The sequence below is a fragment of the Onychostoma macrolepis genome, chromosome 10 (genome assembly GCF_012432095.1).
Source record: "Onychostoma macrolepis isolate SWU-2019 chromosome 10, ASM1243209v1, whole genome shotgun sequence".
Lineage (NCBI taxonomy): Eukaryota > Metazoa > Chordata > Actinopteri > Cypriniformes > Cyprinidae > Onychostoma > Onychostoma macrolepis.
This window is the reverse complement of record NC_081164.1, coordinates 4,756,442-4,825,501: the sequence shown is the minus strand read 5'-3', so window position 1 is coordinate 4,825,501 and position 69,060 is coordinate 4,756,442. Positions and strand designations below refer to the sequence as shown.

General features: G+C 38.1%; 1 protein-coding gene and 4 long non-coding RNA genes across 7 annotated transcripts; 2 read left to right on the top strand and 3 right to left on the bottom strand.

The window, feature by feature from the left end:
* Positions 1-14,075: 14,075 nt before the first annotated feature.
* On the top strand, positions 14,076-15,123 carry LOC131548253 (uncharacterized). Its single transcript, XR_009273114.1, has 3 exons — positions 14,076-14,581; positions 14,771-14,891; positions 15,020-15,123. It is a non-coding gene; the product is annotated as an uncharacterized LOC131548253 (long non-coding RNA).
* Positions 15,124-17,154: 2,031 nt separating this feature from the next.
* On the top strand, positions 17,155-31,383 carry spp1 (secreted phosphoprotein 1). 3 transcript variants are annotated; one of them, XM_058789403.1, is made up of 11 exons: positions 17,155-17,877; positions 18,386-18,501; positions 19,761-19,850; positions 25,508-25,729; positions 26,831-26,900; positions 27,008-27,064; positions 27,150-27,206; positions 27,908-27,958; positions 28,114-28,158; positions 28,936-29,232; positions 30,719-31,383. In XM_058789403.1, exons 5-11 carry the CDS (start codon positions 26,847-26,849, stop codon positions 31,094-31,096), a joined length of 939 nt encoding a protein of 312 aa, XP_058645386.1. In that variant the 5' UTR covers positions 17,155-17,877; positions 18,386-18,501; positions 19,761-19,850; positions 25,508-25,729; positions 26,831-26,846; the 3' UTR covers positions 31,097-31,383. The 3 variants fall into 3 exon arrangements, with proteins under 3 accessions (XP_058645386.1, XP_058645388.1, XP_058645387.1); XM_058789405.1 differs by adding an exon at positions 26,346-26,480 and having other exon boundaries at positions 17,155-18,501; XM_058789404.1 differs by lacking the exon at positions 19,761-19,850 and having other exon boundaries at positions 17,155-18,501.
* A 2,147-nt stretch (positions 31,384-33,530) lies between these two features.
* On the bottom strand, positions 33,531-34,527 carry LOC131548251 (uncharacterized). Its single transcript, XR_009273113.1, has 3 exons — positions 34,412-34,527; positions 34,159-34,219; positions 33,531-34,055 (listed from the first exon to the last, which is right to left on the bottom strand). It is a non-coding gene; the product is annotated as an uncharacterized LOC131548251 (long non-coding RNA).
* A 6,298-nt stretch (positions 34,528-40,825) lies between these two features.
* On the bottom strand, positions 40,826-41,852 carry LOC131548250 (uncharacterized). The gene is made up of 3 exons (XR_009273112.1): positions 41,754-41,852; positions 41,500-41,560; positions 40,826-41,402 (listed from the first exon to the last, which is right to left on the bottom strand). It is a non-coding gene; the product is annotated as an uncharacterized LOC131548250 (long non-coding RNA).
* A 14,458-nt stretch (positions 41,853-56,310) lies between these two features.
* On the bottom strand, positions 56,311-57,694 carry LOC131548249 (uncharacterized). Its single transcript, XR_009273111.1, has 3 exons — positions 57,434-57,694; positions 57,210-57,283; positions 56,311-56,735 (listed from the first exon to the last, which is right to left on the bottom strand). It is a non-coding gene; the product is annotated as an uncharacterized LOC131548249 (long non-coding RNA).
* Between the last annotated feature and the right edge of the window lie 11,366 nt (positions 57,695-69,060).

Sequence of the window (69,060 nt, the reverse complement as noted above, 5' to 3'; positions counted from 1 at the left end):
TAGAATAAGTGTGTCCCAAAGCATAGTATGCTGAAAAGAATATGCCAAAAGTCCCCGGATGGTCTACTATTTCAGGTCGATTTTTGAAGTGTGGATCCGTGCACACTCTGGCTTGAGTTTCACATAATTCTTTGCACGTGGTAGGAGGAGTTAAGATCAGTAAGGTGAATTCGCTAAACAAACATGATGAACAACCCTGATATCACTGTCATCATCAGCATATACAAATGTGAAAAGTTTATACATTATAAAGCAAAGCATTTATTTTGAATTTTTCTTTTTTGTGTATTAACTGTAGACCTAGTAGTTAAAATTCTTATTTTGCAGGGTCAGATGAACACACTGAAAAGCTAATTACTTGGAGAGCTGCCAATGAAGCCGTATTCACGGGTGGGAGAAACGCTGCTATAAAAGGATTTGAATGAGTACGATTGATTGTTTCCTTATGTGGATCTATAAGGCTGCAGGATAGGGGAGAGCGGGGCACAAAGTAATACTTTTTGACTTTCTCAAATTGTGTAAATCCACTTCATGTTCAGAGTATAATTTTTTTATCCACAGTAATTTCACACTTGTCTAGTACAAATATGTCGCTTTGTTTCATAAATACAGTGTATACGTTTTTCTTTATTTACCCTCAAAAATTGGAAGTGAAATGTGACAACATGCCCCATAGGTGGGGTACATTGTAACAGCTGAGGGGCACGTTGAAACATGACCATATGACACCCTAAAATGTTATCTGATCTCATGAAAAAAATATACAAGACAAACTAAAATATTTTGTCAATAAAATCAAATAGCCATTATTTTATTTAAAATAAATAATTATGTGGAAAATCAACATTGCGATATTGCTTAATGCGAGTCAAATTGCGAAGGTTGCGATTACGTTAAATAAATATGCCCCTTCAGAGCAAGTCAGCTGTGTTTATTTACGGAATAAATATTTCCGCGTGCAGTTCACGGAATCCTGAATTATACTTGCAGCGCCCGCCAGTAGCGCGAGGCAAAAATGTATAGCCTATATAGGCCTAGAGAATAGGACCTGGGCAAAAGTGAGCAGGCATTATGGAGTCTAGCTCAATATTATTTCAATCTTCTTTTCTTTGATCCTGTTGAAAAAAACGGCTTGTCAAATTAATGTTTTCATGACTTCGATTTGATTATTTCATTTCTTTCATGGATATTAACAGCAAACAATAATAATTCCTTAAATATTATTACAAATTATTTAGAAAATATTTAATATAATATATAAATTAATTTTAAGCATGTTCAATGTAACAATTTAATATGAAAATGGATAAGCGTAATGCAGCTGTTTGTGATGTATTGCATACAGCATTGTGGAAAAACATCAGCACCTTTAATGCGCTCTTTCTTGTCTCGCGAATAAACTGTTAAGCATTTGTAGAACAAATAATGAGCAGTGTAGGGCAGGGTAAGGATAAATAAACTTGCGAGTAATGGAAAAGAAATGTCGATGTGTATTTTTTGTGCAATGGCAAAAATGTCATGTAAGAATGTTTTCTATCTGAATAATTAACAGCAGATGTAAAATGAACGCAATTATGTCACCAGACGCAATTTTATGACGTAGTAGTGTTTTCCAAAAACGTCCATACTTTTCTGCTACACACTCAAAAGTATCTACTTTTTCTTCGCGAAAAAAGTACATACTTTTAGGATGTAGTACAAGTAGGCACATTGGGACGCAGGGAATCATTTGATTCGCTCCTGAAGGATTCAGCCGTTTTGAAAGAATCATTTGAATGACTTAGTGATTCAAACACGAACTTCTGCCACCTGCTGGCCGTTTTTAAGTTTCCCGTCTAAAAGTAGGCATATTACATTATTTTCTTTATTCAGAATTTAGTATTTAAAACATTAATCTCATAACATTATTTATGTAATTATAAATACAGTCTAAATTAATAAATGCCACATCAAAATGTCACTTCATGCAGCTTCTGTGCAGTGCTAAAATGAGTTTTGTTTAGATAATTTCATGGATAACAATAGCTAGTCATTCATTCACATTAAGTATTCAGAGAATAATATTGTCTGTTTTCACTTACATCTATTTATTTATTAAATTTTGATTCATTTTGTAGAATTGAATTATAAATTAAGCTGGTATAGTATCATAAGACATTTTTATGGTATCGTGACAACCCTATTATACACCACATTCCTTGCTTCAGTTTAACCTGATTCCCACATTTCCTCCGTCGAGTTTAATATTTTTATTTTTTAGATTGTTTGTTCATTCATTCATTCATTCATACAGTAGGCTAGGCTAGCGTCACTGGGAAAGACGCCTAGTTGGTACGAAAGGGTCACAGAGCATTTTCTTGAAAAGGAACGTAAGGCAGAATTTACGTATAAATAAATGTACAATTTTTATGATGTAGGCCGAAATTAGCTTCCCCTCTTTGAAAGACCAGCAGCCGCCACTGTCATACATGTCACGGCTACACCAGGCTCCTCCACCACTCAACGCTCCCAATCACCTGAATACTAATCAGCCACACCTGTCACGTAATTATCAGCACGCACATTTAAGCACGCACCCAGCACTCACTCAATCTATGTTTACATGCAACCAAATACATGTAAACACCTTAATTGATCCGATTGAGCTCGATCGGAATGAAATTTCGATCGGATTGAAGGGGGTGGTTTATTCCTTTTCTAATCTGATTGAGCGTGCATGTAAACACTCGATCGGATTGAAAACCGAAACTGAAAGGACTGCACATGTGCAATAACGCAGAAATAGCGTAATGACGTATGAAGCGCGGAACAAGCGGTTCTTCCTTTTGAATAAAGTGTTGTATAAATGCGTGTCTTGTCATCATAAAACTCTCCTTTCACTCGGCATCTGTGAAGTGGAGCAGAACAAGCTCCCACCAGTCCTTGTTTCGGATTCTCAACCACAGGCAACCCATTTTGTGCTCAGGGAGGGGCATTTGAGTGATAAATATGAGCAGAACAGCACTGCGGTTTATAAGTATATTTATCCAGAAGTGGATAAATATTAATTCCGCTGTTAAAAACAAATAAAGAAACAGTGTAGGAGAGTGGTTATTATGTGAAAACAGTGAGAAACTCCATATTTGTGTAGTGTGCGCATGTCAAAAAAAAAGCTTGACATATAAACGCGCACATCAACCCAATCACTTTATTTAGCATTCATGTAAACACTACATTCAGATTCATCAATCGGAATGAATTCAGTCCGATTGAACCAAAAAGTGTGCATGTAAACATAGCCATTGTCTGGTCTCCCTCGCGAATCACAGACGTTAATGCTACTCTACTCACCAAGTGTGATTCTCTCCTTCCAAGGATTCTACTTCGTCTCCAACGATCTCCTAGAACATTCTCTATTACTCACCTGTTCCCCAGCTCCGGGATCCTGACTCTCACCTCTCCATGCTGTGTGTGCTCCTCAAGTCTGATAATCAAGACAGCATTCCATTCAGGGTCTCATCTGTCTTCTAACGTCCTTATCGTCTTGTTGAACTTTGTTGATTGTCAGTAAACACACCCGTTGAGGGTCTTTGTATCTCACCATCTGTCTGAGTCTGTGTTCCCTGACAGAAGACCAGACAATTACCGAAGATGAAGCTGAAGTTAGCCTCCATTAATGTGTGCCCCAGGAAGGAGGATGAACTTTCTTGAGGTTGTACAGTGTTTATTTTCCAGAATGGCAAGTGTGTGGAGGATTATGTGGAGGAGTTTGTGGACACCTGTCATCAAGCCTTCTGCAGCGATCTCACGTTAATGGAGGGATTCAGGGTTGGGCTGGATGAGGAAATCCAGATTGTAATGCCTCAAGGAGATCCCAGCTGGTCATTGGCACAATACTTGACTTTTGCCTTATGGATTGCTGGATCATATCAAGTAGGCGAAAGGGAGCCGGTGCCAGTGTGACGAATGTGGTCTTTCTCCTCCACTCTACGATGTGACTTGGACGAACACCACCGGCATCCGATAAGACAACGCTCTGTATGACGGACTCAATCTCTGTCCGAACACCCTTCCAATAAATGCTCGGACACAATGCTGGCTGGTGTAAATCTCTCTTTTCTTTACTGCAGGCTGTTAAATGAAATAAAACACCCTTTTAGTGGTTGCTTTGCTGCAGGCATAAGTGACCTATATAAAATGTAAAATAAAATTAACATCGTGGCCTTGCTAACGAGAGTTCACAAACGGCCAAATAACTTATAAAATATATGTTCATAGTCAAATTAAATGGTCAAAATATTACTCTAACTAAATCATAAACATCAAATATTTGACAACTCAGCTTATTTTGCCTTATAAATTGAATATATATATAACTAAATTGAGACGGAGCATAAGCATACCCACCCACAGCGTGCAGTACACATTGCAACTGCTGTGTTGCGTCATCTCCTGTCTTACCGAACATTTTATCTGCCTGCATAAGAATTCACAATAAAACTAAATAAAATCTTAACTCTGTTACACCAGCAAGCACGCTGCCATCCGCAGCTCACTCAAGGCCGTCGTCCAAGGGGAAATCATGGCCTCTGTCCGCGGTCCCAACCCCAGGGCTCCTGGATATGGCACTACCCCCGGAGTTCTCGGCGCCTCTCTTGACCCCAGAGCGCCCTCCAGATACCACTCCTTGTGAGCGCCCCCAAGAGTCTGCGCCTCCAGAGCGTCCCCAAGAGTCCGCGCCACCTGAACGCCCTCCAGACTCCTTCCAAGGTATTAAGGTCCCAAACTTCACCAAGAAGATTTTTGGGGGCTATATACTGTGGTCCTGGTAGCTCATCAATCATGGCCTCCTGAAAGGCCGATTCCCTCAGGGCTCCCCGAGTCTCCTGTCCCGCCATGGCCACCGGAGTCCCCAGACCCACCCTGGAGGCCTCCCTAGTGTCCCTGTCCTGCACCAGCCTCCAGGGTGCCCACCCCCAGGGGGAGGTACTGTCACGGCTACACCAGGCTCCTCCACCACTCAACGCTCCCAATCACCCGAATACTAATCAGCCACACCTGTCACGTAATTATCAGCACGCACATTTAAGCACACACCCAGCACTCACTCATTGTCTGGTCTCCCTCGCGGATCACAGATGTTGACGCTAATCTACTCACCAAGTGTGATTCTCTCCTTCCAAGGATTCTACTTCGTCTCCAACGATCTCCTAGAACATTCTCCTGTTACTCACCTGTTCCCCAGCTCTGGGATCCCAACTCTCACCTCTCCGTGCTGTGTGTGCTCCTCAAGTCTGGTAATCAAGACAGCATTCAGGGTCTCATCTGTCTTCTAACATCCTTATTGTCTTGTTGAACTTTGATGATTGTCAATAAACACACCCGTTGAGGGTCTTTGTATCTCACCATCTGTCTGAGTCTGTGTTCCCTGACAATACAGTATGCATGTCAGTTTCTATATTCCTGCCACTGATACATTGTTTGAGTCTACATCACCTGGAGATATATGTTAGATATCTGTTAAAATCCACAAAATCAAAATTGATTCTATTTAGTTTGTTAGTGCACACTGCTAGTCTTGGGTGAACAATTATTCTGTTAAACAAACAAAAGTTAAACAAAAATGAAAAATGGTTTATCTTGGTAACCCTTAATCAAAATCTGAAAATTTGCTTCTGCTCTGGAGTGGAATTTCTTTTATGATGACGTCAGTTTGACGGCTAGGGCAGAATATCCTTAACCACTCCCATTCAACCATCAAAGTAAGAAAGATGGAGAGGAGGAGCACTAAAATAAAACCTGCTCTCTATTCTATATTCTGTTTCACTTGGTAATACGTCACAATACTTTAGTAAAGTTGGTAGCAACTTCCGGTTCACACAGACTCATGCAACACAGTGTTCGTCAAAATGTTTTGATACCCTAATAACATTCAGTCTATGTAAATTTTACATATTTCATAATGAGGTCATACACAAAAAAAGTTATGACATATTCCCACCTGCTGAAAAAAAAAACTACTAGATATGGAATTTTTTTTTTTCATGACACCACATCTAGTGGCCACTGGTGTTCCACAGGGCTCAGTACTCGGACCATTTTCGTTCTTCATTTACACCAAATCAAAGTAATAATTACCCTTTTCTCATTTTTACTTAGATGATGAGTACTACAAGAGTTTATCATTTCTGCACTCTGCACTCTGGTTAACAACGTCTACCAGATGTCTTAAATGTAAATGTTGCAGTAAATGCTTTTTGAAGATAAAAATAATTAGAATCAAATCATAGAGGAACTTTTCTGGTTGTTAAAATGTTTATATAGAAGCAAAACTAAGGTTAGCCTTGATTAAAACATCACATCCCTTCTTAAAGCCCATATTTAAAAATGAAGCAAATTTATTACCATAAATGAACCCTGAAATCAGGGTTGACCAGACAGAACTAAAACTAGACAGTCACTGCTGTCTACTTCTACTACAGTACATTCACCATTATGTCACATGATGTGTTGCCTTTGGCAGAGTTTTAATGGCATACGTATGTGTGTTTGATGTATGTGTTGACACGTATAAAATTGCATACATAGCCTGGCAAGCTGGATCCTGATTCTGGTTCTACATATGTGGTCTAAATGACCTTTAGGGAAGTGAGCAGCAATACAACAGTAAAGTTTTCTTTGAATGAATGATATTTAGTGGCACTGGTTTTGAAAATCCAGACATGGACAGGGACAGACAGTGTTACATAATGAGCAAAGATGTTTTTGTTCATGAGTCAAGCAAAAATCTTTTTAATACCACCCATAAACTCTGTCCTTACCCAATTGAAAATGATCAGGAAAACCTTTAGAGACTTTTAACAGTACATTTTAGTGTACATTTAAATGTTATGTAGAGCCCCTCCATATCCCACCCATTTATCCCATTCCCTAAGAACTGTTTTTCTTCTTCATCAACACTTAAGTTCTTCAGATGTTTGTATTCATGTTTATGTTTTTATACTGGGCAACAGATCTACATACCAATAAAGTGCCTCATAAAACTGGCAGTAAGCCATAACATGTTATATTTCTTATTTGTTGGCCAAACTCCACCAACAATGTAATAAAATTGTGTGCTTCATATGAAGTTGTTATTATGGTGATTAGTGTTCAACTGAAAACAGGACCCTTATTTTAAACCCATTTACTCTGAACCAGTGTAAGAGAGTTACAGAGAACATACTGTATGTTGCAGAGGCACATACAAAATGTCAGCACTCAGCATACAAAACTCAACAATGCAATTCGTTTGTGTATTTTGCAATCATCAAACTGAATTTTAGATAAAAAATAAGAAGCAACTTAAAGTGGCAAAACAGCAACAGCAAAATAAGCCAGCAAAAAATAAAGATAAAAGGAACATTATATTTATGCCACAGTGCATGTTGGGAAATGTAGACATGCATAATCAATATAATTCCACAGTAAAATGTTGTTACAGTATAGTATTAGCCTGGTCCTGTGCAGGCTGTATACTATTTCCTTGTCAATAAATATATAAAGTGGAACTACTAGTGTAAATTCAATTTGTAATGGTTTTGAAATGCTTTATGAAGAACATCATACAATGTCAATAACAATAAATTCACTGCCTTATTTTTTGTGACCATTGTTTGTCAATCTATCTAAATTAAAATAAATTATAATATAATGTCTGTTATCATGTAAGCTAATTACAGTGTTCTGCAATATTTTCTGTTTGAAGAGAATTCTTATAACAGTATGAAAATTCTTCATATTACACCTATTAATCAATGCAAAATTAAATTGCTTTTTTAACAAGTACATTTAAGGTCCTTTTGCGGTGAAACTAATGAGCTTGTTTTTAGTGTTGACTTAATGTTGGCATGAATGGGATTAAATGTTGGCCTGGCTGGACAAACTCACATTTCACAAGTCATTAAACTGAACCATTACTTTAAGATGACCACAGAAATGGCACCTCAAAAATGAGTCCAACACTATCAAAATAGCCAGTTAGAAAGTTTTAAGCAAAGATACCTGATATCTGATGGCTGAATGACTTTATTAATGCCTTTATCTCAAAACATTGTCTAAATGCTGACAATTATCCTCTACAAGGGTACCCAAGGTCCTAAATAATGAATTATAAGCATTCCATCTAGTTTTATTGTAAAATGTTGCTTCAAGTTTAATTTAAAACTGTTAGTTTACAAGGTCCAGTTCCATTTGTTAACACACTTGTTCATATTTTTGTGGAAGTAACACCCATGAAAATGATTGTAACAAACAAAAAACAATGGTTAAAAGTATACTACTTACCTTATTCCATCAGTGCCAGTTAAAAACAGTAGCTTCTTATGATTGGTAACTAAAACACAAAAGTGTCCTTATGACTGAAATGCTATATGAAGGAATGATTGGATTGATTGAGCAGTATACACAAAATAATTACAGAGTCCACTCCAAATTTTTATTAAATCGGCATCTCTACAAGTGTTGCAAATTTGCTTAAAAGGGAATTGTTTATAAATAATTACAATTAATTATGATTAATTACAATTATTTATATCGGCTGACAGTAATAACTGTAGCAGAATTAAATTTCTATCAACTGATCTGTTCGTCCAGCGGCCATTCAGTGTAAGTTCATATCAACTCTAAGAAAGGATATTTTCGTGGCCACAGAAAATACTTTCTTAAGTATTAATGAATGAGAGCATGTAATAAGGATCGAAAATCGTAAAGGGACATTAATTTGCAAGGCAGAACCAGAAACTCATGTAATTTGTGCACACAACTTTTATTAACTAAACGCTAACACACATAACTAATCTAAACAAACAAACAAACATACATACACTCACGCGTATATATACAAAAGGGGAGCTAAAGTGGATGAATGAAGCCATTAGAGAAACAGAATGCAGTTATGGAAAGAGCCAGTTAACCACCTGAGTAAAACCATCAGCGCCGTTTATAACGGGGTCTATAGCTTATACTAAACCTCTGTTAGATGTACCATACTTGCACTTCCACGGCTGTTGATGTGTGTCTGGAATGCAGTCTCGGATGAAAAGTCTTGATGGTTTCAAGGTTTTGGACTCGCGATCACGTTCTTCAGGGTTGAAAAGTGATGAATTCTACAAGATGTTATTCTGTGTTCTGAGGTCCAAGGAGCTTTGGTTGAATGGAAAGTCAAGGCCGCAAGGCCTGGCGCAAAACTTAAGTGTCCCGAAGAGTTCTAGCTCACATCCTTTTAGGATCTAACAGAACCGCAAAACTGAGATTTGGAGCCCACCGGGCACGCCGGTTCCGGCTCAGGCTCTCTACACGGGCAGCAGTCCGGAGATTTGGCAGTAGAGTTTTTGCAGAAGAAGCCCTTTGAACTGTGCGTGAGCCCTTTAAGGTCTGCGAAGAGTCACGCCTCTCAGGATGGGCTTGACCAATGAGGAAGGCTGAATTTCCAAGCGGGAGTTTGGAAATACTGGGGGGGGTTTATGACTCTTTGTCTGAGAGCATGTTAATTTGCAAAGGGGTTGGATTGGAAGTTGTTATACAAACTATTAAAGATTCTTAGGACATTAATATGTTGCATAGGTATCAACATGTAATATTCACTCTCACTTAGATCATCCGAAGACGAATTGATAGAGACCAAACATGTTACAATTAGAGCGATATTAACTAGTGATCTATCATAAGCATGCATAGAACAGTATACAATACACAAAAACATATACAAGAACAGTAATAATATACACAATGACCTAATGATATGTGTGCTCATTCAAAGAAAGGTTTTTCTATGAGTTAATTAGAGAAGAGTCCATTTTATGGCATAATGTCTTTTTCCTAAGGGGATATGAAGTGAGTGTTGCTCGGCCATTTGCATTCCTTTGAGCAATAAAACTAGTGTTATCTGATGGGTTGCCATGGGACCGGGGTGGCCTGAAGTCCTTGACAGTCCTACTGGCACCGGTTATGTGTATTGGGTGAGGGGTCTGTGACCATTTGTTAATCTAATAACTAATTGATTTGTCAAATCAAATGCAAAATTGTGTGTCTGATTGGTCCAAATGCTACAACAAGTATAGCAGCCATTCCATTCCAGTGTCTGTTGAATTCCAACACAGACACACCTCATTCTGCATAACGAAGTACAGATTAGGTCATCACCTTAACCAAATCTTATTTAATGAGGGAAAGTATAAAAACCACTGCTGTGGTCATCACTATCCTCTTGCAGTAGGACCAGCTGGATGGCAAAACAATGCTAGTAGTACCTCAAAAGTAAATGGAATCAAATAACTATTGACCATTCCAAAATGGAACAGACACTCAACAACTGTAGGATGACCTACAAAAATAATTACAAATGACAGCTGGGGTGCATGGCGAGGATGGTTCGAAACAAGGTTGTCCTGGAAGAAAATTTGCTTCTTTCTGCGGTGACAATGTTTCCCAACTCTGAGGATTGGTTCAGCAGGACAATACTCCATGCCACACTGCCAGGTCAATCAAGGTGTGGATGGAGGACCACCAGATCAAGACCCTGTCATGGCCAGCCCAATCTCCAGACCTGAACCCGACTGAAAACCTCTGGAATGTGATCAAGAGGAAGATGGATGGTCACAAGCCATCAAACAAAGCTGAGCTGCTTGAATTTTTGTGCCAGGAGTGGCATAAAATCACCCAATCACCCAACAGCAATGTGAACGACTAGTGTAGAGCATGCCAAGATGCATGAAATCTATGACTGAAAATCAAGGTTATTCCACCAAATATAGATTTCTGAACTCTTCCTAAGTTAAAGGGGTGATGACATGGATTTAAAAAAAAATTGTTTTAATATGTTCCTTGAGGTTTACTTATAATGTTAATAAAGTTTTTTGCACAAAAATCAAATAAATATGTGAAAAATGATTATTTTCAACCCTCTCTCTAAAACTTCCTGCTTTAAAACTACCTTCCTTTCAGGCTTCTCAGTAATCAGCCATATTTATGATTAGCTAACGTCATAGCTTAGGAAACAGTATCAATGCCCCCTCACTACTGCATGTGAGTGTTTTGACAAGATGATCAAAATAAAATGGACATTTTCAGACAAAGCATTATGAAATCATTTACTTAAAGGTTTGTGATGCAGAATAAAATACTCCGATCAATCCTCTGACACGATTCGGGATGCCATTAAAATAAAATATCCACTTGTTCTTAACGCTGGGATCCTTCTGATATCTGTACAAAGACATGAACGAGCTGTTTAAACCAAATGTGTCAAAGCGACCGTTCTTGCACTCCATTTTTCCTATTGACAGACTCAAGCATGTAGACTGTGTCAGAAAGTGAATGCACATCTGTATACTTTATCCACTGTAGACAAGATGGCAGCAGTAACTGTAATTTTTATTTGATTTTGACAAGACGCCTAATGCATGTGTTGCGTCGCATAATCAAGTGTCAGCCGTTAGGCGACTGAGCGGCAGTGGGCGGGGCCTATGGGGAGAAGATGACTATCTGTAGATGTCTTGCTCTAGAGGCGGTGTTTATGCAAATGTTTGCTCCCTCGTGACGTCACCATGCCCTCTCAGATTCGAACGAGCCATTTTTGGAGCTTGATTAAATAAATGCTTTGTTTATAATGAGGACGACGTTTTATGCTATGAAACTTGCAAGATGTTTTAATACAAAGACCTGTTATATGCCAAAAGATCAAGGCAAATAACATGATTTCTCATGTTATGAGCCCTTTAAAACATTTGTATTGGCACATTACACATTACGTTATAACTAAATAAACATAAACAACAAAATGAAAGTAGGCGGTAGTCCAATATGTATTTGCGTTTGCGCTCTAATTTTGCAGTGTTGAACATTGTAACCAATCACAGACATAACCTATCTGTTGATTTCTATAACGCAATGGCCAATCGGAGGAATTTCATTTAGCCAGAAACCACTCACCGCTCAAAACACCAGATTTTTTGTTCAATCTTGAGTTCTGGAAGCTTGCAAATCCTCTCATTATAATGAACAAAGTGCAGAGGTGATGTAAAAAGGGATTAATTGTGCCATGTAGAGAGATTCATTGATTATAGAGGAATTTTCTGGGATCGCGATCAACTGAAATAAGTGACAGCTTTTCAGAGATAAAGGGAGCGCTCCTTGCGCTCTGTCTTTGCTATATACAGTGGGTTGGATCAACTTAAAAAGAAAAAAATAGTTTCAAAAACGTTTGAAAACCACTGGTTTATAGAATAAAACAATTATTTTTTTTATGAATAAAACAAAAACATTTTTCTCAAGCACATAGGCCTACCTATAAAAAAAGTAGAAAAAAAGAGAGAATCATTTTGCAGTGGTCACGTATTTTTTTCCAGAGCCGTGGGCCTTCTTTATATACCAGACAAAAATCTAGCAGACATTAGGTAATTATTGATATTTTGTATAATATATCTTATTATACAGTATAGTGATATACTTAATTTTTGAGGTGCCCGAGGAACGAGGTTTGTGAGACAGTTAAGAACAGCATCTTCTTCAATGTATTTAACACATGTTCTTTTACATTGAGAGGATGTGTAAATTGTTCAAACATGTCTGGTCCCTACTGTTTCTTAGCCATGTGTGGAGGCGCCTCAAATCTGGACTAGTCAAATCTCATGAGCGAAGGGGGATTGTTTTGTTTAGTTTTTATTCGCTTTGTCTTTTTCATTTATTTAGTTTCCTTCAATTAAATTGCTGCAGTGCACATATAAACATAATAAAGAATTTTTTCTGAAGCTTTAAAAAAGCAGAAAATAAGATCTGGGGCTGTAGAAGAAACATTTGGAGCTGTAGCCCAAAAACCAGGATCTAGTCACACCCCTGTTCGCCCCTTTAGGAAAACACAAACTAATAACAACGGGGACAAGTCTACAGGAAACAATTTATGCGTTTTGAGCTGCAACATTAAACACAACTGAATCCAATTATGCTTGCAGTACTGTTTGCTGAACACTAGCTAGTTTTTAGCTACCCTTGTGAAAAAGAAGTGTGCTTAATTGCAGTAAAAGTGTACTTTTTGTGGACTTCAATTATTAAAAGTATACTTTTTAAAAAGTGCACTTGCAGATAATATAATATAATTGAAATTAAAGGCCACTTAAGTGTACTTAAAGAGAGTTCACTTTAATGACAATAGGTCTTAACATACTTAAGTGCACTTTTTAAAGATGCACTTTATAATAATGTCTAATTAAGTATTACTTAAATTCATTTTTCATTTTACATAATTATGATTTTATTGTGTTTTAAATAAGTACACTTATTTTGATATATTTATCAATATACTAAAGCACATGTAAAATAATTGATTGATTGATTGATTGATAAGCGTGTTCTCCAAAATTACATTTGTTAATGTATTTTAAATGTATTTAGTCTATAATATATACTGTGTGCATTAATGCACTTGAAATGTATATTTCTTCTAAACTTAAATACACTTTCTTATACAGTATACTATACTCCAATAAAACTTATTGTTGAAATTTTCATTACCAGCTCTTGCACTATGAACTCTATGAAAGTTTAATTTTCGACATAATATTTGACGTACAGTGTGATTTATGAGAGAGTACTGTATTTTTATGTAATAGTACTGTACTTTACATCTGTGTACAGAATACTTTCAATATCATTATGTTGTTCTAAGTCACTTAAACACATTTAATTACATTAATTGCAAGCAAAAGTTTAACAGATCTAATCAAAATAAATTTGCATTCAAATACATTTGATTTTAATTAGATTAGGCTACACTGCACTGTAAAAAATGACTGACTTTTACTGAGGTCAATGAGTCTTGAATGAGTCTAACAATAGTCTTTGGTCCAACTACACAATGAATTAAGACAATTTGAACAGAAATGAAAAGCCTGAAACAACATGTAACCACGCACTATCTAATTTTTTTTATGCGCATGCGCCAAAAATATTATGTCATGATGGCGCGCTACTTCAGCAGAGTTTGAAAAAAGCGCTGCCCGCCATGTTTCTGGAGTCGCGACGCGGGAGCTTCGCTGATCAAACGAGAACAGAGGAGCGGCGCGTTTGGATGATTACAGATCTTTATTCTTAATGTAGTTTTACCATTCCTGCGGATTTCACCGACAGTTCTTGCTATATTGACTCTGGAGGGGAATTAATCGTGTCCTATAATTTATCTATGAATGCATTCTGATATGGGAATGTTATCGCGTGCGTGGACCAAGAAATTTGGCTGCTGAAAATACAATATTGTATTTTGACTAAACGATTTAAAATTCAATTTAACGCTACTGAACAAAATTCAAAGATCCGATCTTGTAATATTTATGTATATAATCGATATTATAACCACCAGTAATATTCAATATATCAGCCACCTCTAGAAATAATGTTTTTTTGTTTGTTTTGTTTTGTTTTTTTGCATTTGAAGAGCGAGATGTTCCATTACTGGTTGTGTTTGTAATATGTAATATTTTTGTACTTATCTGGAGTTATTCATTTTGCAGGATCAGTGCAGATTTGTTACTGGAGATACAGTGTGGAAACATAGACCAGTACTGAAGAGGTGATGTTAGAAGTTTTTAATGAATTGTTGCCTAGTCAGCTCACCCTGATCACACACGACAAGCTAAAAGTGCTATATTAAGTCACTATCCCTATGGATTTTAAATGCTTTGAATCTTTTCCATTTGCAAGTAATATATTCACACCTGTGCATTTACAGATCCCCCTCTAATCATCATATATTTTACAGGTAACAAGCCAAAGGAAGAGGACAGCAGCTTTGCTGTGTCAGTCGTGCTAAATACAGGAACATTCTTCATAAAGATGTGCAAGAGAAGCTTGCAAGACAAAAGGAGGGAAACAAATTAAAGGTACCTTTCTTCATTTTCATAGGTTTTGGTATATTTATCTATATTTGCATAATTGATAAAGTTATGTTTTATTAGTAAAGTAGGAATAAAAAATGTTTGTAAAAATGCTATCTATTTTTAAATCCCAGTGTCAGTGAAGATGGTGTGATCAGGAAATCTGGTGTTTGTAGGAAATCTGAAGGAACATCTCCTAGCATTCTACTACGATGTTGTCCTGATGTCTGAGGCAATTCATCTCTTAGGTGATGCAGATGTGGTCAAAAGTTTGCATACACCTTGCAGAATAAACTGCTTCATCAGAGCAGAAATTGCATTTTTGGTAACACTTTATTTTAGGTTATATTAACTAGTTGCTTATGAGCATGCATATAACTAGAATATTAGCCATTTATTAGTAGTAATTAAGTACATATTAATGGCTTATTCTACATGACCTTATTCTAAATCCCTAATCCTATCCAATACCTAAACTTAACATCTACTTTATTAACTATTAATAAGCAGCAAATTAGGAATTTATTGAGGGAAAAGTCGTAGTTAATAGTGAATAAGTGTTCCCTATTCTAAAGTGTCACCACAATTTTTTAATGATTCTACCCCTCTACCCTCTTACTGCTTAAATTATTAACATTTTGCAGAGACTGCAAGGTGTATATAAACTTTGGACTGCAACTGTGCCTATTGCTCTCACTCAACTGAACCATTTATAATGACTGGATATGTTTTATAACAATTGTTTTTCTTTCTTTCCTCAAGGAATTTTTTTCGGACTTTCCTGCCTCTTTGGAACATTTCCGTTCACAGAGACTGTGGAGAGATGGTGTGCAGCTTCATGACATTTGAAGTTTACTGCCGATGGAGAGCTTCTGGGACACTGACAAACAGCACTTCCCAGCAAGTTCATTTGGAGTTCTTTTTTTTTTTTTAATTATTAATTAATTAATTAATTAAATTAGTCAAACTTGCATTCACTAATGCTGGAGTACGATTTTAGAAGAAACCTTTCGGTCCTGTTTAATGTTGGTACTAGTAAAGGTTTGAGAATTCATGGCCTGGTTTCACAAACAGGTCTGAGACTAAACCAAGATTAGCCCATAGTTCAATTAGGACATTTCATGCCTTAGGAAAAACATTACTGGTGTGCATCTTGAGACAAATCAAAGGCATGTTTTTAAAGATCAGTCAGTGCAAGTTTCTTTCAGTTGAAACAGCTCAGAATTACATTCAATTCAATTCAAATGAGCTTTATTGGCATGACTTGCACAGTATTGCCAAAGCATAATTATTATAGAATTACATTTTAGTCTGGGGCTGGTCTTAAGCCTCATCTGTGAAACTGGGGATACCATTAACACAGTTTGGTAATGTTTTACAACAAGGTCTCATTTGTTGTACATGGAATGATAATGTTCTTGATTTTTATTTTATTTTTAGTATTAAGTGTGTGTTTATGTGTTAGTAATACTTTTTGGAGACCAAATGACTCCACAAGGACAGTAATACCAGTAAATTTTGACCTTGTTCACATTTTTAAGTCCCCAATGAGGAAACAGGCTTATACATCAAACAGAATGATGTTTTCTATGATGGCGAGATTAGGTACTTTTGTATGTAGGTATGTAAGTGATTTTGCATTGCTCTCCAGACTCTTTCTAAAAAGTGAGTTAAAGTGTTGCAACTGTGTATAGTGTTGGGTTTACAACAAAATAAGTTCAGTTGCAAGTGACACTGCAGATTCACTCTTGTGCAAACTAGTACAGCATTGTGTCATTTACTGTATGATAACCATAGTTAACCACATGATTATGATCTCTTTTTTCACCATTTAGAACATGTGCTTCTTATTGCACTTCCATTACGCAATATTAAGTTTTCCAGGTTTTTTTTAGGATTAGGTACATTTAAAAACGATGCATGAATCGTTTTCACTAAAGAGTTCATTTCGGACGTGCAAAAATTACTCCCTTACAACATCTTATTCATGGTTACTCATGGTGTCTAATTATAAACTAAGCACTTGAGCAAGACACCATCCAAAACCTTCTTACCAGACAGGAAATGTACCTTCTATTATAGCCTATTTCCATCCTGGGTATGAAATGGTACAGACTGCGTAGGCGATACTTATGTCACTATTACTAACTGCCAGACACACAATAAGCTCAAAGGTTCTCTACATTCACAGCGTTTCTAAATGTAAGTTAATTGTTGATATGTATAATTAGTAAAATTTTTGTGTTCTGTTTCTGCTCTTGTTTAGATTTGTTGTAGTCAAACAAAGCAGTGACATGTGGATCTTCAGCCTGAAGTCAGTGCAGTTCATTGAAACGGGAAGTATGGTTCTCTAGTCATGGTGGAAAATGGGGGTGGAAATCAAAATACAGCAGACGGTATAACATCCGTGTATGTAGAGACATGTGGGATGAGAAAAAACAAAGGCTTCATGAAAGACATGTGCTGTGTCATGTCGTTTTGACCAAAACACAAAGATTTACTGTAAATGATTTGGTTTTGAAAATTTGTGGCTCACAAATTGCAGTTGTATGACAGAAACCGCTGACATAGCTATAGTGTTAAAATACAGTAGGCTATTACAGACTTTTTATAGAATCTATCATATAGAACATTTCCATATTTAATATTCCATATTTTATTTTAATATATAAAATATTTAATATAAAGTATTTAAAATGTTGACACAAATAAATACTTAAACTTAGGTTGTTAAAAAAAGAAAAAGAAAAAATTCAGCAAGGCTTTTTTTATCAACTTAAAGGTGCACTATAAAACTGATCAAATTAATGTTACTTGCGGAGTAACGCTTTTATGTCAGATATGCTTTGGCACGGCTGTTCTTCACAGATCACTGGTTACCTGTAATCACTATAGAATACAACTGCAGTTTTCTCATTCATATTTCCCATAGGGATTTTTAAAACATCTTTGGTAAAGAGTTATAAGTCAAGAACCAACCCAACCAGTTACAGTGAGTAAAATCGGACAAAAAGAAAAAGTTACAAGGTGCAATGATTGGTTTGTTGAGATTTTTGGATTGGTGGAGGTTTTGCAAAATCATGTTTGTTGAGTTTTTGACTAGGAATTATGCAGTCGAACAGTTATTTAAAAAAATAAGTTACAAAAACGCATGCTGATGGTTTCAACAAAAGCATAAACCATCGATTAATGATCTTAGAAGCTCTTCTGGGATGCATTGCACAGTATTTTAGAGCAGATCTGTCATGCTACAACATGCCCCACTGATAATAAGAATTATTTCCAACCAAGTTTTGGCTTTGACTCTTTTATCCATTTTGACTCGCTGCTGTTTTTTAGTTTTGACATCTGTTGATTCCTCAGAGGTCATCCAGAGTTGCCGTTTAGAGCTGTCAATGCTACAGTAAATTCTAGCTAGTTTAGTAGTCCAAGTTCCACACAACAACACTATTGTAGCTACGGTTCACACATGAGCCAGACCTTGTTTTCTTTATTTCCAGACATGACGTAAACATCCAAGAACAAATGCCGTAAGCCTGGTACAGTACTTTCCCACGAAATCTAACCTGACAGCTCCAAACAATAAATATAGTACCACATAGAGAATCAGGATAAGGTGAGTGTATCAATTTGAACAGTTACGTTTTTAATATACTCAGCCCTCCAACACTGCTCCTGGAGGGTCAATGTCCTGTACACCCCTGTACTAGCTCAATGATAGAATTTTGTAAATGTTTAAGCAAAATGTTTTCCATAATGAAATTTTAATTAAGTAAATATATTAACAAAAATGTTAAGTTGCCATGATTTCAACTCCAAAATATATTTGTAAATTAAGATGTCCAAAAACAAGAATTAAGGCTACATTCACACTAATTCAGATATATTTGAAAACAGTGGTTTAATTTTAAAACAGTCTCCCCTCACATTAGTGTTTTAAGCATTTTTCAAAAGTTGCTTGTCCACACTGACACATCTGAAACTGCTTAAATCACCTTGCAGCATAAACGTTCAATGAGATGATACTGAGAGATAAGACATAATGAAGTTCCCACGCTATTCTCCTGGCACAATTTGTGGAATCAAATGGTAGAGAAAAAGATGCATTTAATGTGGATGTAGCTTAAGTATCAACAACTCACATGTTAATTTAAACATCACTTGAACATTATTAGTGGTATATTTTCCTGAAAGTTGTAAGTAGTTAGAAAAGGTAAACCAAAAACTTAATAATCATCAGATCTAAGAATATTATTTGTTCAGTGTACTGCAGTTCATTCTCTGAAATGTTCAATACCCCCATTGTTGTTCTCCTTGCCCCAGTTTTTGTCATCAAACAGAGCAAAATTGTTTTGTTGATGGAAGAAGTTCCTTGTTTTAAGAGGTTTCCACAAGATTAATTTTATTATTCTTATTGTGTTACTGTTGGATCTAGACAGTAAAAACTTTTGGGTGTTTTATGTTCAAGCTGCTTCCAAAGTGGGAAAAGCAAGGATATAAATTCTTTTTCCCTTTCCAGGCCCCAAATAACATTACATAATATACAGAACCAACTGAAAGGCTCTTTCAAAGCTTTGTATATCTTTATACACATTAGAGTCAATCTATATACAGCATAATATGACCTTTAATGTATTCTACTATGTCACTGTTTCCACATACTGTGCTTCTTTTTATTCTGTTTGTAGACCATGTATGACAACACTGTTGTTTTGGATATACCAACTATATGTGGTTCAGTTTCAGACAAATTAGCCTCATACTCATATTTTGAGTCAGAAGGCTGCTCCACAGTATGCTATACTCCAGTTTCAGAAAGATGTTGTATAACTTCCTGTTTGTGTTTTCACATCACCTTCTCCCAATCCTTCCAAGAATTCCCAAAATGTTTCATGCCTAAATTGATCCAGACGGAATTTAACGGAAGCCGCACGTGCATTTGACATGTCTGCTGAACCTTTCGGGGTAAGAACCTACCACTTAAATCCACACGCTTGGTGGTTAACATACCCTGGCAATGTTTTTATGACTTTCACATATGGATATACATTGCCTAACATATAGCTGATGACTATGAAGTGCAGGCCAGATTTTCCCATATTGACTGGCTTATACGGATATTCCATTGCCATAACCATAAAAGTGTCTCAATGGTTTGTAGGTCTTGATCATGTTATTCCCCAGTTGTAAAACAGTGTAATCTAGACCACATCTGATATTAATGGCCTAATATAGTTTTAACAGTTCAGAAGCTGATAGTTTAATTCAACCGTCATTTAAAAGCATGCCTGGGTATGTATAATCCATATAGGTAATGTGTTTCTGCAGAATATTTCCAAACAAACTGACCTCAAAGATTAATGGTTTGGGGCCTATTTAATGGCACCCAACTTGGAACTCCATTGGTTTAAGTCTTGTAAAGGGTGACATCAACTTCATAAACTAATGTTGTGGATCAGGGCTGAATTGAAGCCATGTGGCCTTTTTTTTACTTAATTTCCAAAGCCACCAAACCACAGTACAGAGGCAAAGACTAGGCTGATTAGAATGCAGTCCTGATGCATGCTTCACTGAGTTCATAAAGTCCAACCTGCATAAAACACAGACATTGTGGAAAGAAGATCACCACACACAGACTTTGTGGTAACACTGAAATGTCACTGGACAGTCACGATTTCTGTCTTGTGTCATTGATGGCTTCATCAGTTGAAGCAGGGGTAAGTTCAGTATGTACACATTTTCTAATGTTATCCTTGGTCCTGTTAGTGAATATTCACCCGCATACCAGTGACAGTGACTTATTGGGATTCAAGTTTAGTCGAATTAAAGTAAAAATGTACACAAAACACTAACACAATATGACATAGCCTTGCTCATGGTTCAAGTGAAAACACCTGAACAACTTAGCTTACAACGTACTAGTCACTCAGATGTGTTTTTCAAAAGCTACACTTCCATACCTCTACACTTTAAATCACCAGATCGTCTTGTCTACCATCTGTCACCACAGCACTCCACTTGGTCTAATCTCACCTCAAAGGTAGATCGTTCAGGGTTTTGTGGCAGAAAGGGGTGTCTAAGTCACTTCAATCAAGGGGGTACCTCAGGGTTCGGTACTTGGCCCCTCCTTCATTCAATGTACACAACACAACTAGGACCCATTATCCAGGGACATGAATTCCTCACCACTGTTATATAAGCATATATGCAGCTTAAAATCTTATTTCAGGCAGAAGATTGCCAGACCCACCCTTAAACCAAGCCATGACAGATCTCCTTGAATTTCCACCCAGCTCAGAAATTCATCACATCTTCAGAACTGTCAGGATCACCAGTCGCCTTGCCTATCACCTCTGCACACTACATCTCCCATACTCCATTCACTTGTTAGTAAATAAACTGTTTCATCAAAGATACTCACCTTTGCCACCACTGTAGCACTAAATTGCCCTTTCCCCCCTTGTAAACTGCATTTACAATACAGTATATCTGTACGTTTGTCCACCTTTGAGTTTGTATATTTGTTGACTCATACATCCAGGAAAACCCAGAACTCAGAAGAAGTGTCTGATAACAATTTTAACTTCACAACTAGACTTGTTCATCTCTTGAATACTGCAGTGCACTCTTAAAAATAAAGGTTCTTTATTGGCTTTGATGGTTCCATGAAGAACCTTTAAAGGGATAGTTCACCCAAAAATGAAAATTCTGTCGTTAATTACTCACCCTCATGTCGTTAAAATTAAATTAAGACACAAATTAAGATATTTTTGATAAAATCCGAGAACTCGCTGATCCTCCCATAGACAGCAAGGTTACTACCACGATCAAGGTCCAGAAACATAGCAAGGACATTGTTAAAATAATCCATGTGACATCAGGGGTTCAACCGTATTTTTACGAAGCTACGAGAATACTTTTTGTGCGCAAAGAAAACAAAAATAACAACTTTATTCAACAATTCTCCTCCTCATCCTTTATGCTGTGGCACGCCGCCATTGTGGAGACAGTATCATGACGCATGCCCTGGCTTCTGCTTCATGTAAACAATGCATGTGCATGGTGCCGCTGCTTATGTTGAACATGCATACAGTATGCGTCAGCACGCGCATGCGTCGTTTACATGAAGCAGAAACAAGCGCATACATTGCGATACTCTCTCCATAATGGTGGCGCGCCACAGCATACAGAATGAGCAGAAGAAGAATTGTTGAATCAATGCATATGCATCTTCAACATAAGCAGCATTGTTTACATGAAGCAGAAGCCAGGGCATGCGTTTTCTTTGCGCACAAAAAGTATTCTCGTAGCTTTGTAAAATTAAGGTTGAACCACTGATGTCACATGGACTATTTTACTGATGTACCTTGATCATGGTAGTAACCTTACTGTCTATGGGAGGGTCAGAGAGCTCTTGGATTTGATCAAAAATGTCTTAATTTGTATTCCGAAGATTGGCTGAACACCATAAGCATGAGTCGGAAATGTAACGCCCCTTTCCATAATCGCGAGCTTCAGCTTTCAAAATAAATGTAAAGACAATTAATAATGTCCTTACTAGTTTTACCATCAGTTCAAGCCCGAGAGGGGAACAGAGTCGAGTGACAGACACAGTGATGATGCTCATGTGTATTTGCAGTACACAAGCCGCGGTTGTGTGACCATGTCTCCCTCTCTCACACACGCAAACACACGCACACACACACACACACACATACACACGACGTGCAAAATTCCGCATTTGAACAGTCAATAGCAAATACTTAAACTAATAACAAAACCTACTTACAGTCGCTGATTCAGAAGCGCCAGATTGTCATAGCAAAGTCAGAATTACCTCCTCTCATAGGTTCATGAAACGGTCGTCCATAAAATGCGTTGTGATAACATCTGGGTTGTGTTGTTCTGTTGTAAGTAATCTTAATGATTCCTAAATGCATCTACTTTCGGAAGGCCAAATAAAGTGCTTTTGCTTTCACATAGAAACACACAGCGTCTCCCTGACATGACTGCCTGCATCAACACTACTGCGGTTACTGAAACCATGCCTTCTTTCTTTGCCTGAACATTTGGGCGGTATCACGCAAATATTTCCACATCGTGACGTAGATATGTGGGGGCGTGTTTGAATGAGCCGTTTTTGGGGGGCGTGGCAGAGTCTTAACTTTGATAAAGAATATCTCTTTGGTTTTGAGACTTTAGTCTTTGCAACTTCAGGGATCTTATCTATGCACATTCAGCTTGTAACACTCCAAAGAGAAAGGAAAACTTGAAATCGTATCATATGACCCCTTTAATGACAGAATTTTAATTTTTGGGTGAATTATCCCTTTAACATCAATGGAAACTTTAAATTATACAAAAGTTTCTTTATAGTTGAAAAAGCCTCTATAGATTTTTCAAAAGTACTTTTACACTTAGAAAAAAAAAAAAAATATATATATATATATATTTTAAGAACTGATCACTGGAAGGTTGTTTTGGGAATGGGAATACCACCACTTTGCAAATCAACTCTCCCTCCAAAAATTTCCTTGCAAAATCACACTCCACAAAGCATTAGTGAATGAAATATGCACTGATTGGCTGTGATTTTATGTGTTATGTAGTATTTTCCTTTTCAGTGTGAACTGACAAATTATTGTCAATTTTACACCTGTAGCATTAACGTCTTGCTAGAAAAATTGTCAAACCTAATTTTCATTTTACAACTGAAAAAAATACCTTGTTAATGAAGGACTCATTTATCACAAAATCAAAACACAACCTTGACTGTGAATTATTACATTCTTAGTCATTAAATCTGACTGAGATTTACATTTGGGAATATATGGTGTAAAAACCACATTATTTCTTACAGAAATGAGAAGGTTTCTGTAATGTTGTGGTGGTGTCTCTGAGTTTTTTTGTTAATCCATCCGTGAGCCACAGGCGGTTTGGCCGCCATGCATGACAGCAAGGCGCTTATTTTTACATTAAAGAAAATTCCAGACACAAACTATAGACCCCCCCCCCCCCCTTAGACATTAGCCTGAGTGAAGAAATGAAAAACATTTCACTTCTTATATGAATGGTGGTTCAGTGCTGCATGTCTTAACATGTGTTCTCAAGCTTTCTAGATGACAACCTACGATTAGCATGTCTGATGTAGCTTTATGTTTTATGATGTTTTTCCAATTTACTTCTACCTTTAAAGTCCCTATGAATATTTTGTCTTCACTCTCTATATAAGAATCATTCTACCAACTACTGTAAGTGATGTATAGTGTTTCAAGTCTATACACTGCCTGTCAATCATTAGCACTGATATTCAGTCTCTTTAATTGCTGCCCTGAGGTACATCTCACAATAGCACAGTGAATAGTGAATCATAAACACTAACTATCATTTTCAGGGGTTTATTTATGTTCATGTGCTGCTTGTTAATGGTGAATAATTGTATAGTAGAAGTTAGGGAATGTAAAATTGTCTGGTCTCCCCCCATACAATACACTGTAAATGCACAGAATAACACGAAAGGCCACCTGAGAGGCACACACTTTTAAAATACTGTTGACTTCAAATTCTGAGCATCTGGCTGCATTGCTACAAACAGACTGTGAATCATAGGCATGATACAGACTGAGGGGAAATTCATGTGATTTTGGTATGACACACCATCATTCTACACAAATAAACTTCTACATGTGAAAAACACATCTGGAATATACTTAAATCTTACCTAAATATCAGTGTAATTAACTATTAGACCTAGAGCTTATTTATTATATATTAGTTTCAGCTGAAATTGGTTATACAAAAATAAGAACCTAGATGAAAATCTGAGTGGTGCTTGCCACAGATTTTATTTGTACATCTGCCTCTCAACCACCAACCCTCAAACTCCCACGCACACGCACACACTCACACGCACAGAGGCATACGCGCGCGCATACACACACACACACACACACATATATATATATATATATATACATATATATATATATTGGCTTGTAACATGATATTTATAATATACAGTGACTGGCTTTTCAGTACAATTCTATGAGAGCATGTTTATTTACATGCTGTCATTCAGTGCAGATATTATTAATTCAGTTATTGATTAATTAGCCTATCTTTTTTATTAATTTCAAAATTCCACTCATTTCTTCTACAAGACATACAATTTGAGGTTATCAATCATATTTGTAGCACAAAGGGAATTCGAATCCCTAACCTTAAGTGTGCACAAAATTAAAAGTGATAATGCCCAGCAAACACTACTATAGACTATATTTTTATATTTGTAACATAAACTGGCCTTTTTGTGATTTTGTGACACACTGTTCCCTACTAAAGTTTGAACTGATTACACACTTAACACTTCATTCTACTTTACAGCCAGAGGCATTAAACCCCTGAATTGAAGCCATTAAATATTTATTTGCCCTGTTTTACGATATAATAACAATTAAAGAGGACATTGAGTCTTTCCATTGTAAATGCATAATATTTGATTGATAATAAGCATGACAACATTATATCTAGGATCCTAAGCACAATACAGGATATGTTTTATTTTTTCTGCTTGTCATTGCCTGGTGGTGAATGTTTGCATTGCCTGGCCATATAAACCACAGGAAGAGTGGGAGCAAAAAGGTGGGACAGCAGCGGTAAACCTCATGACATCACAAGCTCCACTGCCATTGGATGTTTCCAGAGGGAACAGGGTTTAAAAAGCCAACCAGTAGCCATCTCTCACTAGCATCAAAACATAGCAAGATCTCATCTGATAAACGGACCTCAGTCTATCCTCCGACTTAGTCAAAGAACTTCTCAAGAACTTTCTCAAAGAGAAAGAGGTAAGTCACAACTCTCATTCATTTGTATTTGTGTGTATTTTTTAGAATGTTGATGTTAAAACACAATTGGTTTTAAGTATGCAGATGTTGGAAGAAGCTTTGAGTAACTCATGGCATGTATGTACTTGCTTGTAGTCTGCAGTTTTTTAGGTTCGTCAGGCATTTATCTGCACAAGTAGGAGTAGTAGTGGCTTGAGACCATGTAGCTACAGCCTATTTTAACCTTTAATCATGACAAATAATTCATACATCAAATGCAGTTCTTGCAGAATAAGCATCAAAGTTCTGAAAATGCAGTCAATGTAAGTACAAGACAGATGCTATGAAGGCTTTTAATGATTCCAACCACAGTTTATTATAGGCAGAGATGATTAACATGAACTTGACAGACGAAAGAGGAAGTTGCGGCTATGGCACATAAAAGCCTTACTAATTTGTCAACTGACTCATTTATTCCAGCGACACAACCACTAAATTAAAGTTCCGTACAAAAGAATAATAACACTGGCTGACTGACAGATGCCACCATTATTTCTGCCTGCAGCCCCAACAAAACGTTTCCACACTTAGTGTTTTGCGCTGCACTTCACATTTCCTTTGACGCCACAAATTTTAGGCCTTGGCTCACAACATTGAAGATTCTAATGAGAAACTAAGTCTGGAGCCAGAGGCGTGCTATTTCTTGGGATTGTGGCTGCTACATAGTCTACATATAACTTCTGGAATTATACACCAGAGGAGATCATTATAGGTATAGCTAAACACACACTACCTCAACTTATACTTAATGCAATGTAGTTGTAGCTGAAAACAAACGAGATGTTTCATGGTGAGGACTGGCAGGAAGTCTTGGCATTTGCCAACATGTTTCAGAGCGCCCTTAAAAGGCATGCTTCCTTCCGAGTCGGTAAATGCGTAAATACCAAAAATACCCACTTGAGGCATTTTATAGTTAGAACATTAAAGTAGAACAGCACAGGCAATCCTCTCTGTAAAACATTTCTTGTAGCTGGTGTAGGCTGCATCAGCCTTAGATTTATAAGGTCAAAACTGATGCTCTCTATAAACTCTGAAGAGCTTTTTGTTTTTCTTCTTTTTTAGAGTATTTTGCACAGAAATGAAGACTGTTATCGTTTTAACGCTCCTCATCGCCACAGTTTTCTGTCTACCTGTAAGTTCACTGTCATTTTAACCATAACAATCTGGGCTTTAAAGTTGTACAGTTCACTTCCATTTTTGTCTTCTTGTACACTCACATATACATTTTTATTTTCTCAGGTGAAGCGCTCAGCTAGCAGTTCAGAGAGCTCAGAAGAAATGTTGGTTGCTCAACGGGCAAGTATCTTGTTTGATATGGACAGAATGAATACTGCACAGAAAACAATATTGCGATTTTTAACTAAACATTTGTCTTATACAGCCACCTCCTATTCTACGAAAAGCTGCTGCTGTTATGTTCAAGGCAGAACCTACACAGGTAAAACACGTCCACTGGCCTGTATTTTGTCTTTAATTGAATAGTTCACCCCAGACATGAAAATTCTGTCCGTATTTATTCACCCTTTCTGTCTTTTGTGGAGCAAAAAAGATTTAATTTTTGAAGAATATGTTACCATTTTTTCAAAATAAGGACCGGGGCTGTTAAGCTGCAAAATGCTACAAAACGCTAGAAAGAAGTCAGTGTATTTGAAGCCATATAGTAGATTTGTATGAGGAACAAACAGAAATGTTAGTCATCATTTAATAAAAATCTTGACATATGCCCAAGTTCACTTTGCTGTGAATAAGATTTTATGATAGAAGTAGCAAATTGTCTAAATGATTCGTTCATGAATCTGGCTAAATCTTTTCAAACTGTTCTTAAGTTACTTTTAAAAATAATTTTATGGTGCTTTTCAATTTTATTGCATGGAAAAGATTAAGCAGTACATATTTAAAAATGATCCTTTTGTATTCCACTGAAAAAAAGGAAGTTGCACAGGTTTAGATAAATGCAAGGGGTGAATAAATGATAGGTGAACTCTAGTAAACTGTGTGAACTTTTCCTTTAATCTCAAAATACCAATATAAACTTGCACCTATGAGCTATTTAAATTGAAGGACATGGTAATTGGCACGTACATGAGAAATACAGTGAGCATTGTTATATTTATGCCAAGGCATTTGGTTGTGTTTCAGACTACGCCAGCAGAATCCAATGAAAGCACAGACAGTGCAGATGACAGTGAGGTAAATGAAAACTCATCCTCTAACCACATCACACGTCATTGCACTCCCACTATAGCCAATAAAAGACAACATGCTCTAAAAATACCCTTCCGCTGGTCTAGACGCACTGTAAGTGACCCCGCTGCGAGTCTCAATACTGTTTCTTGCATTTGCAGGATGCAGATGAGGAATCTGAAACAGATGAGAACGAAGAGGAGATCGTGAGTCACTCTGATTATGCTAAAATAATTATGTTTTCTTTCACGTAGAACCATTGTGCGCAGTTGACAAACAATGGACTAAACCAGTAGTTTTTAACTGGTTTTGGTTCAAAACCCAGAATTGATAATGGGCATCAAGTGGGGGATTCCAGCAGAAAAGCATGTTTGCTAGCAACACCAAAAGTTATGGGTTCGATTTCCACAGAAAGCAAGAACTCATAAAAAATTACTTACTTTTAATTATTTACATAAAAAAAATATTACTTAAATTTGCTTTGGATCTAAGCATCTGCCATATGCATTCATGTATAAAAATTGGAATATACTATAAAAAAAGTACCAAAATTGTTTATCATACAACAGTAAAAAAAGATATACTAAAAATAAAAGTAAAAATGAAAGTACTGTGCAGTACATGCAAACTTCAATGTCAATAAGGAATACACAGGAAGTTTCTCCTAATATGCAATACTTTGAAGATCCTAATTATTGCATGGTTACATTTTATTATGTGCGTTTGGCATTTTCCATGCTGTGCATAGCCCTATTTTTGGGTCTTAACTCATTTGTTGACACTGTATTTAACCCAAGTTTCCATTACCAAACAATTAGCGTGTCAAAACTGAATGCAAAACTGCCGTAGGACAAGAAACAGTCACAGTGAATGACAACATAGGCTATTTGATGTTTAACATACACATACAATTGAAATTTCACGTTGTGCTACCCAGTTTGACGCAGCAGCAATCGAAACTTGTCCATTTATTGTCCATTTAGGAGACTGACTCCAGTGAGAGTGAATCTGGAGAATCTGCGACCACCGTTGTCCCATCCACAGTGGAACCCTCACTGGACCCCATCATCAACACAGGCCGGGGAGACAGCATGGGCTACCCTAGCGACTACAAAAAAAGCATCGTATATGTGGACGCAAACGACTTCGCAAAAATTCCTTCCCCATACAAGTCTTACAGCAGTGAAAAGTTGGGCGGCTTGACTTTCGTGAGCAAGAAGTCCTCTGCCTACGATGAGCAGAGCATCAATGATGTGGAGAAAGAGATTAAACTGTACAAGGTAAATACATAGGTTACTTTATGTTTGTAAAGTTTGACAAGTAATAGAAAAGGATAGGAAAACATGTACAAATGTTAAGAACACTTACAGTACAAGAAAGTACTGTGGCAGAACATGTTATCAAATAGTACTTATTTAATGGGGCTGAGTGGTCAATTGTGACCAAGTAACTTTGTTTCGGTACCGTGCAAGAAGTTCAGCTATGTTTATAATATTGTCATTTTTTTATAGTAACAAGCATTATTTAACGACTATCAGTATAGCACGACCAAGTCCATCTTAAATGGTTCTCTCTCGTACTGTATGTAGAATTAGCATTGGGAAGTCTGATTTGTTCTAGGGAATCGATTCAACCTAAATGGGCCTCTCTGCTATGTAGTATTGGAAAAATCTGATTCATTCCACTGAATCGATTTGCCCGGAAGATTCACTTAACTGAACATGTTCACAAAAATTATTCACCAGTTTGACTCCCTGTTCTAAAGTATATACTATGTTTTTGACTCTGTGATGTAAATTAGTTTTTGTTGTCGTTGTATTTAATTAAAAAAATTTAAAAACGGCCATTGTTGTAGAATGAGTAAAAATATGGTAAAACTCTGTTTTTTTTTTTTTTAAACATAAAAACATACTTCCATTCTAGTTAGCTATTTGTTGTTTATAACTTATAGCTTAGCTAACCCTTTTTTAAGCAGTAGCTTGACTGTAGTATTATACATTTTAATTATAACTAGTGTGTTGCTTGGCAAGTTACACTTTCAAAGTAGCTTCCCCAACAATGACTATAGCTTCAATAAACATGGGGTGTGGGCCTAACTCTCCCATACTATTTATGCAACAGACATGAATTATACCTCAAATCAACAAAAAATTTATACGAGAAAATCAGAATCACTAGCTATGTTTCCATCCACCTATTTTTATGCGCATTTAAAAAAGAACACTGGATGGAAATGCCAAGATGTGCATAAGTTCTAAAAATACACATAAAAAACTTATGCGCTCAACTAAGTAGGATCAAATTCTTATCCTGTAAGAAAACATGCGCATAAACTATAGAAATACTTTTACCAAATACATTCCTTAATGTGCATCAAAAAACCTGGACCAATCTCATTTCACGGCATCTGAAATGCTTGAGCGAAGTCTCGTCAAAGTGCTTCGTTATAACTCCCAGAACTGTTCCCAAACAGCAGGCTCCGAAAATAAGTTAACATGACCATGTTTTGTCTGCGTGCTCTGAAGCTCGTAATTTATTGTATGCAAAATTATTATGCAGTGCCTTCTCCTACTGCTGCAAATGAAATTTTTCTTCGTGATATTTACCGCAAAGTATTCAGGAAGTGGCGATTTTGTTCTTTTCAGCTCACTGGATGGAAACGGTGCTTTATTCGCAAAGGTTTTGTGCGATTTTGTGCATAAGTTTAATTCGTAACTTTGGATGGAAACATAGCTACTGTAGCTGAGATGTTCTTTTGTTTCTCAGGCTCTGCAGGTGCATGATGCTCCTCTGGAGGAGGACGACACCAGCACCCCAGAGGTGGAGAACATGGAGCCAAATGACCGCCAGGCTGCTCTGGGAAGCCAAGAGATCGTTCCCACCGGAAACCAGGATGCTACAGCAGAGTCAGGCAGCGAGGGTTCAAGTGCTGGCGACACTCCCAACAACAGCGCCAGCGCCAGTGCCAGCCAGGAGCAAAATGAAGAAGAGTCGGACAGCAGCCTGAGCAGCGAGGAGACCACAACCACACCTGGAGCTGCAGACAGCGAGAACGACTCCTCACAGAGCACAGAGAGCCAGGAGAGCGATTCGGATGAGGAGACCACCCAGACCACCGACGCTACTGTTATCATAGCAAAGTAAACACATCCGAGCACAGACCCTCAACGGGCTGTCGACAGAAACGAATGCAAATGTATTAATTGTATGGTGCTTGGTGACTCACTCCACCTGATGTTAGTGTGAGTTAGACAAACGGCAGAGCACAAAGATACGGTTCATACAAGTTCTTCAACTGCTGCCGAACCTGTTGAGATGCAGTTTCATCTCAACGATGTCTTCCTGTTCATTGCACAATTATTTACAATCTTAATGTAAATGTAATTTTATACTGCTTTATGTATGTAATGACTGATCATTTATGAATAAATCTTGACCTTTATCAGTTATGCAGTGTTTCCTCATGCACAGAAAATATACAAGATAAAGCAATGTTCATATAGGCTATTACCCTAAAAAGAATTACAGATAAAATCCAGTAAACCATTCACATTGTCAGTTTGTCTCCTGGAAAAGTGCAATTTCTTACAACATTTAGCTCAAGCAAAAATCCTCATATGTTTACAGTATAGAAATGCCTTGCTGGAGAAAAAATAATAATAATACCAAACCCCAAAAAAACAGCCTGCCTAAAACTGGTTTGCTGATCTAAGTTAGTCTCCCTGGCATGTTGAGTGATTTTAGAGGGGTTTTGGCCACTTTCCAGATTGTCACATTGGGAGACCAGCAAACAAGATTAGGCTGGTTTAAGTTTCTCCAACCCAGCCATATGATCAAGATCTTTTTGAAATCCAACACAACATCCAAAGGCCCCCATATTGGCTATGATATTTCTTCTGGCATTTCTGCAGTAATTATGACAGTCTAAATGATTATTTTTAATAACAGGGAGTGCTGATATATTGAAATAATTACATATGATTAATTTTGTGATTTCAGATTCCAGCTTTCGATTCTGTATGTTCTTGTCTAAAACAGTAGTTATTGGGGGGAATACATGTGTGTGTGTGTGTGTGTGTGTGTGTGTGTGTGTGTATTAATATATATATAATATAATCATCAACACTTTAGCATCTAGACCTGAAAGAAACTTTGGTAACACTTTAGAATAGGGAACACTTATTCACTATTAACTATGACTTTTCCCTCAATAAATTCCTAATTTGCTGCTTATTAATAGTTAGTAAGGTTGTTAAGTTTAGGTATTGGGTAGGATTAGGGATGCAGAATAAGGTCGTGTAGAATAAGGCATTAATATGTGCTTAATTAGTACTAATAAATGGATAATATTCTAGTAATATGCATGCTAATAAGTAACTAGTTAATGACCCAGAACGTATGCCTAGAACACATATAAACTGTAACCACTTTTGTAAAATGTCCTTTAAAAAAACAAAAAAACAAAAAAACAACAACACAGAAATACCTTTCTACTAGTTTCTACTACAAATTACAAGACTTACCTTTAGATGTGTCAAAATCCCTTTTTGATTTCTAAAAGTGAATGTATCAAAAGCTGTGCTTTTCTTTTGCCAATCTCTTGATGAGCAGGCTCCAGACAAATATTTGTCAAACTTTGAAGTTTGGAGGAGTCTAGTGCTCTGTAATTAGCCTGCTCTGGGTGTGCAGATAGTCTGGGCCATTTCGTACAAAAATAAATACTATACTAAATAAAATGTCTAATTCTTTACCACAATGACATTGGTGTTGACAAAGTAACAGCATGCTGCACATTACGTCTGCTTTACTAACGTGACGCTCTTCTCAGTGTACAGTAGGCTTAATTACGTCTGGTAATCACAGAGCTATCAAACCAAACTACTGTGTTTCTCCACTGTCTGGAAATGTTCTGCAGATGCTTTTCATATATAATTAACTTAACAACAAAAACACACATTTTGATTTGAGTATGAAGCTGAGATGTAAAATAAAGCAGTCTACAAAAAAGAAGAGGAAAAAAAATCAATACTGGCAAAACTATTTAAGCTTCTTTTAAAATCAGTTCTAAAATATTTCAATTTCATAGATTTCACATAATTATGACTCAAAATCTAAAAAAAAATGTAGGGTTAAATATTTAGCATATACTGTACATGCTAAACTAATCTATCGTGATGTAAATTGTTGAGATTAAAAATTTAATAGGATAGTGCTGTTAATCCTACTTTTTTGATATATATCTCTCTCTCTCTCCAAAACACACACACACACACACACACACACACACATGCACAAATAAATAAATAAATAAAATAAAATGATTTGCGTTATTGAGTTATAAAATTAGTATATAGTAGATTACATGTAATTTACAGTAATGCTATAATAATAATAATAATAATAATTCACTTGGTTACTGAAAAAATTGCAAAAATATACTGAACTCTCATATCAGACAGAAGTTTTACATACCTCAGACAAACATACTACTACCAATAATAAACGCCACTGGAAAATGATGGCTTATTTTTTCTTACATAATATTGAAAGATGTGAAATCATAAAAATGTTATGACAGTTGAATTTGAAAGATTTTTTTTATTCTAAATAAACACTTAAACCCATAATAGGGACATGCAATTTAAAAGTAAATAATTTTAAAAGTTATCATTCTGTATCAACACCTTCATTATCAACACATAAACATTACTTTATACTGTAATCTCCAGTGAATTGTACACCATTCAACTTTTGTTTGTTTTGCATTAAAAGAGGATTAAGCAGTTTTCCTGCAAGGTATTATATGGACATTATCATTATCACCCCTTCTTGTAAGATCCACAATAAAACAGTTTGTGATATCTTGTGTCTTGGTAGTTGATGGTGTTGTTGTCTTGCCAGCAGTCGATGGACTTGTTGTGCTAGCTGGAGAGAGTGCGCTTGGCACAACTCTGATATCTTCCTCCGAAGATTCAGATTCACTTGATTTAGACTCGTTTGATTCAGATTTCTCATCGGACTCTGAATCCTCCCTATCTTCTCTGCTTGAATCATTTTCTTCTCCGCTTGAGTCTGATGAATCAAATCTTCTGCGCAAATGAAACTGAGGATTTGAACAGTTGATAATTTAATTAATAATAGTACTGTATGCTGTATGTTATTAATACAGTAACAGTATTAAAAAATCCTAAAAAATAAATACTTACTGGTTTTGAAAAGACTGATGCAGCAAACAACATCAGTAGCATTGCATGTAATGTCTTCATCCTGCAAAATAAAAGCATCAAAAGAACCTAATGTGAAACTATTATTCTCTGGTTAATTCAAATAGTGTTTACCACAGATTAAAATTGTATTTATAAGTTCTGCTTGCTTGTATTCATTGATTATTCAGTTACCACTAATAAAGATAAATTTAAAAGACATAAACACAACATAACATAGAGATGAATGGTTTACCTTGCACAGATGTTCTTGTCCAGTTATTGTAATGTCACAGTCTGTATTTACTCTGGCATCTGTGGTACTGTCTCTTAAATACTGGATGGATGTGAGTAAACCAGGGCTTGGTCCAGTGAATTCCCATGATAATGACATGACAAGTAATCATTAGTGCAACTTCCGGGTCTCTACCAAACCTTGCACAATACCTTGCAAAATCCCTGCTACAAACCAGTGTGTAGTAATCCAAACGAGCATGTAAATCACACAACAGCACTGCTTCACTGCATTGTTTAGACAAACCACACTGTCTGCTACTTGTTTAGTTTGGTAACAGTGAAAGGCTCAGAACTTAAACATTTTCTATGTATACTTATGTACAGGATTTACTGTACTGTACTTGACAGATCCACACATGTGAAATTATGGCCTGTGACTGTATTTTTATATTTTGGACACACTCCATTGCTCTAAACACAGTTTGAGGGAACTCGATGGACCACTGGTTTTATACTTTAAAGTTTGCTGCATACGTACAACTGAAATGTATACTTGTCAAATAGCAGTATATAAAACAAATGCAATATAAAATCTGATGTAAATAAGCCAATTAACGGTTAACATGTTCAAAACATATGTGCCAAGTTCTTAGAAATGTTTCAAGAAAATACTTAACAACTCTAAAAATGTCATGGGTTGTAACCATCATGAAAATGTGTGTGTGGAGTTCAGGTAAACCCTACGTTATGGGGACAAAAAGATCCAAAATCCATGTCCTTGTGGGAACAAGCTTATATAAATCATATGAATTAAGTTTCAAAAATAAAATAAAATAAAATCTGAAATAGCTGAAAGTTTTGTGTGAGGGGTAGGTTTAAGGGAAGGGTTAGGGTAAGGGGATAGAAAATACAGCTTGTACAGTATAAAAAGCATTACATCTATGGAATGTCCCCAGAAGACATAGAAACGCAACATGAGTATGTGTGTGTTTTCCAAGTAAAAAAAATTACAAATACTATGAACTGCATTATCCATTGCATTTTTGAGAAGATACAACACAACATTTTACAACCTCAATCTTGCCTTGTCATAGATTTACCAAAATTGAAGACATTCTCATAGATTTTAAGGACACTGTTTCCCTTTGCAACTGGTTTTGCAGCGAAATCATCCTAAACCACTGTAAAAAAAAAAATAAAAAAAAATAAAAAGTAGAGCGAACTTAAAAGATTTTTTTTTTACCAGCTTCAGCAGATTTTTGAGTTTGCCCAACTTATTTTTGTGGGAGATTCTCAAATTTTTGTTGTATAAACTTAAAACGACAAGTTGAGAAAACTCAAAAATCTGCTGAAGCTGGTTGCCTTAAAATTTTAAGTTGGCTCAACTTTTTTTTTTTTTTTTTTACAGTGTGGCCTACATGACCAACGGCGTGTATCACATACTTAATAGCAAACAACTGTGAACAGAATTTCATTGTTCATTGTTGTAAGATCATTCTGGCTGCAAACATGATGATGGATACGCAGATTTTTCAGAGATTTCCTGTTTTTGATATCACGTAACAGCTCATATGCCCAGAGCAAACAAGTTAAGCTGCTCAGACAGATATTTCACTAACCCCAAAGACGTCAGTGATGACTGAGGATGTGAAACAGTCAGAATTGTAATTTTCCAAATGGATGATATGATCTGACATCATCCTAATATACCAGCCCTACATGAATGGCAGAAGTTATTAATGCATAACAATGAACCATAAGCTCCATTTATGATGTAAAGTTCTATAGAAACAAAATTCGTGCTTACATAAGTATAAAATGATGCATATTTTGCCACTCATAATACATTTTACATGTAAACAAATACATTTTCTAAATACACATAGTATATATATGCTATTTGTTACAGATATGGCAGATTAAATGCACATTCTGTCATTGTTGAGCTAGTGTTAGCATCTCTGTTCTTTACTTTAATAACAATATAGTGGTGGTTAGACGCTGTGCTGTCGTCTCTGAGTTTTATGTAAATTACTCTGATACCAGTGAGTTCTAGAAAGCAGTCTTCACAATAATTAATTCTCTTACCTGACACAATAACAAAGAAGCAACTCAGGTGTCACTGCTTAGCATTTTCTCCATCACCAAATATTTCCACCTTGTGCGTGTTGCATCGTGACTATTATGAGTACAGTATTCATCTGATGAATTATACACCATTTAGATGACTATTTACAAAAACACAATTTATTTCCTAACGTGTAAAACTTTTCTCCTGAATGCACCTTAAAGAAAAAATGTATTAAAATTTGCAGCTAAGTATTGAATGATGTATATTTGTTTTGTTCTGTGTTCCACTTTGGGAGATGTTGACCACTCCTAGATTGCACCAACATTGCTGCTGTCATCCACAGCAATTAAATGGGTTCAGACCTGCCAGCTCCTAGCACTGCATGCGCTAAAGATGGCTCAGACACATCCGGTGTATAAAACCACACAAAAGTATGTGGCAAGCCATTAGGTAGTTGAAAACCCCTGCAAAAACCTAACCCTAACCTGGTAATATGCATTTTGGTACCTACTGTATAAGCTAAAGATATAGCCTCTATGATTCAATGAGTCATACACTGCAAAAAATGTTTGCTTACTTACTTTTTGTCTTGTTTCCAGCCAAAATATCTAAAAATTCTAAATATCTAAAAAATGATTTTCTAGACAAGTAAAAATGATTGCCTTGTTTTCAGAAAAAACAAGTCAAATTTAAGCGAGTTTTTGCTTAGAACAAGCAAAATAATCTGCCAATGGGGTAAGCAAAATAATCTTGTTTCAAACATAAAACAGACTCTACTCAGCCCCAACTCTCCCATCCCTTGAATCTCCAAAAAGGAAAGCTTGCTCTTAAAGGGGCTAGACCAATAGCGGGACATTTCCTTCATGCAAGCACGTACAGCAGACAGGAGTTGTCTCGCTGTAGGCTAAGCAGGCAGCAACCTTTTCCCACCATAAAGGTCAACAATCACCAGAAACATGTGGCTCTCCACTGGTCCTGGTCAAAATTTATTCTTTGCCATGGCTTCTCTGGAAAATCCCATGGATGCAAGGGGGTTGTCTGTGGCATGAGTCTTACATTCTGGAAATCTGAACAATCCTTTGCTTCTTCTCCAATCTCTGCATGTATGCTAGGCCACCAGAAGTAGCTACGTGCCTTCTCTTTCATCCTCACTACTCCTGCATGGCCTGCAGGAAGTTCCTTCAGCAAAAGGTTCCTCAGAGGTGGGGGTATAACAAAAAATGCATACCCCCATAGTAAGCAGCCAGAATTTGTCTGTCATCTCTCCCCTCCTACCATGAGAGATCCAGGCCAAAACTCTCAACAAAAAAGGGTCAGTTCTTGTGAATCACTTTACTTGAGCCACAGTGTCTGGTGCACTTTGCACTACTTTGAAGGAAAATATGTCAACTTGAGCACATTCTGGTGGTGTGTCCAGCAGAGGCAGCCTGGATAGTCCATCTGTGTTACAGTGCTGCACAGATCTCCTATCTTTGATGTTTTACTAATGTGCCAATGGCAACAAAGCAAAGTACTGCATGTTATTTGCAGATAGTGAGGGAATGCCGATTTGGGACCTAAAGATAGAGGTAAGTGGTCTGTGGTCTGTTAGTTGGGTAAACAAGTACTGGTGAAATTTCTTAACAGCAAATACAATTGCTAAGGCTTCTCGTTCAATTTGGGCATTATTGCTCTCTGCTGAGTTCAGGGTCATTGCTGCAAAGCCATTTGGCCTTTCTTCACCTTGACATGCGAAAGTATTTCACTGACAGCTGTATTGGTAGAGAAGGGATGTAATGTGTGAGGATCTCAGATTGTGTCAGTGCACATTTCACATCCCTGAATGCCTTCTCACATCTGTCTTACCATTTCCACTCTTAGAATTTGTTCAGCAGTTAATGTAGGCGACAAAGCTTGCTGGCAGGTTTGGCATGAACTTTTAATAGTATTTTATTATTCCTAGGAATGATCTCAGCTGGCTTACATTCTTTGGAGATGGTGCATCCACAAGTGCTTTTACCTTTGATGGTGCTTTGTGGAGACCAGTGCTATCAATTACGTGTCCAAGATATTCAGTGGTGGGTTGGAAGGTGACTTGTGTGTCATGATGTTCAATGGCTCTTGGGCAACAGGATCAGCCTGCATTTGGAGTTAAGTTTGACGTAAATCTATTTTGCTGAATTTCTGGCCTCTGGCTAATCCACCAAAAAGATTCAAATATCAGCAAGAGGTACTGTTCCACAGTTAAAACGGGGGTTGACTGTAGCCTTGAAATTGCTACAAATTCAAGACTGGGCATGGCCCACTCACTAACACTCACCTTCTTCAGTACTCCAGGCAGTCTGATTCTGTTTCCACCTGAGTTGTAATCACATACGGAACAGGGTGAGCTTTTAGGGACTTAGGTTTATTGTCTGCTTTAATGTCCAGCTTTACAGTGGTCTTTCATGTTTCCCAGTTGATTTCAAAGTCAGCTTCGCTTCCCAGGGACAGAGGTACGACCACTCTTTTTGGCAAATTGACTCTGCATGAGCGATACAGTTGCTCCTGTGTCCACTTGCATAGGGACGTACTAAAAATAGCCTATAATAAAAGTCTTCCAATTAGGGATGCACGATATTATCGGACTGATATCGGAATTGGCCAATAATGTCTTTAAATGTAAATATCGGCATCGGCCTGATATGAAAAATTATGCCGATACTGTATGTCTTGCCGATAAGATGAATGGGTTAACTCACGTGTGCTCAGGGTGTGCTAGCGATTAGATCACGTAAGCAGTGTGGCTCATTCTTGAAGCAAAGTTTTGCCTGATTTGTGATTAGATTGACTGTTTTGGATTGCTGCATTTAATCGGTGAAAGCATGTACACAATGCGTTCTGTGTGTGATAGTGTAAACAGTAATAGCATGTGCAGTGACAGCCTCCCCCAGGTCCTAAAGCCCGTTTGGTAAGGAGTTTTAATCTGTAGGGGGCGCTGTTGGCCTACTTCTAATTAAATGAAAAGTAAAATAGCCTACACAAATAACATTTAGACTGTGTTTCTGATTAAATAAAGCAGTAATTGATGTCATAATGTCATGAGTATGTTTTGATTTAATGGTCAGAAGCTATAGCTTACATGAAAAAAAAAATCACAAACATGACACTTGCAAATTAAATAATTTTATGTATACTGATTTATTCATTAATGTGTAATATGTTTTATTTTTTAAACAAACCATAAGCTCTAAAAGATTTTGAGAATTTTTACAACTCTTTTGTTTTAGACCATCTACAAATGTTAAATCTTAAAATAAAATGTTAGAGGTAACACTGCATCTTTCTGGGGGGGGGAAATGCAGCGATTGATAGTTTATTTATAGTTATTTTCAAATCTTCAATGTACCGTTAAAAAGCCTTCATTATTTTTTATTTAATTCTAATAATTAAGTTCTTGTTAAAAACTAACCAAAATTAAAAATATTTTGCATATAATTTCTGCACAGGAGAGACTTGGTGTTGTTTCCAAACAAAAGGAAATATATCAGTATCGGCCAAAATGAGTTGAAAAATATCGGCATATCGGATAGTTCCAGTAGACTTCTGCACTATATCCCTATAATGGTTTCCTTTCTGAGAGCATTCAACAAAGTGTAAAGAATAGAAATTCAGAAATGTCAACACTTTCTTGAAAGTAGACATGATGTCTAATTTCACTCTTCTCAAAAAAAGTTATTATATGAATTTGTGACAAAGCTTCATTTGATGCAATGACTATATAATACATATTGCAAACAAAACTGGAATGTACTGACTGCCAAATTACTGTGTCCCAAAATGCAATGTGCTAGACTTGACCTTCCTATGTAACAATGATAATTAGACACTAATATGATAACTAGACCCCTTCTCACATAATGATGTCATGTGATAATATCTAACCAATATAATGAGGTCATGTAAGATGGATTTTATTTTGTATTCCAAGATTACATCATGTTATAGATCATTAGGTTAGGCTGTAACAAGCAATGTGCTTAAAATCCCAACCGGCCTTTTCAATATCATTTAGCAGACACACCTCTTGACTCAGTGTAACCATGTGAAAACTATGCCACACATGATGCATATTTTTTAGATTAATTGAAGTTCTTTTGAAATTGTATAGAATGGTGCTGTTAATCGTATTTATTTTGATCTCATAATAATAATAATAATAAAAAATTTAAATTACATTACTAAATTAGAAAAATAGCATATAGTATGTTCCATGCCATTTACACCAATGTTATAATAATAATAATAATAATAAATAATTCATTTGGTTGCTGAAAAAGTTGCAAAAAATGTACTGAACAATGTACTGAACTGTACTTTATTACCAAAGTACTACAAATAATAAATCTCACTGAAAAACAATGGCTTAATTTTCTTACATAATATTAAAGGATGTTAAATCATAAAACTGCTATGACAATTGCATTTGAAAGATTTTTTTTATTCTAAACAAGCACTTAAAACCATACTAGTGACATGCAGTTTAAAAGTAAATCATTTTAAAAGTTACATCGTTCAGTGTCAGGACCTTCATTATCAACACATAAACATAACTTTATAATGTAAATTGTAATGAATTACACACCTTTAACTGTTTAACTGATGATTAAGCAGAAATACTGCAAGATATTATAATAACATTACCATCACCCCTTGTTCCAGTAACACAGTTTGTGATATCTTGTGTCGTTATAGTTGATGGTGTTGTTGTTTTGCCAGCAGTCGATGGACTTGTTGTGCTAGCTGGAGAGAATGTGCTTGACACAACGCTGATATCTTCCTCCGAAGATTCAGATTCACTTGATTTAGACTCGTTTGATTCAGATTTCTCACCAGACTGTGAATCCTCCCTGTCTTCTCTGCTTGAATCATTTTCTTCTCCGCTTGAGTCTGATGAATCAAATCTTCTGCGCAAATGAAACTGAGGATTTGAACAGATGATAATTTGATTAATAATAGTACTGTATGTTATTAATACAGTAACAGTATTAAAAAATCCTAAAAAAATAAATACTTACTGGTTTTGAAAAGACTGATGCAGCAAACAACATCAGTAGCATTGCATGTAATGTCTTCATCCTGCAAAATAAAAGCATCAAAAGAACCTAATGTGAAACTATTATTCTCTGGTTAATTCAAATAGTGTTTACCACAGATTAAAAATTGTATTTATAAGTTCTGCTTGCTTGTATTCATTGATTATTCAGTTACCACTAATAAAGATAAATTTAAAAGTCATAAACACAACATAACATAGAGATGAATGGTTTACCTTGCGCAGATGTTCTTGTCCAGTTATTGTAATGTCACAGTCTGTATTTACTCTGGCATCTGTGATACTGTCTTAAATACTGGATGGATGTGAGTAAACCAGGGCTTGGTCCAGTGAATTCCCATGATGACGATGTGACAAGTAAACATTTATGCAACTTCCGGGTCTCTACCAAACCTTGCACAATGCCTTGCAAAATCCCTGCTACAATCAGTGCATAGTAATCCAAACAAGAGTTTAAATCATGCAATGCCACTGTCTCACTGCATTGTTTAGACAAACCACACACTGCTATTTGTTTAGTTTGGTAACAGTGAAAGGCTCAGAACTTAAACATAATCTATGTATACTTATGTACAGGATTTACTGTACTGTACTTGACAGATCTGTGACTGTATTTTTTATTTTGGACACGTTCCAGTGCTCTAAAAAGAGCTTGGGGGAACTTGATGGACCACTGGTTTTTAAACTGTATAGTATGCTGCATACTCACAACTGAAGTGCATACTTGAAAAATTATTTAAATAACAATTTACATTCTTTATGCCTGGCATTTATAAGGACTATACATTATTGAAACAAATGCAGTACAAAACCTGGTATGTAAATGAGCCAATAAATGTTTAACATGTTTGTCAATGACACATAAGAGTGTCCCTGATCAAGAAAATAAAAAAACATATTTGATAAATCTAGTTCAAAACATATGTGCCATGTTCTTAGAAAGGTTTCTAGAAAATATTTAACAATTCTAAAATTGTCATGGGTAATAACCAGCATGAATGTGTGTGTGTGTGTGTATGTGTGTGTGTGGTTCCGGTATTCCCTACATTACGGGGGCAAAATATCCCCACAAAGATGACAAAATCCAGGTTTAAGGGAAGGGTTAGGGTAAGGGGGCAGAAAATACAGTTTGTACAGTATAAAAACCATTACGTCTATGGAATGTCCCCAGAAGACATAGAAACGCAACATGACTATGTGTGTGTTTTCCAGGTTAAAAAAAATTACAAATACTATGAACTGCATTATCCATTGCATTTTTGAGAAGTTGTACCACAACATTTTACAACCTGAATCTTGCCTTGTCGTAAAACGGATAAACAATTATCTGATTTTTTTTTTTTACGTATCGACTATACGCAAAGTCACAAGGGCCTATGACATCATTTACCAAAATTAAAGACATGCTCATAGATTTTAGACATAGACATTTTTTCCCCTTTTATTTTGTTTTGCAAAAACCACTGGCCTACATGACCACTGGCGTGTATCACATATTTAAATGGAAACAACTGTGAACAGAATTTCATTGTTCATTGTTGTAAGATTATTCTGGCTGCAAACATGATGATGGATACGCTTTTTCTTTGAGATTTCCTGTTTTTGATATAACGTAACAGCTCATATGCCTGGAACAAACAAGTTTAGCTGCTCAGACAGATATTTCACTAACCCCAAAGACGTCAGTGATGACTGAGGATGTGAAACAGTCAGAATTGTAATTTTACAAATGGATGATATAATTTGACATCATCCTAATATACCAGCCCTACATGAATGACAGAAGTTATTAATGCATAACAATTAACTATAAGCTCCATTTATGATGTAAAGTTCTATAGAAACAAAACTCATACTTACATAAGTATAAAAAAGGCCACTCATAATAAAATATTTTACATGCAACATACAGGCAAATAAAGTGGTGAATTTTATAAATACACATAGTACATATATGCTATGTGTTACAGATGCTAACTATGACAGATTAAATGCACATGTAGTAGTTGTTGAGCTAATGTTAGCATCTCTGTTCTTTACTTTTATAACAATATAGTGATGGTTAGAGGCCGCACTGTCGTCTCTATGTTAATAGCAAAATGGTGGTGGCAACTCAGGCGTCACTACAAATCCTCCCGCATTGTGTGTGTTGTATTGTGATTATTATGATTACAGTATTCATCTGATGAAATGTATACCATTTAGATGACTATTCACAAAAACACTAAAATATGTGGCAAGCCATTAGATAGTTGAAAACACCTGCAAAAACCTAACCTGATAATAGGCATTTTGGTTGACTATACCTACTGTATAAGCAAAAGATATAGCCTCTATGATCCAATGAGACAGCCATTGATTAGATAATGGCTTCCCTTTTTGAGGAGTAGCCCAGGACACAAACAGCTTGTCAGCTGGTCATATATTTCACATATATACAGTATCTCACAGAAGTGAGTACACCCCTCACATTTTGGTAAATATTTTATTATATCTTTTCATGTGACAACACTGAAGACATTACACTTTGCTACAATGTAAAATAGTGAGTGTACAGCTTGTATAACAGTGTAAATTTGTTGTCCCCTCAAAATAACTCAACACACAGCCATTCATGTTTAAACCGCTGATCACAAAAGTGAGTACACCCCTAAGTGAAAATGTCCAAATTGGGCCCAAAGTGTCAATATTTTGTGTGGCCACCATTATTTTCCAGCACTGCCTAAACCCTCTTGGGCATGGAGTTCACCAGAGCTTCACAGGTTGCCACTGGATTCCTCTTCCACTCTTCCATGAAGACATCACGGAGCTGGTGGATGTTAGAGACCTTGCGCTCCTCCACCTTCCGTTTGAGGATGCCCCACAGATGCTCAATAGGGTTTAGGTCTGGAGACATGCTTGGCCAGTCCATCACCTTTACCCTCAGCTTCTTTAGCAAGGCATTGGTCATCTTGGAGGTGTGTTTGGGGTCGTTATCATGTTGGAATACTGCCCTGCGGCCCAGCCACTGAAGGGAGGGGATCATGCTCTGCTTCAGTATGTCACAGTACATGTTGGCATTCATGGTTCCCTCAATGTACTGTAGCTCCCCAGTGCCAGCAGCACTCATGCAGCCCCAGACCATAACACTCCCACCACCATGCTTGACTGTAGGCAAGACACACTTGTCTTTGTACTCCTCACCTGGTTGCCGCCACACACGCTTGAGTAATCCAGTAATCCATGTCCTTAGTCTGCTTGTCTTCAGCAAACTGTTTGCAAACTTTCTTGTGCATCATCTTTAGAAGAGGCTTCCTTCTGGGACGACAGCCATGCAGACCAATTTGATGCAGTGTGCAGCGTATGGTCTGACAGGCTGACCCCCCACCCCTTCAAACTCTGCAGCAATGCTAGCAGCACTCATACATCTATTTCCCAAACACAACCTCTGGATATGACGCTGAGCACGTGCACTCAACTTTTGACAAAATCTTTTACCGGATTTCGATTATTCCGATGTTTTGTTGAACGTTGTAGTTGGCGGAGCGGCGGCACTGATCAAACGCTTCAGGATGTGCGGACTGGGGGAAGCGAGCCGGCGCGCTCGTGAAGCTCAGACAGCAGATTCAGAACGCCGTTGCCTAGCATCCATCTGGCGAATCTCCGCTCTCTACCCAACAAAACGGACGAACTCCTTCTGCTCTCCCGGATAAACAAGGATTTTTCAAACTTGGCTGCTCTGTGCTGAACGACGCCATTCCGGACAGCGCGTTAAGTCTGCCGGGCTTTCAGGTGTTTAGAGTGGACCGCGATGCAGAATCAACGGGAAAATCGTGCAGTGGCGGGAGGTGCTTTTACATCAACGAAAAGTGGTGTACAGATGTAACTGTGTTAAAGAAGATGTGCTGTCCCGATCTTGAAACACTCTTCATTAACTGCAAACCGTTCTGTTCGCTGCGGGAGTTTTGCTCCTTCATTCTGGTGAGTGTTTACATTCCTCTGCAAGCGCACGTGAGCTCGGCTTTACATAAACTCACTGATATGATCACAGAGAGTGAGCAACAACACCCAGACTCTGTTTTAATCATTCTCGGGGACTTTAATAAAGCAAATCTCTCACGTGAACTGCCAAAATACAGACAGCATGTTACATGTCCCACTAGAGACAGTAATATACTGCATCACTGTTACACAGCAATAAAGGATGCTTATCACTCTGTCCCACGGGCAGCTTTGGGGCTCTCTGATCACTGTTTAGTTCATCTCATACCGACCTACAGGCAGAAACTGAAATCAGCTAAACCTGTATTAAGGACTGTAAAAAGATGGACCAATGAAGCAGAGCGGGATTTACAAGCCTGTTTCTCTCTCACTGATTGGACTGGTTTTGAAGCTGCTGCCTCCGATCTGGACGAGCTCACAGAGACATCTTATATCAGTTTCTGTGAGCATATGTGCATTCATACCAGGCCTCATTTAACCTACAACAATGACAAACCATGGTTCACTGCAAAACTCAGACAGCTCCGTTAGGCCAAAGATCGCAGGAATGTGGACAGAGTCTTGTACAAACAGGCCAAATACACACTGGAAAAGGAGATCAGATTGGCAAAGAGGAATTATTCCGAAAAGCTATGGAGTAAGTTCTCTTCTAGTGACATGGCTTCAGTGTGGAAAGGTCTGAAAGACATCACCAATTACAAGACACCATCCCCCAGCACTGTGGAGAATCAACATCTGACAGACGATCTGAACGACTTCTACTGCAGGTTTGAAAAAACACCATTCACATCTCTTGCAACCCCCGTCTCCCCTACATCTGCAATTCAGTTCAGTGAAGATAACGTGTGCCAGGTCTTCAGAAAGAACAAGAGAAGAACGGTGTGACATCAGCCTGTCTGAAAACTTGTGCTGACCAGCTGGCACCCATCTTCACCCAGATCTTCAACAGATCACTGGAGCTGTGTTCTCTCCCCACTACTCTTCTCCCTGTACATCAATGAAGTATATCGCAGAGAATAAACAAACGGATTTGTACGATCCATTTGTCACCCTGCAAATCAGCCAACCTCACTCCTAAATCCACTCCAGCCGCCAAGGCGGCCAATAGATTGAGCAAAGCCCCGAACTCGTCTCGTTTGACACCACCATTGTCCCGCACAAAACCCGGCTCTCCGCGAGCGTCGGGTCGCAGAAGCAGGCCTTCAACGAGCCTGGGCCGCGCCCAGTTCTTACTGCAGCAAAGCCTCACTCGCTTCCCGCTTCGGCTCAGCCTTCACCGCGGCTCTCCCTTCATGCGGCGCTGCAGCCGGGCCTCTAACTTCTGTTTCTAGACGCTAGACGCTAGCGGCGCAGGCCACCAGCCTTGCCAAACAATTTTCAGGTAAAAATCGCTAAAGGCAGGTAATTTGTTGTTAAATGACGTCGCAACATCATCGGATGTTAATGTCATTACGTAATCATGACGCAAGTGCTTAGAATACACACTGAAATTACTCTTTATTTTTCACCAGCATTTTACCCGTATTTAATTTACTCATTCAATTCGAGTCAGATAATCAACAGTGAAACTTCTCTTCCACTGTTGATCTTAACCAGAAAACAAAATTAATCTCAGTGGACCAACAGTAATGATTAACAGTCATAAGTACAAATGAAAAAATTAAGGCGTACCATAAATAAACAATTATTGAACAAGTGCAACTTAATTAATATATGAAGTGCATACTGCTAGGCACCTCCCTCAAAGTGTCTACGTTACCAGCCGATGTGCCGCTTGGTTGGCTAGCTGTTTCAATATGTTTTCCTTTTGCGTGGTTAAGAGAAAAACGCATGCCTTTTACCATTTTTATCACTTTTTAAAGGTTTCCAAATAAAATTTTTAAAATGACTACATTTGTTGCTAGTTGCTTTGAAAACAAGTTGCTAGGGTAGTCTGAGAAATTGTTAAATCCAGCAACAAATTGCTAAGTTGGCAACGCTGCAGACTACCCGGACATTTCAGCATGTCCCGCCAAAGTCACAAGCCACTCCCCTTTTTTCCGCAGCTGACAGCTGCAGAAGCAAGCATGTGGCTGCCTTCGCTTGCAGGCCCATCTCAGACTTTCCTTCTACTTCCCCTAACCCCTTTCCTTTTCAGCAGCCTCCAGATCCTGTAGCAGGTTCTAACGCAAGGCTGCCTTTTTCTATATTCCTCCACTACCGCAGCAGTGTCTGCTCCCACTGGAGCCCTATCTGAATTTACCCAATGCCGCAGCAGTGACTGCTCCCACAGAAGCCTCCTTCTCTTTTCAGATGCCGTAGCAGTGCCCGTCTCAATAGAAGCCACATTCTCTTTTCAGATTCCACAGAAGTGCTCACACCCGCAGGACCCTCTATCCCTACTTCCCACTCATCTGCTCCCGCTGAAGCCTGTATCTCTACTTCCCACTGTCGCAGCCAGGGGCGTCATGCACTCATTTTTTTTGAGGGGGCACGAGTTGGGGGTCGTCATGTGACACACAGCAGGCAACAGCACTTATGTTTTATTTATTTTTTCCTTTTATATTCTAAACATTCCCAAACGCATTAACTATATCATGAAATATCTTGATTCTCACCTTTATAGATTATGATCAAAGTAACCTGATAATGTAATCTATTAACTATGCATAAAAACCTGTCTGTTTATGGGTGTCATGCCATAACATTTTTTTATACGACTGACTATATATTTAATGTACATTTAACATTGAAAGTGAATGTAACATGTTTTCTGGTCTTGTCCAGTCTTAAATCTGTTTTGGTCAGAAATACATTCTAGCATAGAGAAAATCTTGGAAATTGAGATAGAAAAAAAAACAGCTATTCAGTCAGAAAGAGGTATTCAGTCAGCGAGCGAGTGAAGAAAACGCCAACATTTTAGCGATGACTCATCTGAACGCCTCTGATTGGTCATTGCATTCATAAGCTCAACAGAATCACGTGTGATTGGTTATAATGCACAGTGCTGTAAAAACGCGTCTGTATCTGGCTCAGCGCCAGCCAGCGAATGCAGATTTGAATTTAGCAGCTAATGATATGATGCGCTGAACGATTTAATCGTGCTGGTTTGATTGTATTAAATATAGAAAATATTAATCGGCTATTTTTTTATCTTTTGGAAGCTGCATTCAAAATCCACTTGGTTCAAAAATCTGAGGGGGCACGTGCCCCCTCCCCTTGAATGGGCATGACGCCTCTGGTCGCAGCAGTGCCCGCTTCCGCAGAAGCCACATTCTCTTTTCAGATGCCACAGCAGTGTCCGCTCCCGCAGGAGCTAATCTCTCTCTTCTCTAAGGCCACAGCAGTGCCGTTACTCCAAGCGACGTCCAGCACCCCACCAACATTAAGCTCTGCCAATTTTGGGGGGTATCAACGCACCTCTCTGGCTGCTGTCCCATGCTTATTGCATCTTTGGGGGGAACGCTCTGGGTCCGGGCTAAATGCAGAGCTCGGACCCCTCTCCCCATACAGGGGGAGTACCCTGGGCTCGGGGGTAAGTACCGTGCTTGGAGCCCTCTCCCTGGACAGAACGCCAAATACGCATAACCTTTACTCAGTTTATTATATGTAAGTGTGAACTCGTGAAGTGATGTTTTATTAACAAATTTCGGGAGGATCACGCGCAGATAATTAACGCAACAAATTGTGTAATCAATTCTCCCACTAGCTGTTTGCATTTATGAAAGCAAAATCCTTCAGCAATGATGAGGGGTTTTGGTGCATAATGTTCTTGGAGCAATGCTACCATGTCCTTGAATAAGCAATCACCAGGCTTATTAGTCTGGACCAGGCTACACAGTAGATTATATGTCTTGCTGCCCATTACACTGAGGAATGTTGGAACTACAACTTTATCTTTTATTCCATTATCTTTGACAAAATAATTAAACCACTTGGTATACAAGCATATTGCTTGACAGTTGATTTGACCTGATATTTTGGTTCCAGCGCGATGAGCTCCGCACATCCGCACATGTGCCTGTTAGCTTCTGATGAAAGCATGCAATCGTATTCAGTCGCTCTCAGCTGAATAACACTACTTCCAGGACTGTTGCAGAAGATAAGAGAATGTTTACCCTCGTTGCCAGTTTTGTTATATCTTCACAGGCTGACTGTGTGCTGTTTTAAGCAACAACACTGACACAAGCATTTTCACAATGCAGTTTTACTACTCATTCACTTGTATAAAGATAACATTCAGAGCTTATCGCGCATGTGCCATAATATAGAAAACTAGTTCAAGGTGCCGTAAGGACAAAATGTGCAACTCTTGGAATGCAATACACAACACTTAAGTTGACTTTATGTCACCTACCACTGTAATTTAATTTGCAATAGGCATATTAGAATAACTCGCCTTGACATGGATACTATTCTTAATTTTAAGGACGCCACTCAACACAATCCTGTTCAACTGACATTGCATTTTGAAATGAACAGTTCAGCAAAATCAGCAAAGTCAGGATGTGCTGAGAGAGCTTGCCGCAGTCTCCCACAGGAAGAAAAATGTGAATGACTTTGGCAAGAGTGTGACAAAGACAGACGTGGTGTCATAAGAGATTCCGCATTTGGTCATGCCCAAAGTGATTCTCTATAGTGAAACACAAAGCGAAGTAAAAAAAGAACACACATAAACAACATGTTTAAGGGGAAACTCATTTACACAGCAGCAACTGTCATGGTGAGGTATGGTGGAGTTTCTTGAAACTGCTCTCACAGTCTCAGCCTATTGTCTTACAGAAACAGTTAACCCAAAAATAATAGGAATAAAATCTGTATTTTTGTTAATTGTAATTGCATGGATCAGAGTGGCTGGCACAGTCTTCACTATTTTCCATGTGTTTTCCAAAGGAGAAATATAGTCATACAGGTTTGAAACAACATGAGACTGAGTAAATCTGAATTTACATTTCTTGCTCTGCTGTTCCTTTATAGAGATCATACATTTCCTCAGCTGTTTCAATCTAAAGATCTTTACAAACAGTTAATGAAACAAAAGAAATGGGCAGAAACATCAGAAAAGCTGCTGTTGCCAGGTACATGCAATAACTAGCCAGGTACATTTGCTCATTGGTGTGAACTTGCTACATGATAGTCGGTATTATCTATAAACTATAACTTCTATTAACTCTGAAGATCAAAATGCACAAAATACCATATATTATTTTTATACAGAAACCCCAAAAAGTATTTCAAAACTTAAGACACACCTTAAACTGTGAATGTCATTGTCTTATATAACAACCTACTGCCATTTGTTTTGAAGATGGATGTTTTAAAGCAAAATATTTCAACATAACTAGTTTGTTAGGTTTTAAGTTCTGAAACAATAGACATAATGTTGAAAATAAAGACAAAAGGTGATGTAACATTTTCTGGATGCCAAATATAAGTGGATATTTAATATCCATGTGATGTAGAGGGTGACACAGGAGTCGATTTTCAAACCTCTCCCATACTACTCCCACAAAAAAAAATCCCGTCCCATCCAAATCCCACGAAATGAACTTGTCCCGTCCCAATCCCAGAAGAACGACTCCCATTCCCTCCCACTCCCGTGTTGAGTTATTTATTTATTTATTTTTGTCTGGAATCTGTCAGTTACAGTAAAAATACAGTGCAGATCACAGCTTGCCCACCTTAGTTGAATAAAAATCCAAAATGTAGTTTTTTGTTATTTTATTGAACTGAAAGCCAGCTTAAACAATGCACAGTAATTGCATGATTGGCCAGCCAACATGCCTGACCTGAACCCCATATGGAATCTATGGGATATTTTCAAGAGAAAGATGAGAAACAGTTGATCCAACAATCCAGACGAGCTGAAGGCTCGATAGTGCCTCAGCAGAGCCACAGGCTGATCGCTTCCATGTCACACCACACTGATGCTGGAGTTTGTGCTAAAGGACCCCCGAGCAAGTATTGAGTGCAGAAATTAACATACTTTAAAGAACTTGAACTTTTCTGTTTGGCAAATGCTTTTTTTGATTGATTTTAGGAAATATTCTAATATTTTGAGATACTGGATTTTTGACTTTCATGAGCTGTAAGCCCTAATCATCAAAATTAAAACAAAACACTTTTGAAATGTTTTACTTTACATGTAATGAATCTAGAATATATGAAAGTTTCACTTTTTGAAATAAGTTACAAAAATGAACTTTCTCACGATATTCAAATTTTTTGAGATGCACCTGTATTTTAAGAGCAAGTGAGAGCACCGGCGCCTCCATCTGTCCTGCAGTGAACGCTACTGTTCAGCTTCCACACTCCACACAGACACTTGAACAGCGCACATTTTTCTAGGTTAACATTAGATTGAGCGGCCATGTAAAGTTGCTAATACTAACATATTTCAGATAAAAAGCTGCGTTCGTCATTCACTTAACCAAGCACACCAAAGCAAACAGGAGGAGAGCATAAAGAGACAGGGCGGTAACATTTTAGAATACTGTTCCATCATTAATGAATAACTACACAAGAACACGAGTAATGCAACATTAGCACTCTAGTAACTACTAGTAACTAACAAGCAACTCTGATTAATGAATTAGTAATAGTGCTTAGTCGAATATGGTAGTTCACTATTAGCTTTTTTTCATACCTCCCTAAGAACTACTAAGAACTACTGTATACAGGTTGATAATTAATATGAATAATACATAATGTATAATTCATTCTAAAGTAAAGGTCATGGTAATCCACTAGTAATGACTCAAGTATTACCAAATTCTTCAGAAGGAATTACTAATTATTTGGATCAGTATTCTAAAGTGAAGATCATGATAACTCCGTAATGACTGAAATCATTGTAAGCTTTTGAGGTTTTGTATCTGTATAAAGTAGTTCTTAGGAGTTCTCAGGATTATGAAAAAAATAGTAGTTATTGGTTAGCTAATAGTGAACTACCAGTTTCAACTTAGTGCTATTACTTAATAAATCGTTAATCAGAGTTTCTTGTTAGTTAATAGTAGTTACTACAATGATAATAGTGCATTAGTCATTTGTTCCTGTGTAGTTATTCATTAACGACTGAACAGTATTCTAAAGTGTTACCGACAGGGCAACTAGAATTGAGTTCAAAATTCAAATATACAGTTTATAGTTTATTTAAATAAAAGGTATTTTTGTGTATAAATTTGGGTATCATAGTGTTATTACGTCCCAATCACTTGATTAATAGTGATTTTGTTTCCCATTCCGCGGGATTCCCAAAAAAATGTCAGCCTCTAATGTGATGTTAATGTGATGAACTACACCCGTGGTTGCCCCCCTGTCAACAAGCTTGCCCCCCCCCCCCCTTTGGCCCCCTTAAATTTGGAATCATATCACACCAAACAATTTTGGGTGAAATGCGCAGTTTGTCCTGTAAACTATATAAAAAGAAAAACCGCTGTTAAATTCAAATCTGCATTCGCTGGCTGGCACAGAGCCAGAGACACACACTTTTAAAGCGCTGCTCATTATAACCAATCACATACGATTCTGTTGAGCTTATGAATGCAAGGACCAATCAGAAGCGTTCAGATGAGTCATCGCCGAAGCGCCGCTATTTCGTCACCGCGCGCGCTTGCTGACTGAATTCACTTCTGAGAAACAACAAAGTGAAGATGTAGGAATGTAAGTAAGATATTAATTGCACAGTGTAAACAGCTTTAGTGATTATTATGGGAGTTTTTGAGAGTGCTTGAACTCGCTGGACTGAAGTGAAAATGTTCTTTGATAATGTAAAGGTTCTTTGCTCTATTTGTACAATGAAAGTGTTATGGGCTAATTAGTAACTTACAATGTTTTTATTAAATCCACATAAAATACAAAGTCAGTCGTATTATATGTTTATGGTGTGACACTCATTTTATGGTATGACATCTGGTATTTAAGTAAAAAGACGGATTTTTATGCAAAGTTAATATTACACTATTAGGCTACTTTGCCTGTCGCTCATTAGATCAACTAACATAATCTATAAAGGTACAAAATGCATTTACTTACACATATTTGAGAATCGAGATATTTCATGATATATTTTGGGAATATTTCGAATAAAAAAAAAATAATACATATTATAATACTATATCAGTTATACAGTGGTATTGTGGCTGCTGTGTGTCATATGACAAGCATGAGCCACCCCCCCCCCCCCCCAAATGAAACATGATGAAATAATAATTTTAGTTGAAATTGATACAGATTACTTCTAGAGATTGCAATGATACATGACATGGTGAAAAATGACTGAATTAATAATACTTAACGTAGGTTAGGATGAATTTTAAAATTGTGCCCCCTAAAAGCACAAGTGGCCCCTGTCAGCCCCCAGTTACTGTGGTCTAGAACCGCCCCTGCGCAGAACACAGCATTTTTCAAGTTTAAGTCCACCGAAGTTAATCTAGTCTCCTGTCTGATTTGTGTTTAAAGGGATAGTTCACCCAAAAATGAAAATTTGATGTTTATCTGCTTATCCCCAGGGCATCCAAGATCAAGATCAAGACCAGGGCTGTATCCGAAATCGCCCCCTATACCCTCATTCACTATTCCCTACATTAGTCCACTCATACAGTTCACTTGAAGGAGTGAATGAAATGAGTGAGTGAGTGAATTCGGACACTCAGTGCACCAGAAGGACTGCCGCTTTTGCATAGTTTGCTTGCTGTTTAATAATCATTTTAAACGGGCAGCTCCAGTAGTAAGATTGAAGGATTTATCTTGAACTCTGTCATGGAAATTATGTATAAACCTTAATAGTCAATTTACAATTAGTTTGTACCTTTGTTGTATTACGCTGTGGACGAGCGCTTCTAAAATCAATGAATGAATGATTCCGCTGCGGGCGCCATCTTCTGGCGAGACGCGGGAATTCATTCGGCGCGCGACTCTCACAGTGCATTATGGGTTATCTCTAGCCGTTGAGTGTACATCGGTTGTACACTCGTTTTTGCGGTGCATTGTGGGATTGAATGAGTGCACTTGAGAACATCCACTATGGTTTCGAACACCACTTAAAATGACTGTCTCCTCAAATAGTGCACTATTTGAGGGTATAGGGGGCGATTTCGGATACAGCCCAAGATCACAACAGCCGGCGCGTGACGTGTCAACGTGCATGCGTCTACTATACCAGAGCACGTTGACACATCACACGTCGGATGTTGTGAACGCGCTCAGGAGAGTTGGACATTGCGGTGGATCACAGGTAAAAAATAATATAAATATTGTTCAGTTTCTTGCACAGACTGATCGTTTCGTGTCTTTAGACCTCAATGTATCGTCACAAGCAGCAGAGTTTAATTTGGTTTTGTCTGTGTATTTTTTTTCTCTCTCTCAAAGCTGTGAGTCCCATTGACTGACATTATATGACTAACAGACTGCAATGGTTTGAGTTAAAAAATCTTTGTTTGTGTTCTACTGAAGAAACAAAGTCAGCTACATCTTGGATGCCCTGGGGGTAAGCAGATAAACATCATATTTTCATTTTTGGGTGAACGTTCCCTTTAAAGGTTAGAAGAGATACAGCTGCGGCTACTGGGCATGTGCATTTACATATTTTACCACCCAGCAATATAACGTGAAACCTATGAAAATGGTTTAAAAAAGCACATGGCGCCATAGTTTCATCACTTTACAGTGTTGCAATGACCGTCTTTTTGCAGTAAAGGACCTGTCATAGTTTAATGAGTAGGAAGATGACATGAAGCGAAGAGGTTAGCTGCATTGAAAACAGATGAGCGCATATATGCATATACAGCTCCCGATTGGGGCGAAGTTCACGGGATTTTGTCCACAGAATTATAAGAGCACATGTTTTAACATATTATTTTATTATTTCACACTCAGTATTTTAACTTAAGTGCTGCAAGCCATGCATACAGCATACAGTTTCAATTCAGTCTGTATTTTTTACCCCGTTTTTAACATGGATTTCTATGGAGACTGGCCGTAGATGTCGGGCAAGATGGCAGCGGCGGCACATAATATCCATGTCAATTACAGTAATATAAGATTTGTATACAGTGTATAAAAATTTTAAATAAAATCAGAATTCAGATGTGGACTTGATAGGTAGTGAAGAACATTTTGTATTGTTTCTACCTGCCCTAAAAATGTATTGAATATTTATTAATTATACACTAATTGGGGCTGAGCCTACCTAATATTGAAATCCTAGAATCACCCCTGGTCTTTTCAATATCACTAAGCAGACACACCTCTTGAGTCTGTGTAATCTGCATGGCATGCAACATGACGTAAATTGTTGAGATTATTTGAAGTTCTTGGTAACACTTTAGTATAGGGTCCAGTTCTCACTAACTTAACTAGTTGCTTAATAGCATGCGTATGATCAACATATTGGCTGTTTATTAGTACTTATAAAGCACATATTCTGCATTGACCGTATTCTACATCCCCAATTCTACCCAATAACTAAACTTAACAACTACCTTACTAACTATTAATGAGCAGCAAATTAGTAGTATATTGAGGCAAAAGATGTAGTTAATGGTTTGTTAATAGCGAGAATTGGAGCTTAAAATAAAGTGTGACCAATTTCTTTCTTTCTTTCTGTTAATCTTATTTATTTTGATCTCACAAAAAAGGGAATTACAATTGAATTAGAAAAATAGTATAGTAGGTTCCATGTCCTAATTTTATATTATTAATATTTCATTTGGTCACTGAAAAAGTTACTGAACTCTCATTAATGTGCAGACAAATCATATCACCCACTGGAAAAAATGCTCATTGAAATTATGATTATGACAATTGGTTGCATTTGAAAGATTATTTATTCTGAATGAGCACTTAAAATCATAATAGGGACATGCAATTTAAAAGTAATTACATCAATCAGTTTTCAGTTTCAAGTCATTATGGTTTACAATAGAAAGTAATGTTTTTTTTTTTTGTTTTTGCATGAAAAGATGATTAAGCAGTAGCATTGTAAGATATTATAATGATTTTATTATTATTGCCCATCAGTTGTCAGATCCACAGTAACACAGCTTGTGATGTCTTGTGTCATTTTGTGGTCGGTGGACTTCCTATGTGAGTTCTCACAGCTCTGATATCTTCCTCAGAAGATTCATTAGACTCGTCAGAATTCTCAACCGACTGTGAATCCTCAATGAATGCACTGCGTGAATCACTTTCATCTGAACCCTCAGACTCTGATGAATCAGATCTTCTGGGCCGGTGAGACTGAGGATTTAAACAGTTGATAATTTCATTAATAACAGTACTGTATGCTCTTGAAAAATGATATGAAGTTAATAAAGTATAACAGTAACACTTTATAATAAGGTTCATTAGTTAATTACATTAGTTAACATGAACTAATAATGAACTGCACTTATACAGCGTTTATTATTCTTTGTTAATGTTAATTTCAACATTTACTAATACATTATTAAAATCTTGTTAACATTAGTTAATCCACTGTGAACTAACATGAACTAACAATGAACATATGTATTTTTATTAACTAATGTTAGCGAAGATTAGTAAATACAGTAACAAATGTATTGCTCATGGTTAGTTTGTGATAGTTAATACATTAACTAATGTTTAACTAATGAACCTTATTGTAAAGTGTTACCGTATAACAGTAACACTTTATTTTAAAAAATCATAGTGAAAATAAAAATGTAAAAGAAAACATTACTGAATACTTACATGTTTTGAAAAGACAGATGCAACAAACAGCATCAGTAGCATTGCATGTAAAGTCTTCATCCTGAAATCAAAAGCTTCAAAATAACCTAATGTTAAAATATTATTCTCTAGTAAAATCAAACAGTGTTTAGCATAGATTAAATTAATTTATTATTCAGTTGCCAATAATAAAGATAGATTAGAAAGCTTAAATGTAGCATACATTCGAGAGATGAATGGTTTACCTTGCGCAGATGTTCTTGTCCAGTTATTGTAATGCCACAGTCTGTATTTACTCTGGCATCTGTGGTACTGTGTCTTAAATACTGGATGAGAGTAAACCAGGGCTTGGTCCAGTGAATTTCCATGACGACAATGTGACAAGTAAACATTCGTGAAACTTCCGGGTCTCTACCAAACATTGCAAAATTCACAACGCCACTGCTTCACTGCATTGTTTAGATTAATCACACTGTGTGCTACTTGTATAGTTCGGTAACAGTGAAAGGCTCAGAACTTAAACATTTTCTATGTATACTTATGTTCAGGATTTACTGAATATTACTTTATTTTTGGACAATGTAAAACCTAAAACACATTTTTTTTTTAAAATGTACAAACCAATGGTGGTTTAATGTGGTTTTTAACCCAAGAAAAATGGACCAACTTCATATTAAGTTCTATGTACTTACATTTAAATTAATCATTTAATACATGCACTTATTGCATACTGTTACATTGTACTTATATTTGAAAATATCATACTGTAACTACACCTGCTATTAATATCTGTAATTACATCTAAAATTACACTGTTGACCCTATCTCTACCCTTCAAGCCTAACCAGACCACCACAACTGCTCCTAATCTTATCTGTAACCTTATCTTAAGCATTGTGTAATTCAACATGAACACAATAGGTGCACTGTAACTAACAATTCATTATTTTATGATTAACTAAATATAATTTGAAGATTCCCAATATGAAGTGGGACCAGAAAATATTTAATTTAATGACTCTAAAATGTCATGTTGTCACAGCCTGGTTGCACTTAAGATGAGAGATTGAATCTAAATGTAGCAGTATAGTTTTATTTACACAAACTGGAAACGGAACAAAATGACTGGGTTAGGTAACACTTTAGAATAGGGACCAATTCTCACTATTAACTAGTTGCTTATTAGCATGCCTATTATTAACATATTGGCTGTTTATTAGTACTTATAAAGCACATATTCTGCACGACCGTATTCTAATCCTACCCAATACCTAAACATCACAACTACCTTACTATTAATAAGCAGTAAATAAGGAATTTATTGAGTTAATGGTTTGTTAATAGCGAGAATTGGAACTTAAAATAAAATGATACACACAACGAGAACTGACCATGAACAGAAGAAAACACAGGACTGCAGAACATACATGTGACACATCTGGTGTAACCATCAAGAAAAAAATATTTATACCTTAAATACATGTTTAAGGTAAGTGTAGACTAAGTGAATTTTTAATTAAGAAATACATTGTATTTTGAGAAGTTGTACCATGTGACATTTTACAAGCTGAACCTCGTATAAACATTTATCAGGTGTTTTAAATTACCTTGACACAAACCACAAGGATCTATGACATCCTTTACCAAAATTAAAGACATTTCCTTTTAGCTTTGTATAACTGGTTTTGCAGCGAAACCAGCTTAAACCAACATGACAATTGGCCAGGATCATTCACTTAAATGGAAACAAATGTGAACAGCATTTCATTGTTCATTGTTGTAAGATCATTCTGGCTGCAAACATGATGAATACGCAGATTTTTCTGTGAGATTTCCTGTTTCTGGTTTCTCGTAAACAGCTTATATTTCCAGAACAAACAAGTTTAGCTGCTCAGGATAGATATTTAACCATCCCCAAAGACATCAGTGATGATTTAGGGTTTCAAAGTCAGAATTGTAATTTTCCAAAGGGTTGATATAATCTGACATCATCCTATATACCAGCCCTACATGAATGGCAGAAGTTATAAATAATGTACGTAACAATGAACTATAAGCTCCATTGATGATGTCCTCTACAAACAAAATTCATACTAACACAGAAATATTAAAATTGCTAAAATATTAACAGAGACGCATCAAGTCTTTAATCTTTAAAGATTTATATGTACTGTGAACATGAATAAACACAACACCTACTAATACATCTCTCTCTGTCTCTTTCTTTCGCTAATAAGTTGCACACTATCTGAACTGCAACAATAACATATTCTTGATTGTTCAGTATGTTACAGATTGTATACTGTCATTTAACAAGTCACTTTTATCCAAAGCCTTTATCCTTGAGTGACCAGTGTCTTGATCAAGGGCAGAACTCCTTATGGCAAGCTCACACAACAGAACTTTTGGCTGGATTTTGCTGCCACAGATAGATTTACAGGGTCTGCAACAAAACCTCCGGATTGTGGCCAAATCTGTGGTTGTTGAGGTCGCCAAAGCTCGTAAGTATGTGCAAGTCAGCAGCATGATCCGAACCTGTCTCAAGCAGTCAAAGACGCTACAATATTTTCAAACAAGTTTGATATTATTGCCACATGATCTCGTAGTGTGAGCAATGCAATGGCAACGTGGAACTAATCCAGTCAATCACAGTCAATCACATGGTGGAGAAAGGTCGAACAAGTTCAACGTACAATGTCAAACCGACTGTCTGTCTAGGGGAACACTGTAACCCATTCGGAACAGAACACTGGACCAATACACATATAGGGCTGCCAAGGGGAGCCACAACATATGGCACACTAATCCGAGACTAATTACGAGAGTTCGTTTGAGGGATACATACTCATAATGGATTCTTGTAGTAAATTCCTCCACAAAACTCAGCTATGTAAGGGAGTGCTTCTGAGTATGTGAGCAGAGGAGTGGAGCGGTGTGATTTTCAATGGAGCAAGGAGCAGATTTTTTAAAAGTCGGAGTGTTGTGGTTTTCACTCGCTCCGAGAGTGCTCCACCACCGCTCCATCATGGGTACAACAGCCCATAATATAACTACCAGTGTTGGGCAAGTTACTCTAAAAATGTAATTAAATTTCAGATAAAATTATGCTGTCTATGGTAGATTAATGGTGAATTCCAAATTACTTGTTTTAGAGCCTGTCAAGGACACTTCATTGACGTTTCATATAAAAGTGAACAACCGAATTCTGGCCGTTCCAGAAGTCCATTAGCGAAAGGAACATGCAATGGTCACTTCAAGAAAGTGATTTTGTGATCACATGATCTTGGGTTATGAATGGTATAGAACTTTTTGAAGCAAAGTTGGGGTTGATTTTGACTTCACAAACAAATGAAGTAGAATTCAATTTGTCCTTATTTTAATGTTATACAAAAATTTTTGTCAGCGATACAAGTATGCGGTAGTGTAAGCAAGTTTAGTTTGAAAATGTTTAATAGTGAATAAGTCACAATTAGACAACATTTTTATAAAATAATAATAATATATTTGCAGCAACTGATGGAGTGCTTGAGGCTGTGCGCATACACAGCATTGTCAAGATAACATTTAACCAGTCAGTATCTAGTGTGACCACCATTTGCCTCACGCAGTGCAACACATCTCCTTCGCATAGAGTTGATCAGGTTGTTGATTGTGGCCTGTGGAATGTTGGTCCACTCCTCTTCAATGGCTGTGCGAAGTTGCTGGATATTGGCAGGAACTGGAACACGCTGTCGTATACGCCGATCTAGAGCATCCCAAACATTTACATTTACATTTACATTTAGTCATTTTGCAGACGCTTTTATCCAAAGCGACTTACAATTTGGGGAACACATGAAGCGATTCATCTTGAAGAGGCAATTCGACAAAGGAAGTGCTTGTAACACCAAGTCTCAGGCATTGTTTAAATAAGTACAAGCTAGCAAGGGAAGGAATAAGTAAGGAGAAAGATTTTTTTTTTTTTTTTTTTTTATGTGTAGGTTGAAGTCAAGTAGTGTCGAAAGAGATGAGTTTTCAGCTGTTGCTTGAAGATTGACAGGGATCCAGTACTCCGAATATGGGTGGGAAGATCATTCCACCAGCCAGGAATGGTGAACGAGAATGTTCTGGAGAGTGATTTTGAGCCTCTTTGTGATGGTACCACGAGGCGTCGCTCACTAGCAGATCTCAGACTTCTGGAGGGATGTAGATTCTTAATAGTGAGTGCATGTAGGCGGGTGCTGAGCCTGTGGTTGTTCTATGAGCAAGCATCAGTGTCTTGAACTTGATGCGAGCTGCGATTGGTAGCCAATGCAATGAGATAAAGAGAGGTGTAACATGGGCTCTTTTGGGTTCCTTGAAGACCAGTCGTGCCGCCGCATTCTGAATCATTTGTAGAGGTTTGACTGTGTTTGATGGAAGTCCAGCCAGAAGAGCATTGCAGTAGTCCAGCCTAGAAATGACAAGGGCCTGGACAAGAAGTTGTGCAGCATGCTCCGTCAGAAAGGGCCTGATCTTTCTGATGTTGTGTAGTGCAAACCTGCAAGATCGAGCAGTCTTTGCAATGTGGTCTTTGAAGGTCAGCTGGTCATCAAAGATTACACCAAGATTTCTGACCGAAGTTGATGGGGTAATTGTTGATGAACCTAACTGGATCGTGATGTCATGCTGTAGAGTTGGAGCGGCAGGAAAGACAAGAAGCTCAGTCTTTGCCAGGTTGAGCTGGAGGTGATGTTCTTTCATCCATGCCGAGATGTCTGACAGGCAACCTGAGATCCTTGCAGCTACCGTTGGATCATCTGGTTGAAAAGAGAGATAGAGCTGTGTGTCATCAGCATAGCAGTGGTAGGAGAATCCATGTGCCTGTATGATGGGACCCAGTGATGTAGTGTATGTGGAGAAGAGGAGAGGTCCAAGAACCGATCCCTGAGGAACCCCAGTGACCAGTGTATGTGCTTTGGATACCTCCCCTCCCCAGGCCACCCTGAAAGACCTACCAGTGAGATAGGATTCAAACCAGCGAAGTGGAATTCCAGCGATGCCCAGTGATGAGAGAGTGGAGAGGAGTATCTGATGATTGACAGTGTCAAACGCGGCAGATAGATCCAGCAGAATGAGGACTGATGATTTGGAATGGGCTTTTGCAATTCGCAGGGCTTCAGTGACCGAGAGAAGCGCAGTCTCAGTTGAATGGCCACTCCTGAAACCTGACTGTTTAGCGTCCAGTTTGTTGTTCTGTGAAAGAAACAATGAGACCTGGTTGAAGACAACACGTTCAAGTGTTTTCGCTATGAATGGAAGGAGAGAGACAGGTCTATAGTTTTCTATAAGAGAAGTGTTTAATGTAGGTTTTTTGAGCAGTGGGGTTACCCGAGCCTGCTTGAACGCAGTGGGGAAGATGCCTGTGAGGAGGGATGTGTTGATGATGTGTGTGAGTGTCGGTAGGCGTGGGAGAGATTGCTTGCAGAAGGTGCGAGGGATTGGGTCAAGAGGACATGTTGTAGGATGGTTGGAGAGGAGAAGTTTGGATACTTCAGCCTCCGTCAGGGGACAGAAGGAGAAAATGGGAGGTTTAGCAGTGGAAGTGGTTGGTTGGGGGTCCTGTGTGCGTGGAGATGAGAACTGATTACTGATCGATCTAGTTTTGTCTGTAAAAAGTAGCAAAGTCATCAGCTGTAATAGAAGTGGTGGGAGGTGGTGGAGGGGACAGAGGAGAGAATTAAATGTTCTGAAGAGATTACGCATGTCTGGAGCGCTGTTGATCTTGTTGTGGAAATGTGAGGATTTGGCAGTGTGGACATCAGCAGAGAAAGATGAGAGCAGAGACTGATACCTACTCAGGTCCGACGGGTTGTTTGATTTGTGCCATTTCTCTCTGCCGCTCTGAGTTTAGTCCGATGTTCACGAAGAACATCAGATAACCAGGGGTTAGAAGGGGCAGTCCGTGCTGACCTAGAGGAGAGAGGACAAATGTCGTCTAGACAAGAAGTTAAGGTAGAGCATAAAGTTTCAGTAGCTGCGTTTACATCCAGAGATGAGAAATGGGTAGGTGAGGGAAGAGAGGAGGATACTACAGAGGAAAGATGGGAAGGAGAAAGGGAGCGCAGGTTTCGTCTAAAAGTAACCGGTAGGGGGGTTGGTGGCACACGGGTAGCAAAATGTAGTGTAAATGTAATGAAGAAATGGTCCGAGATATGTAGCGGTTGTACCAGAATGTTATCTGCAGTACAATTGCGTGTGTAAATTAAATCAAGTTGGTTGCCTGATTTGTGCGTGCTAGTAGTGGTAAGGCGATTGAGATCAAATGAAGCTAGTAGCGAGTGGAAGTCTGTAGCATAAGGCTTGTCTAGGTGAATGTTGAAATCACCAAAGACTAAGAGTGGAATGCCATCCTCCACAAAGAGGACAACAACCCGTCCAGCTCCTCTAGGAAGGTGGCTAGAATTTGTCCAGGGGACGGTAGATTACCACAATCTGGAGTTTTATCGGAGCTGATACAGTAATGGCATGACATTCAAATGAGTTGTAATTGCAAAGGGTAGAGTGGGTTGAGTATTTCCAATTGTGTGAAACGAGCAGGCCAGTACCCCCACCCGACCAACTTGACGCCAAGTATGAGAGAAAGAGAAATTAGTAGAGAGAGCAGCTGGGGTTGCTGAGTCTTCTGGACGAATCCAGGTCTCAGTCAAGCCCAAGATGCTGAGAGTGGATTTTAAAGAAAAGGCAGAAATGAAGTCAGCTTTGTTGACTGACTGACAATTCAGAGACCCACAGAGAAAGCCAGAGGTGTAGTGGAAGATGTAGAGATAGGGCGTGGGTTAGCAGTATTACGTTGCCGTCTGCGAGTGATGTTAGAGCGTGGCTGAGAGAGAACCGGAATGTTTTGGAGACACATGATAGAGGTAGAAGGAAGAGGATAGGAGAGCAGAGTGAGGAAGGAAAAAGATACTTAAGTGTGTAGCTCGGTGTCGTTGCTCGGTTCAAGTCGCACAGGAAAAAGTCGCAGGTCTTTACACTCCTCGGTCTTCACACGAGGAGGCTGAACACGACGGCTGAACGCTTCCGCGTCAGCGCACACCTCAAACAAATACACAGTCTAGAGTGAAAAAGCTGTGGTCGCTTTTAATTAGCACAACCACCAGCCAATCGCAGGGCAATGGCTCAAATTGGTTGCCGCCCAACCACGTCATAGCTCATTACCATAAAGTTGACCTGACTTCAACTCTCCTCGACACCCTCACCATCCAAGATGCGCCGCCCGCTCTCGGCGAAGCTCGCCGCTCACATTGAAAATGAATGACTTCCGCCACTTTGACGCTCTCGCCAGCGGCGGTGTGAACGCACGGTAATGATGCATTCGAGGCAGCGGTTTCCATTCTATTTTGATTTCGAGGTAATCTAGTGTGTGGGCGGAGCATTTTGGCTCCCACGGGTTGCGGTGAGAATTGTCTGTCCATTGCCCGCGATTCGCAAAAGGACCTGACAGGAAATTTTTCCCTATCAGTAATTTCCTTTTGTTATATAGTAATTGTATAATGTGGACATCTGTCTGCAGATGTCAGACAGACGATTAATATCATGTCCCTGTAACGCCCCCTTCCTGTCACTGGGAATTTTTGGGTGATGCCCGGTTCTTCTATATGATGGGTTCAATTTGTTTAACTATGTGCTACTACCAACTTCAGGCCTTTTATCTCAAAATACCAGAAAAATAAATCGACTCACCACAAAGCCAAAAGTTAACTCAAATTTGAATTTACTTAATTGAAATTAATCTGTTGCCAATAAGAAATGAAAAATATTATTTTATGTTACAGTTGTATAATTTCAATAAAGTTGTTATCAAACCACAACTGTGTAATCCCTTTCTGTCAAAATGAGCTTTACATGTAAAATCAAACAGTCAGCAATATTAAAGAAATAAAGAACCGTCACAGATTAATGTAATAACACTTCAAGCCGGCAAATAATACAGAAAACACCCCTCCGTTCCTGTTGCAGGCCTGTGTCACTGCTCAGGTTCATAGAGGCCAAAAACAAACAGCCACTTCACTCTCTTGAGACACAAACAAAATAAAATAAGACTGAAAACAGGTACCTGTGTTTAAATTATAAGTTTCAATCAGGATCCTACACAATCATAGTCAGTCGGTTTCCTAATCAGAATCCATCCCAGCGAAGCACGCTCAGCAGACGTCAGCGGCAATCAACTCCTCCAGGCAGTGCGGGCGCTTCCTACCGTGGCAAGGCCCTTCCGAACTCAGAATCCTCTCACTCTGGTCAGTGGTAGACAGCAATCTAGTCAGCCCCGGTTCACATCGTTATTGTCCTCCTCATCAACAAGCACAATCCTAGACAGTTTATGCGAGATGCCTTGGCTTGCAGCCAATAGTTCTCCGTTAATGTCTGTTAAATTAGTCTGAACTTCGCAGCCACGCTTAGCCAGCAGTAACTCAAAAGTCCAGGTAGGCTACTCAAGTCCACTTTAATGTCCTTAAAATGGACTATAATGCACTTGTTGCAGGCCCGCCTTCAGAGACCCGCAGACAGATTACTGTTGTAGCTCGGTGTCGTTGCTCGGTTCAAGTCGCACAGGAAAAAGTCGCAGGTCTTTACACTCCTCGGTCTTCACACGAGGAGGCTGAACACGACGGCTGAACGCTTCCGCGTCAGCGCACACACCTCAAACAAATACACAGTCTAGAGTGAAAAAAAGCTGTGGTCGCTTTTAATTAGCACAACCACCAGCCAATCGCAGGGCAATGGCTCAAATCGAAACTAACACTTCGCACTTAAGTGCAGGAAAGGAGTTTAAGCTAAAGGGCAGTTATTATAATGATCAATAAGTGCAATCAAAAATATAAACCACAACGAAAAAGCAGAATAGAAATAGGTAGGAAACGAACTATTCTTTCCTAGCAACAAGGAATTAATTTAAACAACAGAGCTAAGAATGAGTATTAAAACACTTACGCACTGCCGTCTGTCTCTTCTGGTGACTAATCGCCTTCTCCCGGGGTCTAACAGTGCCCGAACAGTTTAAATAGTTTTTACAGTCGCTGTGGTCGCTTTTAATTAGCACAACCACCAGCCAATCGCAGGGCAATGGCTCAAATCGAAACTAACACTTCGCACTTAAGTGCAGGAAAGGAGTTTAAGCTAAAGGGCAGTTATTATAATGATCAATAAGTGCAATCAAAAATATAAACCACAACGAAAAAGCAGAATAGAAATAGGTAGGAAACGAACTATTCTTTCCTAGCAACAAGGAATTAATTTAAACAACAGAGCTAAGAATGAGTATTAAAACACTTACGCACTGCCGTCTGTCTCTTCTGGTGACTAATCGCCTTCTCCAAACATGCTCAATGGGTGACATGTCCGGTGAGTATGCTGGCCATGCAAGAACTGGGATGTTTTCAGTGTCCAGGAATTGTGTACAGATCCTTGCAACATGGGGCCGTGCATTATCATGCTGCAATATGAGGTGATGGTCATGGATGAATGGCACAACAATGGGCCTCAGTATCTCGTCACGGTATCTCTGTGCATTCAAAATGCCAACAATACAGATTATTTGTCTCAAGATGGCGCCGCTGATGGCAGCCTCCGTGGCGTGCTCTGCAGTTATTTTTATCTTCTTGTTAGTTTGTCCTGTCTATAGTTATATCCCTGCAATCAGTTTCACCAGAGACGAATTGCTGGACATTCGACAGTACACATCACCCGATATTTCACCGGTTCCCTTCCGAGGGAACTTCGAACTGCGTCCTCTAGGGGTAGCTATGGAGAAACGCCTTCAGCGTGACCGGTGTCTGAAGCATGCATCTAAACACGACATTGGCCGTTGACAGCCTATGACGTCATTACCCGGCGTGACCACAGTATAAAAGGGCGCTGGGAGAACATGTCATCCTCTTCTGTCTTCACTGACCGTTTGTTTATATTAGTGCGACTAGGAGTGCATGTTATCTCACCAGAGGCTTTGCTCTGATACCTGCAGTTTCACATGGCTCGCGTGTTGTGTGTGTGTGTGGTGAAGAGCAAGCGCGTTCAGCTCTTGAGGGAGTTGGAAGCGCTCTGCATTCATTGCTTATTTCTTGCGAGGGATAAGCATGACTTGAATGTGCTGGACTCACGAGGAGATGGCTTGTGCTCATCGTGATGCATTAGCGGGTCTACTGAGGGGGAGGTGAGTACTTCATCATTTACCCGAGTTTATAGATAGCGTTTGCATGAGTGCGTTCACAACGCCGCTGCCGATAGGGTCAAAATTCGCCCTGGCCGCTCTGCCAACAACGCTGTAGAAAGATTTGTTGATGCTCTGACGATCGAACGCTTGGTCTTGTATTTAAAGGAGCCGAAAAGGAAACAAGCGCGTTGATCTTGTGCAGACTGACCACAAGTAGGGTATAAGTTAACCTCATGAAATATTTTAATTGTGAAAGTAAGAAAGTCATCAATGGAAAGGACTTAACAATTATAGTTACATGTTTGCTAACTAAATAAACCAATAAAAGCCATTTGTGTGGTGTTTTTTGTGTTCATGGTTAAGTGCTAGTCTAATTTCAACATGCAGTTTACAGGAGACGATTAGGTCTTTAATTAACATTAACATTAATTTGTGTGCAGCCTACATTCCAAACTGTCCTGATTGAAGTGTAGCCTAAATGCAGCTGGTCAAATCGGTGTTGTTTTGAGCAAATTAATTTCATTCCCGCTGAAAAACAAGCGTTCTAGTGTGAAAATGCTTAGGAACTAATGTGGTCAGAACCAAAGTTTACAGGACTGCGTTCTCTGGATTCCTCTCAAGTGGAGGACTTCTACATTCCAATTGGTTGCCGCCCAACCACGTCATAGCTCATTACCATAAAGTTGACCTGACTTCAACTCTCCTCGACACCCTCACCATCCAAGATGCGCCGCCCCGCTCTCGGCGGGGCTCGCCGCCGGCTCACATTGAAAATGAATGACTTCCGGCCACTTTGACGCTCTCGCCAGCGGCGGTGTGAACGCACGGTAATGATGCATTCGAGGCAGCGGTTTCCATTCTATTTTGATTTCCGAGGTAATCTAGTGTGTGGGCGGAGCATTTTGGCTCCCACGGGTTGCGGTGAGAATTGTCTGTCCATTGCCCGCGATTCGCAAAGGACCTGACAGGAAATTTTTCCCTATCAGTAATTTCCTTTTGTTATATAGTAATTGTATAATGTGGACATCTGTCTGCAGATGTCAGACAGACGATTAATATCATGTCCTTGTAACGCCCCCTTCCTGTCACTGGGAATTTTTTGGGTGATGCCCCGGTTCTTCTATATGATGGGTTCAATTTGTTTAACTATGTGCTACTACCAACTTCAGGCCTTTTATCTCAAAATACCAGAAAAATAAATACGACTCACCACAAAGCCAAAAGTTAACTCAAATTTGAATTTACTTAATTGAAATTAATCTGTTGCCAATAAGAAATGAAAAATATTATTTTATGTTACAGTTGTATAATTTCAATAAAGTTGTTATCAAACCACAACTGTGTAATCCCTTTCTGTCAAAATGAGCTTTACATGTAAAATCAAACAGTCAGCAATATTAAAGAAATAAAGAACCGTCACAGATTAATGTAATAACACTTCAAGCCGGCAAATAATACAGAAAACACCCCTCCGTTCCTGTTGCAGGCCTGTGTCACTGCTCAGGTTCATAGAGGCCAAAAACAAACAGCCACTTCACTCTCTTGAGACACAAACAAAATAAAATAAGACTGAAAACAGGTACCTGTGTTTAAATTATAAGTTTCAATCAGGATCCTACACAATCATAGTCAGTCGGTTTCCTAATCAGAATCCATCCCAGCGAAGCACGCTCAGCAGACGTCAGCGGCAATCAACTCCTC

Coding starts and splice junctions, on each gene's coding strand:
- spp1 (XM_058789403.1), top strand. CDS start 26,847: ATGAAGACTGTTATCGTTTTAACGCTCCTCATCGCCACAGTTTTCTGT. Junction 26,901..27,007: donor CCACAGTTTTCTGTCTACCT/GTAAGTTCACTG, acceptor TTATTTTCTCAG/GTGAAGCGCTCAGCTAGCAG. Junction 27,207..27,907: donor TCAAGGCAGAACCTACACAG/GTAAAACACGTC, acceptor GTTGTGTTTCAG/ACTACGCCAGCAGAATCCAA.